The sequence below is a fragment of the Prionailurus viverrinus genome, chromosome B4 (assembly GCF_022837055.1).
Source record: "Prionailurus viverrinus isolate Anna chromosome B4, UM_Priviv_1.0, whole genome shotgun sequence".
Classification (NCBI taxonomy): domain Eukaryota; kingdom Metazoa; phylum Chordata; class Mammalia; order Carnivora; family Felidae; genus Prionailurus; species Prionailurus viverrinus.
Window position 1 is genome coordinate 24,331,520 of NC_062567.1, and position 71,313 is coordinate 24,402,832.

At 48.1% G+C, this 71,313-nt stretch overlaps 1 protein-coding gene across 1 annotated transcript; it reads left to right on the top strand.

Moving 5' to 3' along the window:
- Positions 1-18,393: 18,393 nt before the first annotated feature.
- Positions 18,394-58,468, top strand: JCAD (junctional cadherin 5 associated). The gene is made up of 4 exons (XM_047867725.1): positions 18,394-18,488; positions 30,737-31,075; positions 46,548-50,290; positions 55,795-58,468. Exons 2-4 carry the CDS (start codon positions 30,795-30,797, stop codon positions 55,827-55,829), a joined length of 4,059 nt encoding a protein of 1,352 aa, XP_047723681.1. The 5' UTR covers positions 18,394-18,488; positions 30,737-30,794; the 3' UTR covers positions 55,830-58,468.
- The last annotated feature ends 12,845 nt before the right edge of the window (positions 58,469-71,313 follow it).

A 71,313-nucleotide genomic window follows, 5' to 3' on the forward strand; every position in this document is an offset into this window, starting at 1 on the left:
GCCACAATGTGCTCATTTTATAGTGGATCATTTTATTTAAGCCTTGCCTGACTTCACAGTTTGAAGGACTGACTTTAACACCAAGTGTCTAGGTCATACCAAAAGACACCTCTTGAAATAGTGAAAATGTAAAAGCTGAACTTGAGTTCATAAACAAACTAGAAGATTAATGAACAAAAAAAGTTTCTATAACTGGAAGAAAAGTCACCAGTGAGCATCAGAGTACTTATTTCTGTATTTCTAATACTGTATTAGTACCTAATACTGTATTTCCAGTATCAGGATTGGAATGTACTGCTAGGTCAAGTATGAGGACTTTTACTTTGTTTTTGTGGGGGAAGATACAAGGGCAAATCAATCTGAACACCATGTGAGGGCAGAAAGCACAATGAATGGTTTCCAGATTGTAAATAATTTTATGTGAAGCTAATTGGATTTACTCTCTTACCTCATGAATAATAAACATTTTCAGACTCTTTACAAGTGTTTTGGCCAATTGCATGTTTCCCTTCTTATGGTCTACGTGCCTGATTTCTGTTCTGATTCAGTACTGACTTATGTTCAGGCTGAAAGACAGAAGTTTCATTTGGTTCCCATGTAAAATTATGGATTGAGTCATTTAAACACAGATTGGATGGCTTGGCAAATAGACACTTGAGCTTTAGTTATTAAATTAAAAAAATTTTAATGTTTATTTTTGAGAAAGAGAGAGAGAGAGAGAGAGAGAGAGAGATTGCGAGTGGGGGAGGGGCAGAGAAAGAGGGAGACACAGAATCTGAAACAGGCTCCAGGCTCTGAGCTGTCAGCACAGAGCATGACAGGGGCTCAAACTCATGAACTGAGATCATGACCTGAGCGGAAGTCGGATGCTTAACCAACTGAGCCACCCAGGGACCCCTAGATTTAACTATTAAATTAAAGCTCTCTTGGGTGTCTGTAGCCCTGTATTTTGTTTCTGTTGAGTAGAGCGAGATGCCCATAAATAAATATATTTGAAATCTTGACAGCTGTTTGTGGTCATGTAAAATGTTGTCTGAGAATCTTTTATCAAATCATTCAGTAGATCCACATACACAGACATCTGCAGAAAATCTAATATGAGGGACTATTTATAGAAATGATCCTTTCGAAAATGCTTGCTCAGCATTGGGTGGAGGTGGTGGGAAGGCAACAGAGAGAATGCTTGGTTTCCAGCTGGTCTACCTCTAAACCATTATCGGACCCTAGACAAGTAATTTGCTTCATCTGTAATCACTTCTGAAGGTTTCACCAATTTTAGAAAACTCTACTTTTGTAAAATAGGAGATGATTTTTTTCCCCTCCTTCTTATGCTTACTATAAGAGAGAAAACCATTTCTACAAATGGGGACAGGAAAACTATGCATTTCTGGAGACCCCTGGAAATGTGCACCTGGAATTGGTCTGGAATCAACTGCATCATCTTTTAAAACACATATTGAATTAAGTTTCAGACCATTTGATCAAAAGCCTTTTTTTTTTTTTTTGCATTTTGTGACATTCCTTAAGAGCAAATTGTCATAGTCGTCCCATAGCAAAATTTTTACAAAAGAATCCGTATCCTAAGGGATTAGAGTAAGTGAGAGCTTTTCTTAGCAGTACCTGAGAACTGACTCTATTTTTCATCCTTCAGGAAGCTGCATTTGACAGCTAATGGATCTGTTTTGTTCTAAAACTACCATCTGCTCATGGAACTTTTAAAGGTTTCTATCATCACCATTATGTGTGAGATGTATAAATATATATATTCAGAATTATTCGTTTCTAAGAAAAAGGCAAAAACACAATTACACTTTGACTTCAAAGGTGTAACATTTAAACAAATGTGGCCACGTGGAAATTGTAGCAAATAAATTTGATACATCCACCAAATCCTCCCTATGCACACATATGATATCCCTGAAAACTAAAAGAACATTTTGTTGCAACAGAATTGCAGGCAATGCTTGAGGTGATATTACTAGATAGAGCTTGCAAACAAGGGTCTGCTGATTCTAGGAGCTGCTACACAGCGGCTGTGTGCCATCTTTTCAGGGATGTGCTTCTGTGATACTGGTCTCTTTGCTAGTTAGAGGAACACTGGTACTATCATAGTACCTACTGGCATTTGAATCCCAGGTTCCGGTTCAACTCCATGCCTTAACCTACCCAACTTGTTTGTCTACCTTTTCTTCAACCCCGTGATCCAACTACATCCCTGATAATGGCAATGCTAGTTCGAACTGGGTTTTTGTCATCTTAAACCAAAAAAAGATGCCTAACTGATGTATAAAATGTCAAAATAGGGTTGTCTGGTTCAGTCGGTTGAGCATCCGACTTTGGCTCGGGTCATGATCTCACTGTTCGTGAGTTCGATCCCTGCCTTCACCTGGGGAACTATGGGTGGTCAGCAGTAAGGAGGTTTGGGCCGCAGCGAGGATACATTCTATTGTTCTTCAGGGAAGTTGGATTACGAACAATGCGTGATACAACTTTAAAGCAGGACTGCACCGGTGAAAAGAGAATTTGTTTTCCTCTTTCCATAAGCCTACAGAGTCCTGTCTGGTGGGAGAGGAGCTTAGGGAAACAGCTGGGCAACAGGCGCCACAGACAAGAAGATATGGGCTGAGCCAGAGGAGAGAGTTAAAGGAAAGCCTCAGTGTGTGCAGACCTGGGCATTGCTGCTGGAATTGTAATCGAAGGGGGCCCGCAGGGCGATGATGATGGGGAGCATTCCAGAAGAAGCCTTGGCCTGTAGAAAGGCAGAGAGGAGAGTGGGCCTAGTGCAGTGGACTGAGGGTGGTCAGAGGTGGGGCCCACTACCCAGGAGAGAGGGTTGATAAACCAGGAAGCATTGGATTAGGAATTTAATATAGGAAGCGGGTGATGTAGGATTTGAATTCGACAGAGGCTTTACCACAGGTTCACAAACGGGAGTAGGGTGATGATTGGCATTCGATTTATGTCAGATTGTTCTCCAGGCTTTATGTGGGAAATCTGAGGGAGTAGAAGAAGGTCAATGGCAAAGCCCCAGACAGCACATGGTTGACGAAAGGGACAGGTCCAAAGGACACAAGGTGGTGACTGTCGTTAGGGAAGAAGAGGTGAGGTGGGAGGGGCTGAAGAGGATTCCAAGCTTCCAGCCCCAGGAACTGACTGGAGGGCACCATTTGAAGTGGGTGCCCTTTGAAGATGGGACCAGGGGAGGGGGAGAAGGGGAAACAACACTGGATCTTCAAGAAGACAGAAGTGATGCTTAGAAACTTGGTGGTTCTTCCAAGATGAGAATTCCAAAAAGAAAACAAGATTTTTTTTTTTTTTTCACTCAGTGACAATTAGATGGAACCACTGGACAGTAAGAGGATCAGTTTGATCTGGACTCATTCCAAAGACATCTCAACTCCTCAACACAGGTAACTCATTAAGGGAACTCTCTTATAGACTTTATTTACTGCCAAGAGATTTGTATGGATATTATTTTTACTCTTGTTCATTCTTCAGGACAGGGATGTTTGAAAAATTAAACAAATGATGAATAATAATTGGGAATAATTGTGCAAGTAAGACCTGAGCTAAATTCTTTCTATAATATATTCTCATAATCTCAAGAAACCGTTCCAAGTTTTAGGCAGGGGAGACAAATGTGAAGTCCTAGTGTTTGGTTTTCATAAGTGCAGAGTTAATTATGAGCATAGGTGTGATATTCCAGAAACCCTCCTGCCCACTGCCCTCAAGTGTTTAAATGGGAGCAGCCATGTTGTGTATCATTTGACCTAGCCCTCCAGTGCCCAAACCCCTATCCCCATCACAGCCAATGGGAACCAGGTCAATGAGCTGACACAAGGTCAGCCAAATCCATGGCCAGAAATCCAGAAGGTTTGGAAAAACAAAACAAAACAAAACAAACACTCCACCCAGAGATGATGGTGATTAAGTAAACCAATCAGATTGTTTCTCTTGGTAATTTCCCTCTTTAGAAACTCAAAGAGCCCCACCTAGAACAGTAATATCTCCCTCACTCTAAAGTTCACGTGTACCTTTCTGTTTTCTGCTGCCAATGAGCCAGAAGCTCTTATAATTACTTGACCTACTAACGAAGTCAGATCCCTAGACCAGCATCACCAGCACTTTCACTGGTGTTGAATGGAGGAGCCTCACCAGAGCCTGACAACTAGAGCCCGGAGCCAGATTTGAAGAGCTCTTACCGCCCTCTCCACCACACCCAATACAGTTACCGGCTTCAGGGGCATGTCAAAGAGATGACCAGGACATCTCACCACCCATTACCAAGGTGTATTTAAGAGCACTGGCCACACCCTTTCTCTCCTGGGTGTTCTCCCATCGGTCCCCCATCAGGGGTGTGCCGTCGTCCTGAGGGTCACCAAGGAGAAAGGCTCTGATATATCTAGTTCAAAAGAGGAATGCACGATTGTCCTGTGGCCTTTTTATGTAGGAGTATAAAGGGGCCTGCTGTCATCGGCCAATCACCTGAGAAGCAACTTCTCTGACTGATCGGTCCACATACAGCTCTTTCCAATTATCACAGGTATAATTTATGGGTCTTGCTGTCGGGTCAGAGCAATCAGCTTTTCCCTCAAAAAGCAGAAAACCCTGAATGGTCACCATTTGTCTAGCTTTTCAGCCATTAGAGAATCTATTTCAACTATCTTCACAGGCTTGATGGGTGATTTGCCTGGTTTGCACTAAATGGCAGGTCTCTGAAGCCGAGGTATTAAAAAAAGAAACCCTTCATCCAGCCCACTGGGATTGCAAAGTGTCTTTCTTGATTCAGATGTTTGCCTTTCTACAATTGCAATCAGTCTCTGTGTGCTATGTGGTTGTGACAGTTACACGATGGAATCCCTGCCGAGCTGCTCTGAGATTTGTCAGGAAACAGGCTGCACACAGACACTATTTGGTTGACCAGGGCGAGCTTCTGAAATTTCAAAGGACAAGCCATACCTGTCTCAGTGACCAAATTATTAAGAGTATGGAATGCAAATCAAAACCCCAATGAGATACTGCTCTGCACCCATTACGGTGGCTATTTTAAAAAAAGAAAATAAAAAAAATAACAAGTGTTGGCAATGGTAGCGGGAAATTGGAACCCCCGTTTATTGCCGGTGGGGTTGCGAAATGGTTCAGCCAATGTGGAAAATAGTTTGGGAGTTCCTCAGAAAGTTAAACATAGAGTTACCGTGCAATCTGTAGCTCCGCCCATAGGTACATACTGAAAAAAAATTGAAAGCAGGGACTCAGACGGCTATTTCTATTTTTTTTAATGTTTATTTATTTTTGAGAGAGAGACAGATCATGAGTGGGGGAGGGGCAGAGAGAGGCAGAAACACAGAATCCAAAGCAGGCTCTGGGTTCCGAGCTGTCAGCACAGAGCGAGACATGGGGCTCGAACCCACGAGCTGTAAGATCATGACCGGAGCCGAAGTCCACCGCTCAACCAACTGAGCCACCCAGACAGCTATTTCTGCACCAGTGTTCCCAGCAGCCTTATTCACAACTGTTAGAAGGTGGGACAACCCATGTCCATTGACAGATGAGTGGTAGTCTCAACACCCAGTGGACTATTGTTCAGCCTTAAAAAGGAATGAAATTCTGGCACATGCTCCAACGTGGAATCTTGAAAACTTTATGGGAAGTGACATGAGCCAGTCACAGAAAGGGGAGTGTTATAGGAGTCCACTTCTGTGAAGCACCTAAAATAGGTACATTTAAAGACAGAACATAGAATAGAGGGTATCAGACGCTGAATGGGATGATGAGTGGGGACTTACTGTTTAATAGGTATAGAGTTCGGGATGATGAAGACGCTTTGGAAATGGACAGCGGTGGTGGCTGTGTACCATTGTGAATGTACTTAATGCTATTGAATTATAACGCTTAACAATGGATAACATGGTGAAAAGAAAGGTACATGTCTTCTGTTCAATTCCCTGCTGAGGGCAGCCCGATTCCATACACCATCTTCTGCTCAGGGTTTGTGAAAGAAGCCACACCCCGGGTGTCACCTTGTCACAGAGAAGACTAGAAGCTCTGACTCTGGGAGGCAGGTTTCACTGGACAATTCCGGCTGGCTTGCAGCCGCCTTGTTAATATTCTCCACAATTCCAAATGTCTTCTTAGATTTTTTCAAGTTCAATCAAATACATATCCGTGTATTTGCCTGCCTTTCTGGGCAAGCAAGTTCTGCTGGGGAATGTGCCTTCCCCTCTCCCTGAGAAACCCTTTTAACATGAATAAAACATGGGCCTGAGCAATTCAGCCTTCCCAGCTGGTTCTCACCAGCTTAGAGTATGTCTTTTGTTCCCTTCTACCCTTGACAAGCATGATGGCTTTGCTCTCATGCTGACTTCTATTACTGTGAAGTTGAGGATAACAGGCCTTCCCTTGGTCCCTTCTAATACAGACTCTGGCCATTCACAATGCCATGCTGCCCAGGACCACACGTGTGTCCTTATATTGTCCTACCTGCACACAGATAGCCCTTCACAATTGCACTGCAAAATTCGAGAAGGGATAGCCAGACAGCCCTGGGATGCATCCCCTCAGGGATGAATGTGAACAGGGAAACGTGAACCCCTGTTTCCACATCTGGCTGCATGAGATCCACAGTCTCGGAGGATGATGCTTTGAAACTCAGCTCAGGCTGTGGTTTCCGCAATCAACAAACACCTGTACAGTGTAGCTCTTTTGACTGAATCAAGGCATTGGCATTCTATCTCTAGAAAGAAGGAACTCTTGTCAGACTTCTGGGTAGGCACCCAGTGCTCCAGAAGTCCTGTGTGAACCATATTTATAAATTGGAAGTGAAACCACGTATGCCCCAGGAAGCATCAGGCTAACTCCATTTGTCATCTCGGTCGAGAAGATTCAGAACAAATGGCAGTGCTTGGGACAAAGTGTTATAATGAGGATACAGTGGTGGCAGCCTGTGGAGAACAGAGAACACACATGGGCATGACAGCTTCGTTGCTTTTTACCCCAGTTCTTCCAAGGGACTTGCTTCCCCCCGAGCACGCGTTAGTAAAGCAAAACACAACTGCCCCGATTTTTGACTACCTTCCCCCACCTCCTACCCACTTCCGATTTTTCCACTGGGCTGCTCCATAATCTGATGGCATGATTCTGACAGGCTGGCATCTGTCAGTGCTTGGTGTTTGGCATTTCTGACTTGACACACTGGCTTCATTTTATGCGAGGGTTTTCTTCCAATCTAGAATGAATATAAGTTCCTGGAGGGGGTTAGGCGTACCGCTTCGCTTCAAAAATCCAACAAAGTCGTAGCAAGCCTTGGGTACTCTGTCTCCTTGGCTGGCCATCAGCTCAATTATTACATAGAAACTACCCAGTGTCATCGGTACTGACAGGAATGTGAAATCAATTAGGCCATTCCAGGGAGTTGAGACAAAGCTGTGTGAAATGACACCGGACTAACAGGTCTAATGAGAAGAGCATGTTGTTCCTCAAGAATCCTACTAAAAACATATTGAAGGCAACACGTAACACAGTCTGTCACATGTGGGCTTTTTTCATAGCATTGCATTAGGTCCTCCATTTCCAAAGCACATGTATTTCCTTCAGAGATTAGGACAACCCTAACCCATTCCATTCTGGATTCCAAGACCTTTCTCCCCAGGGAAGAATATGGTGGTGCCTCGAAGTCTACACAGAGTTCCCGTTTGTGCAGCCAGAATTTGAATAAAGTTATTAGAGCCTTTAAGAGCTAGTTTGAGGTGAGAAATGGAAAGGAGTGGGGCGGGGGGCGGGGGGAGGGTCTGTCTTCCAAGCAAGTTTTTGCTTTGCTTCACATATGAGAAGCATCATGTGTTGGGATGTGAAGGATACAGTAAAGGGAATGGTCGGCATGCCGTGGGTAACACATGCTCTACGACCTTCCTCCTCCACAACCCTGCTCAGAGGATTCCAACACCCCTTTTGGATTCCTCATCCACGTGGGGATCGCTGGCAGCTGGAGGTGAGCACACAGCTGCAGATATTGTCTTTCCCTGGCAACCATTGCCGTGGGTTGTTTGGGCAGATGCAGAGCCATGTACACACCAGAGCTACCCCTGCCATGACCCACTCGTACATGAAGAGAAAGATTGTCCACCTGGGAATGCAAGAAAAGCCAGGCACCGATAGCCAGGCTGACTCCTCTGGATATTTAGGCCGGAGAATTTGGCCCCAGATACATCAGAGTATTTCATCTTGAAATCACTGGAAGTTTCAGCGGGCTTATAATATGGTTGCCTTACTTCCACCTTGGCCGGTTGCCTGCTTGGCGCCCTCCCGTCCAATTTGGAAGAAAGGGGTGAAAGGCGGTGAAGTAATGTCCCAGCCACAGGTACGACATGTGTTAATATCCAAAGGAAGAGTCATGTAAATGTATCCCGCTCGTGTAGGCTTCAGAGGATATACTTGGTTTAGTATCAGATGGCTATTTTGTCCACAGTATTTTTGTCAAGATTTCTAACACATTTATTCATCCTCTCGTCACTGGGCCAAAACTGGTCTTCTAAATCCTAAAAGCTAGTTCTTTTACTGCCCTATACACACTTACACACACACACAGAGCCATATGCTCAGATTAAGCTCGGAGACTTCACATTTTACATTAAGTAAGAGTCCTTTTATTAAAGTGTTCTCTTGAAATCCTGTGATATCTGGGCTCCCTAGAAAAATGAAGGTACTCTAAATATCCTGCTTTACACACTATCTTAACTAAATTCTTTATGATATTTCAATAGCTTTAAGGACTTCTTTTTTTATAGAAGTTTATTTATTTATTTTGAGAGAGAGAGAGAGGGAGGACGCAAGCAGCAGATGGGCAGACAGAGAGGGAGACAGAGAATGCTAGGAAGGCTCCGTGCTGTCAGCACAGAGCCTAACCTCGGGGTTCAATCTTACGAACTGTGAGATCATGACCCAAGCCAAAATCAAGAGTCAGGTGCTTAATGGGCTGAGCCAGCCAGGCACCCCACTTTGAGGACGTCTAACCTTAAAATACACATGCTCTCTGCAATACCACTTTCTCGTCTGGAGAGAAGGGAGGAAGGAAAGAAACACCAATCTGGCTTTCCATCCAAAAGGCTAAGTGGAACAGTCTTTCTTAAAATTTGTTAATCATCTAGTATCTCTGTAACATTTTTCCTATAAAAAGCAAATGAATTTAGAAATAGTTTCCTCCCTTGGCTCTCAACAAATGAAGGAGCTGTGCTCATAAGTTATATTTAGTGGCCAGAAACTGACGATACTAATAGCTGTCATTTGCAGAGTGCTACGATGTGCCAGGTGCTCTGTGTTTCTCTCATTCATTCTCCTGTGAACCCGATGAAGAGGGCAGCATGAGACCAGCTAACATTTATGGAACGTTGACTCTGCACTGAGGACGCTCACTAAATACCTCATTTAATCCTCATAGCAAGACCGTGCTCTGATATCGCATAAAGAAACTGAGGCTCAGAGAACTGATTTCCCTAAAGGTGCACAATTCATAAACAGCAACATGTGCATCCAACCCAAGTCTGTCTGACTCTGGAGCCCAAGTATTTCCTCCTTCAGGTTTTGGTACCTCCTGACAAGCAGGGGAATTGGGAGGCACTTTTACTGGGAATGCATTCAGCTCCCCCAGGGGGGCAGCCGGTCCCTTTGCAGTTAATGAGACCTACAGAGCCAGCCAAGAGGTGGTACCGGGAGACTGTGAGTAGTAGCAGGTTAATATCAGGCCAGGTCACAAGCTGTGGCTCGCAAACTTTGGTGCTCATTAGAATCAGGGAACTTGTTTTAAGGCAGGTTTCTGGGCCCCGCCTCTATGTTCCTGGCCAATGACAGCTAACCACCTGTTCTTTTCCAAACGGCCCATAACTTCACCAATTCATACTTCAACAGATTCGGACGATGACATTTCTAAGCTTAGTGGTTTATGTTGTGAATGGCAGTCGTCATCAGGTATCTGGCCATTAAGAAACTCACAATCTGGGGTGATGAAGGAGGCCTTCGTGCACATAGGAAGGCTGCAGAAGGCACACACTTATTTGGAGATGTTAGTAGAAATAGTGTCTGCCATAGCAAGGAGTACAAAACATAGCACGTAACCTGGAAAATGGGAGTGTTAAATAAATAGACGTAACTCAGCAGCAGGAGTTAGCTGTGAACTTAAAGAGATTTCATGGCACCCGCCTTTCTGCGAAAGAAGAGAGCATTCTGTCTTCCCAAAGCAAAGATATATTGGTGTCTGTGGGGATCCTTCTTACTGTCTTTATATTAGCGTTTCAAATCTGCCTCTAAGAAAATCTACCTGTCTTCTAACTTTTTTAAAATATTCTTTTAAAATTGTGTTATTTACTTTTAGAGAGAGAGGGCCAGAGAGAATCCCAAGCAGGCTCTGCACCATCAGCACAGAGCCCGATGTGGGGCTCGAACTCACAAACCGTGAGATCATGACCTGAGCCAAAATCAAGCGTCGGCCACTCAACCAACCGAGCCACCCAGGTGCCCCTGTCTTTTAACATTTAAATACATTCCTTTAAACGTAGTTACGAAGACCCTACGATTTTACATCAAATGACTGAAAATCAGACTTACCATCCCGCAACCACTTCAAGATTATTTTGTCCTCACGCTCTTCAGTCTGCCAACATTCCCATTCCCCCCGTGTTAGTGCCCTGTTCATACTACAGTTCGTTAGGACAGCTGGATAGATGGATAGATAGATAGATAGATAGATAGATAGATGGATAGGTAGATAGATAAATAAATAAATAAATAAAACGGAACAATTTACTGAGGGGTAGCCGTGAAGAATTCATAACTAGGAATGTTCTTCTACATTTTAAATGAATCCTCCAACATGCAAAATCCATCATAACCTCATCAGTAGGCGTGCCTACTGGTAAACAGGTGGCCCCCGATAAAATAAGCAGGTGGCCCTTGACCACGGATAAGGCAGGGCTCTCTGGAAAGGATAGTCGGTGTGTTTATGAATATCATCTGTTCCAAGAATGTATAATATTATAGCTCCAGTGTATGCTGTATAGAGAAGGGGGGAGAATAGGACTGGATTTAATATTACATCTGTGACTGGTTAGTTATGGTAACCTTCAGGTATTTGGTGGTTTCAGCTAAAGGTCTGATGCACATTCCAGGCATCAAGAACTGTAGGGAAGACTGTAAAAATGTGTAGACAAAGAATGAATACAGTCACTAGTTTGAGAAAACTAGAAAGTACATGCAGTTCCTGCCGTCTTGAGAAAGGCACTCAGTTCGGCCTCTCACCAAGAAAATGTGCTCCTGGTCCCCATGCAGGAGAGGCCCCAGTGATGGCACTTGCAGGAATGGAGAGCCTTGCGGGGCCTTATCAGCAAAGACTGGGGAAAAATGAACCCGGTTATCAGGGGAGGGTGGGTTACAAAAGAAACACGGCAGTAACTATTCTGGAACCTGCTAACCAATGTTCTAGCCGAATGAGACGCTGGGCTACTTTTTAACTACTGTTGATGTAAGGCTGGCTTCCGCCAATTTATTTTCTTTTCCCTGAATTATGTTTCATGTCTGTTTGTTGCCTTCCTACAAACTACTGATTATTCCCTTTGCCCTCTCTTATTTGCATGTTGTATATTGCCTGCTTTTAGAAAATTTAATTTCTGTTGGATTACACCAAAGACACAAATAGCATGCAATCTGCCTGATCTCTATGTCACCCAGGTACTTGAAAGGCTCATCAACAGAGTTTGAGGAGAGTAAGCTGTTTTTAAGACAGAACACGGAAAAAGCAAAAGCAAAACTCCAAACAGATTTAACACAGACAGAAATAATTCAAGAAAACCTAGCCCTTTTCTCAAAGTGCTGGCCAGCCATTTTTCCTGTGGTAACCCTTAGCCCTCACCTAAGTGTTTTGACCCCATTCGTATGGCGAGGATTTACAACTTTGTATTTGCACAGTGTGAGTTTAAATGATCACTCTTCATTTCTGAGGTACTCACCAATTCAGTTCAACAGATAGCTGTTTCATCTAGCTGCCAAAGGTATGGTGCTCGGTTGTGGTAAACAGCGGGACTGATTTGTACCTGGGTCTTAATTTATAAAGGTGACTGAGTGACAACCTGAAGATGTAAGTACCATTGGAAGAAAAGTTCCCGGGCACCTAGGTGGCTCAGTCGGTTGAGCATCTGACTTCGGCTCAGGTCGTGATCTGTGGTTCGTGAGTTCAAGCCCCGCATTGGGCTCTCTGCTGTCAGCTCCAGAGCCTACTTTGGGTCCTCTGTCTCCCTCTCTGTCTGACCAACCTCCCCACACCCCCACCACTCACATGCATGCTCTCTCAAAACAAATGAAAGAAAAGTTTCAAGTCACTCACTGCTCCCCTAGAAACAGGCATGGCACGCCATGCTGGACCACAGGGGGAAGCACCAGTGTCCATCAGGAGGCAGAAAGAAGCAAGAGAAAAGCACAGACCACAGCCTTTACTGAGGTCTCTGTGCAAAAGGCAAGGCAGGGCTGGGGAATCAGTGGAGGGTCCGCTGGTTTGAATAACTCTAGTAGGTTTTGAGGCAGGTGGAGAGGATAGGGGCTGCCTGGGACGATTAGGTCAGGGAAGACACTGACTTGGTGTGTGACAGGTAGATAAGGAGGTGGTTTAGAGGATGGGCTCTACATCACCAGGGGGTTGTAAACAACCATGGCCATCAGGTTGGCCCTGTACTGTGATTGATAGATGCCAAATAGACAAGCAGAAGGGTGAAGAAAATACGGTTAGGATGGGGATGATCCTAGTGGAAGGGGACAATCCCTTCCACTAGGAACTCAGAATCTAGTAGCTGAACTAAACACATGGGTTGATGAAGCAAATGCAAGGCATGCCACGATCAATGCTGTACCAAGAGCTTAAACAAGATGCTAGAGAAGTTTCACAGAGGCGAACAAGCAAGCTTGTTCAAGCAAGACATAGAAAGCTTTCTTATATGGGAGATTTCCGATATCTTCAACACTCAACTAGGAGCACTTCTTCAAAATCAGAGCACCCTGGTAACAAATGCTGCCCTTATGTACATGAAAGACAACAAGTCAAGACCTAGCAAGTACCTGGCACATAAGAAATATTAAATGAGGGCACCTGGGTGGCTCAGTCAGGTTTAGCATCCAACTCTTGATTTCAGCTCAGGTCATGATCTTGCCATTTGTGACTTCGAGGCACGTGTTGGGCTCTGTGCTGACGGTGCTTGGGATTCTCTCTCTCCCTCTCTTTCTGCCCTTCCTGCACGCTCTTGCGTGTGCTCTCTTGCTCTCAAATTAAACAAATAAACTAAAAAAAAAAAAAAGAAAAGAAACATTAAATGAAAGGTAGTTCACACCTCTCCCTCCCAAGTCGGTGTCCTTTTTGTGTTGCTAGCCATTGCCAACTTAATAAGAGGCCAATATGTCATTCTCTTCCCCAATGGAAGCATTGCATTTTTTTTCAATGAATGTTGGTAACCAACTTGTATCCTTTTTGTTCACATAGTTCCCAATTTTTAATAAGAAGTCATATGGTTTTTTTTAATGTTTATTTATTTTTGAGAGAGAGACAGAGCATGAGTGGGCGAGGAGCAGAGAGAGAGAGAGAGGGAGACACAGAATCTGAAGGAGGCTCCAGGCTCTGAGCTGTCAGCACAGAGCCTGACGCGGGGCTTGAGCTCACGGACCATGAGATCCTGACCTGAGCCGAAGTGGGACGCTTAACCGACTGAGCCACCCAGGTGCCCCAAGAAGTTGTATGGGTTAAAGAAAATGCTAGAGTTGTTTTTAGTTGATCCCTGATTAGCTGGTATGTGATGGCAAGAGAGGTAGCTCAGGGCTGCCCATGTCTGGACCACTCTGATGTCAGCCACATCACTGTCTTTTTGAAGTCATGTGTGCATCTCCCTTCTACCAGTGGGATCCCAGCCAGCCACTGTCATTCCCTGGAGGACAGGAAAACAAGGTTTCCTTAATGAATCTGGGAAAGAATCGCAGACTGCAGGCAGGGGGATGCTTGGAATGTTCTGTCAACCACTAGTAAACAGAACCCTTTGCTAGGGTGGCGACAGGGCTTGGGAGAGAGGCAGAGCTAGGCTGTTTCCCATTAATGTGTAGCCTCATGGAGGAAAAAAGCCAACAAAGAGATAGCAAATGATTAAAAATGATTTTTCTTATGCAATAACCATGCAGATTCATTCTCCTTAGAGTGAAGGTATATGATTAAAAATATTTGTTATTCTTCTCTTAATCCCCAGGATTGTCAATTTTCTGTCTGGGTTGATGCCAAATCTTCTAAGTCAACAGTTAACAAACATCTATTGCATTTTATTCACAGGGGGCATCGCTATACCATTCCTCACCATCATACAATGATGTTGATGACTACTGTATTTTGTTTTTTTAAAATTTTTTTTAAATGTTTTTATTTTTGAAGGAGAGAGAGACAGAGCATGAGCCAGGGAGGAGCAGAGAGAGAGGGAGACATAGAATTTGAAGCAGTCTCTAGGCTCTGAGCTGCCAGTACAGAGCCCGACGCGGGGCTTGAACTCAAGAACCGTGAGATCATGACCTGAGCCGTGCCTATCATTCTGTTAGGTTTTGACACACTCTTTCTATTTCTTGTGCTCTATTCTTGCTTCTCAAATTTTATTTGTGTAAGAATCATCTGGACCTTTACTGGACATTCACTTTAAGAGTACAGATTCCTGGGTCCCAACTGCGGTAATTAGAAATTCTGATTGTGTCCGACGTGGATGGGGACCAGGCATTCGGCTTCCAGTCAAACCCAACATTACTCTGAAATTAGGTGGTCCATGGAACGCAGTTTGGGAAACAGATTTCCAGTTTAGGGCTAAAAATAATTATGCAGAATAGCCTCTGAATTAATATAGACCATGTCAGTATCTAAAAAAAATATGAGGTTTATTAGCACTTGTTGACATAAAACCTTTTGTAGTTTTTGTATAATACTTATTGTCTGACTTTTAGTACAAGCCAACGAGAAGGATTCAAGATTTTATCAAGGACATTAATCTTTAAAAAATGAGAACTGGTAGTGTTTTTCAAACTCAGAAAAACATCAAAGAATATCTAAGTCAACGAAAGGAAACCGTATATTAGGTCATCACAAAAGAGCCCTAAAGCAAGGAGGGAAGAGGGTTATTCTAGGTCCTTGAAAAGGCAAGGAGTTAAAGAAACAAGGGTTTTTTTTTTTTTTTCTTCGTTTTTTTTCTTAAGAGGCCATTAAGCATTCTTTCTCTGGTCATCGCACATCTGCCCTGATGACTCAATAATCCAAGTTCCTTCCTGAGTCTGTGAAATCCCTTCTCCAGGACTCAGAGAAAGGCGGAGACATTCGGGCACCCGGGGCTGGAATCTGGCTCACGTTCCCTAGCCGGTGCTGGGTTTCTAACAGCATCACGCTCAAAGTTGTTTTCAATCATATTTTATATCACATATCCCATAAGCAGCAGATAGATATTTTTGTCCTGTGTTTAAACCTCCCCGAATCAAGTAGGTAGGAACAAGTGACTGAAGTTGCACAGAAGTGGGGTGGGTGGCAATGAGGAGAAGGAACGTGACTCTTCTTACAGTCAAAATAAAACTTACACAGGTGGTTTCTGAGCGACAAAATCCTGACTTACGAAGAAATTTCCTTTCCTCTAAAATCATAACCGCCAACATATGCATACATGCGTATGTACAGCTGGCTTCTCACATATCCTGTCCACCACCTCGTGTCTATGCCCCGGTCACCAGTGTGGCAAATTGCCCAATGGATGGACCTCACCAACTTTCATCCTCATCTGGGGAAGCACCACCCTCCCCTTTGTAACTCAGACAACTACCTACTCATACTCATGTATCTTTTCAACCTTTCCTCCTTCTTCATTTTTCTATTTTCAAATCTTTTGAAAAAATCCCCCCCCCCCTTCTCCTCGCTCTCCAGCCCCTCCACCACCTTCTATCCTCATGTTTTCATTTGCTTGTTCATTTGAAATGGCCTTAGTCATGGTTGGGAAGCAATAGAACAGGGCTGGTGACACATCAGTGCTGGAGAAAGAGGGAAGCAAAACATCTTGAAATGAGGTTGTCATGATAAAGAGCCAGTGCTCAGAAACCACAAAAATCTTTGAAATTGCACCGTCATCTTCTTCAGAATCTACAGTATCTCAATCTCATTACCTTCCTCTAATGAAATCTGCCTTTACCAACCTTTCTGCTGAGACACAATTTCTTATTAAACTTTATTTAGGTATGTTTAGCCTAGTTGCTGGTATTGCTTCCGTGTTTTCTCTACTGCAACTATATAGCATTTCAGTGACATTATAAAACTTCTGCGGGGGTGACCCAGAAACCCAACAATATAACATTGTTCTAATCAGTTTTCGGGCTGATAAATGATCTCGCAGGAATATTGAGCTCCATATGTGTCTGCATAGTGCTGGGCACGTATAGGCATTCCACAAGAAGAAGAAGAAGTTATTTCATTGATTTGACAAATTGAGGACAAATGGGAATTGTATGTCACTGAAGCACTCTGTCCCTGAAAGATGTGTTTATGGCAAGAAGCAATGTCACCACTGTGTATGATTATGATTTTCCTGAAAAGCCTCTGCGATTCATTGTCTTTTTTTCTCATCTTAACTCCTCCAGCCTGGAGATGATACCCTTTGTCTCTGCCTAGACACAACCCACCTGTCCTCCAGGGTGCCCTCCCAGAATGCCTCCCCTGCCGGCTCCAGCCCACAGAACTTTCTATGGTAGGGGCTGCCACTTTCTACATTTTCACTATGTGCCAGGACTATGCTGAGTGCTCAAAAGGCCTTACTTACCTCCTTCAATTCTCATTTCCTAGGAGGTGAACACTGTCATTATCCCCATTTTGTTAGAGAGGAAATTGAAGTGGACAGAAGTAAAGTAACACATCTAGAAAGTGGCAGAAGTACCCCAAATCGGGATCCACACCTTCTTCCTTGAGCACCTGATCACGCTGTCCTGTCTGCACCGTCTCCCCGGTATGCTTGATGTGCGGTAGATAACGCACACACACACAGCATCGGATTTGATTGTTTCTCTTTTCCAGTGTGTTTAGCTCTTTTGCTCTCTTGGCCTATACACTCTTCCATAGTCAGGGTTAAGGGCAAGGGTCTTTGGCCTGATTCTGCAACTTCTGTGTGCCTCCCTGAGCCCCAGTCCCGGTAGTGAGGATAAAAAGAAAACAATCCTCGGACCGGGGTGGCCCATGGTGACAGTGCAAACAGCTTCATGTGTTAATGCTGTTCTGACACTAAATCTACGGTGTGGCTAAGAGGTTTCCTAAAAATTCTGCAGGGATTCTAGTCTGCTCTGCCATCCATGTTTGCCCCTTGGACTTGACTTAGCCAACACCCTCTCTCTCTCTCTCCAACTCATCAGCAAACTTGAACGCTTCATGTCTTTTCTCTACTCTCCAAACTACAGGGACTTTTGCCCCTGAGTGGACCTGGCAGTGGTCTAATCACTGCTGCCAGGGAAACATGGAGTGGGCTACGAATAATTGTTCATTCTGCTCTGAACTCTCCCTCTGACCTCCTCCTTACTCTTGCCTTTAGGCAAATCCTACTCCTAGCCTCAGTTTCCTCATCTATCACAAGAGAGGATAAACTAACTGGCCTCTAAGTCTCCAGCCTATAGCTAAGGCTCTTAGAGGTCTTTTTTTAAACGAGGAAATCCCAAGCACTAAGCTGTTGTCCCCGGCATTATTTACTGCTCCTCACACCTTCCATGATTGTGTTTTTCTGAAAGTGCGTGTGTATGGGTGTTTGTGTGTGTCTGTGTTGTGTGTCTTTGTGTAAGTGTGAGTGTGTATATGTGTGTATATGTGTGTGGGTTTGCCTGTCACTGAATGAGGGTGTTTGTATGCATCTGTGTGTGACTGCATATGGGTGTGTTTATGTGCATCTTTGCGTAATTATATACGAGTGTGTGCATCTGTATACGAATATTTTTGTTTTGTATGTGTGTGTGTGTATGTGTGTGGACATTCGCACAGGGTTGAAGCCGCTCAAACCTAAGTGACAGGGAAAGAGAGAGAAGGTCCAGTCACCTGTACCTCTGGGGAGACCCACCCACGCAGGGCCCACCCGAGGCGGGTGAGCTAGGCTCCCTACTCGGGTGCCGCCCTCCCGCGGAGAGAGCCAGAGCCTGGAGGCCGCCTAGCAGGCGGGGCGGGGATATGGGCGGGGCGAAGCCGGGCGGTGGGCGGGGATGTGGGCGGGGCGAGACCGGGCGGCGGGCGGGGATGTGGGCGGGGCGAGGCCGGGCGGTGGGCGGAGATGTAGGCGGGGCGAGGCCGGGCGGTGGGTGGGGCGGGCGGCGGCAGCTCCGGGCATGCTCCGCCGCGGCGGCTGCAAGCGGGGCGGGTCGCGCTGGTCCCCGGCCGGCCGGAGCGGCGGCGGCGGCGGCGGCGGCGGCGCGGGGCAGCATGAGGGAGCCGCTCGGTAAGTCCCGGTGTGTCTCGCCCCTCCTGACTCCCGCCGCCCATTTGGCCCGTTCCCACGGCGCTACGCGGGCCTCGACCTCAGCCTCCCGCGCTCCCCCAACTTCTCCAGCCCGGACGTTGCTCCGGTGCAAGCCTCCCCCGGCGTTGGGGGGCGTCCGCACCCCCGCCCCGGGCGTCCCACACGGTGCCCGGCCCGGCCGCCGCGGGCCGCACGCCCGCAGCCTCGGGGTGAGGGAGCGTTCGCTTTTGCTGGGAGGGGGCGTCCGCGCCCCTCAGGTGCCCAGCCCGGGTGCGGGACTCGCGGGTCCCGCGCCGAGGGCCGCGGCTGGCGTTAGCGCTCGCTCGGCCCCTTTCGCGGGGAGGGCCCGGAGCGGCGGGGGTCGCTGCCTCGGCTCTCGGCGTCCTCCCCGCCGGCCCGGCTCCGGCCAGCCCGCTCTTTCGCCTGCGCGCCCCGACTTCGCGGACAGCACCCCAGGAACTGACAGCCGCTGCTCAGAGTCTCCGAGGTCCCCGGTTCCCACGGTGGCCCCCTACCCGCCCCCCACCGCCGCCCCCCCCACCCCCCCGGCAGTCCGGACCTGCCCGCGGGACGTTGGGAGCTCGTTGCCGCGCCCGGCGCTCCCTGCTCGGGTCTCCGCCCGGCCTTCCGCGCCCACCGCTTTGCCGGGTCAGGACCCGGGATTAGGGCGCTAATCGCCGCTGCTTCCCAGCAACTGCCCGGGGCTGCCGGGCCTCCCCGGCTGCTGGTGGTTAAGTTGGGGGTGGAGGGGGGGAGAGAAAAGGGTGGGAGAAAGGAAAGAGCCCCGCCTGAGAGTGCTGTAAATCTCGTTAATCAGCTCGTTTATGGGATCTGGAGCCTGCCTGCCTGCGCCGGGTCTTCGCACTTGGATCCCCTGAGTACCCCCACCCCACCCCCGTCGCCATCAGTTCACCCTAGAATGCCCGGGTTTGCCTAGATGCCCTGACCGCAGTGAGGTTCAGCACCGCTCTTGGTCCTTGTCACTGGAGGTAGCAGCCCAGCCCCCTTGGGTTCCTCCGGGGTTTTGAGAAAGGAGCTGTGATTTCACTACTGGAAAAAAGAAAAATGAGAACTCCTCGCCAGCCCGACCTGGTCATGCCCCATTCCTTGCTCATCCGTGCTCTCTAGGAGCAGAGGACTTTGGGGAATTAGCATAGGCAGATCACCCTCCCTTTCCCCCTCCCAACACACACACCCTGCCACCCTCACGGCCATCCCCGGCATCTCCTCCCTCTACCCCCATGCTCACCTCTCCCTCCCTTAGTCTAGTTGCCTGGCCTGTCTTAGGGAGACAGATGGAGTAATGTGGACCACACAATTTCAAGGGGGTGTGTGTGTGTGTGTGTTGCATCTTCAGGTCTTCCTTCTCTGGCTTTTTGTCTTTTCAGATTTGCAAAGAACAGACATCCTAGGGATTTGAGATGAGGGTTGGAAGATGGGGTGGGAGGGGTCAGGCTGCCAGAAATACTTAGACAAAAATGGCAGACTCAGTATTCAAAACTGAGTGGTCACAGGCTATGCAGGTAAAACTTCAGGAAAACAGTGCCTTGAGTCAGGCAGTTTTAGAAGTTAAGATGACTGGATTATGGCCCTTTGGCAAGGCAAGCGTGTATAGTGTTTTGGAACTCATATGCGGATTCTATTTCAGGAGAATTGTGATGGTTTTCATGTGAAATTGGGAATTTGGTAAATTCATGTGGTTTTTCATAATGTTGTGTGGGTTTGAACTTTGTATTTACCTTGCTATTAGGTGTCTAATTCTTAGCCACCAACTAAACAGGCATCCTGCAGGTCCCTAACTATTACTCTAGGGAGGCAACTTGTAGCAAACAGTTTTCACTCCCACAAGAGTGGGTGAGCAAATATTTGTTGAACAGAGGCCTTAATCTGCTGGGCCTTCCTCCTGGCAAACTTCACCCTGTGCTCCAGAGAATGGAAGGTCAGGCCCTTGGCAGGCCCAAGAGATTTAAGGGGATTGGGTGGGCGGAGAAAGCCTGTGCCAGGAAAAAAAGAAGAAAAAAAACAAACCAAAATTTTTTTGTCTTTCTACCTCCTTGGGATATAACTTAAAGTGCCCGAGTGTTCACATGCTCTGGAGGACTTGACAAGCTAATCAGTTAGCTAATAACGCATCTGAGTCGTCACAGACTCCGGAGGCATATGGCTTATTGTTCAATAGCTGTAAAATGTAACTGGAGATTGGAGGTACACAAGGAGAGTAAATAAGGACCAGTTTTTCATTTAAAAAAAAAAACACCCAAATCTGAAAAGATCCTTGGACTATAATTTTTTTTAAATGCAGCTTAAAAATAAACTAGAAATGCTATCAGTAAAGACAGCCCAGAAGTCTGTGGTTCCGCCAAGTTCCCATTGTCCTTGTTGGAGAGTCCTGTAGTTTGGGAGGACAGTAAACACCAGTCGTGCTGTAGGAGTCCAGAATTTCTCCCTTAATGAGCTTGGCGGGATTTCACGCTAATTAATCTAGAGAGAGTTTAGAACACAGAGTGTTGCGTTGAAACAATTGTTCTGTTGTGGTTTTGATTTTGATAAGCGAAGACTATGCCTCTGAAATCCTTTAGGTCTATCATTGATCCCATTACCGCTGTTTCTTTTTATTTATTTATTTACTTACCTTTTTGGTAACAGATGTTGTTTTTCACCTTTTGGATGGGAAGGGTTCTCTCACTCATTAAAACCTTGCTGCTGTGTTTTGTTCCAAGAGCTTACCAACTTAAGGAGTGCTGAGGGACACTTACTTGGTAAGGCCAGCAGCCTGGGGTGGGGCGGGGGGGGGGGGGCAGATGGGTCTCCAGTACTTTGATATATCCTTTAACCACTGACAGTCATGTAAAAAATACAGGAACTGCCCTGATACTGAAACGTCAGTTATCTTGATTTAAATTTGTGGTATCTTGTTTAGAATTTGGACTGTTACCTTTACTTTCTTTAAATATATTCTCCAAAAACTTTCTGTAGATAATATAGTTGGGCACAGGCAGGCTAAACTAGCGAAGATTAATTATTAGACCATGAAATATCCTTGTAAGTTGCTGCTTGTTGGTGATCTCTCTGTAGCTTACCTATAAGCTTGTTTCTTCTGTACGTAAATGAAAGAATGAAGAGACTCCAAGATACATTTCGAAGAAGAAAAAAAAAAAAAAGGAGAGTGAGAAAGCAACTGCATGTATACAAAGAATAGGAGAGATAGAAACCGAACTGTTGGTGGTTATCTCTTGGCACAGTGGGGTTACTGGGAACTTTTTTCTTCAACACTGAATTTTGCAGCGTTTCCTTCTAGAATAACTTTACATGACTTTTGCAATTAGAAAATAATTTACAAGTTTTATGAAATGATTTAAACTTTAACATTATTATAAAACCTTGGCTCTTTTGTTCTCAAGATATTTTCAAAGAAAACTAGTGTGTTCTAAGTTTAATAGACCATTCCAGGAATCTTTACATGTGGAGTTTGACATGCATGTTGGTAGTGGGATTAAATTCTAGTCTAAGTTTTATGGTTATTTTCGCAAATAGCCAGAAATTCCAGAAGATTTAAAAAATCTTATCCAATTTCACTCCTTTTCTTAATGACCACTAATCTTTCAGAAATGTTAATGAGGTACTTAGGGTCTCATAAAAAGGGGGTGGGGTCACCAAAGCAATAATTGTGTGACCGAACGTAGAGGTGAAAGAGAAGACGGGAGCGTGTGTGTGTGTGTGTGTGTGTGTGTGTGTGTGTGTGTGTGTGTGTTCACTCAGGTCTTGGGGGAAAAGACAAAAAAGAAGTTAGAAGAGATAATATTTATGAAAAAAATAAAGTGCTTAACATTTGGTACTTTGTTTCCCTTGTCTATCTCTGTTTTGGAATCAGTGCCTTAACACCGACCCAACCCAGCAAGATTAGCATTCCAGAAGTCCTTTTGATCTGAGACCCAAGTTTTCCACCTCCTTTTTTTTTTTTTTTTTTTTGTCACCCTAAAGAAACTTAACTCAGGAATGGTTGCCATACTGAAATTATTACTTCACAGATTAAATATGCTTTTTATGTGGAGAAGATTTTAACAACTTGAGTGCCCCGACAAGAGCTGGCCATCACAGTATTGTGGTATGGTAACAACAGCGTGTGAGCACTTCACCGCGCCAGAGCTTACACTGAAACTGTTGAGTTCTTTCTTTCACTGAGATGGAAAAGAGAAATGGCAATCCTATTGTTCATAATAAAGTACATAGAAAGCAGTAAATATCCATGTGTCAGTTAGCAACGTGCTTCATCCTGCTGTTAGGTCTTAGCTATTTACCTCTTGTTTAAAGAAAGTACTTTGTTATATATTAATCATAACATTAGACTGAAAAGTTGTCAGTGGAAGAAGTATTTACAGTGAACTGCCAACAACTTGAGGGACTAATTACATCTTAAATATGGAATGTCAGTGAACACAACTGAGAAGTTTTAGGTTTTCTAGAAGAGTAACAATGTCTAATCAAGACCTTTAGGATGCTGTTTTGTAATCGTGTATTAGATTTTTATCAGCAGAACATGTAACTTTAGGCTTCCTGGAAACAGGTTAAGAAACTCTGTAGCAGATAAGACCCATGTGCCATATACTAGACCCTTAGAACCTTATGTAATTTATTGCTCATTTATTTTTTTCTTCGGTGTTTCTTTTCACTGAGCCTTCCAAATACATAATATATTTTCACAGATACATTTTCCTAATCCTACCTAAGAAACTGTTCTTAATTGTTTTTCTTTCTATCTGTCCATCTATCCATCTATCAATCAAGTAAACCCTACCCCTAACGTGGGGCTCGAACTCAACAAGCCCAGGATCAAGAGTCACATGCTCTACTGACTGAGCCAGCCAGGCACCCCTAAATTTTTTTTTTCTGATGGTGAGATCATATCAAGTTAAAGTACATGAAAGTGTCAGCATGTGGCCATTTTTTCCTTGAAAACGGCGTTACTTCATATGGCTCTACCAAATGCATTTCATGACAGGTCACTGTAAAATACAGTAAAATATAAATAAGAACATTAAAAAAAAAGCAAACCAGAATAAAACACCACTGTTGACATTTTGATATGTTTCCTTTTGGTGATTTTTCTCCTGTGTGTGTGTGTGTGTGTGTGTGTGTGTGTGTGTGTGTGTGTGAAATTGCTATTGCACTGAATGTAGGGTTTGTATCCTGTTTTTCTGTTTAACGTGGTACCATGAGCATTTCCCTGTGCCATTGTATATCTGAAAACATAATTTTATACATGTGTGTACATATTCCAGTCTACTGTGTGGATGCATCAGGGTTTTGTTTTGTTTTTGTTTTGTTTTGTTTAACCATATCTCAAGTGGACATTTATTTGGTCTAATTTTTTTGTCATCATAATTGAAACTTGGGTAAGTCTCTTTATAGAAGACTTTGTGGGTATCTCTGATTATTTCATTAGGATGGATCCCAGGAAATGAGATTATTAGAGTTTCAGGTTTTTGAAGATTTTACAACATATCACTTTTAAGAAAGGAAATACCCATTTACACACAGATACTTCCCCCCTCCCCATTCATACGCCCCCACAAATAGGAGAACCCTTACAGCTTACCATGCCCTTACCAACAAATACTGCCTTCTGGAAACTTTGATAATTTGACCAGTGAATAATGGCATTTGGGTTTAATTTACGTATCTTTGATTACTAGTGAGAGTGATCGTTTGTTTTACATTAAAAAAAAAAATTTTTACGTTTATTTATTTTTGATAGAGACAGAGCACAAGTGGGGGAGGGGCAGAGAGAGAGAGAAGGAGACACAGAATCCAAAGCAGGCTCCAGGCTCCGAGCTGTCAGCACAGAGCCCGACGCAGGGCTCGAACTCACAAGCCGTGAGATCATGACCTAAGCCGAAGTCGGACACTTAACCGACTGAGCCACCCAGGTGTCCCAATTTGTTTTACATTTTTAATTGGGTATTTGTCTTTTTCCTTTATTTTCAGTGCATGTTCTAGGCAAATTTTAAAAGGAAGAAGAGTTTTGTTTGATCTCATGAGCTTATTAATAGTTTTATTTCATTGTCGTGGGGAGCCTTACAACTGTAAATACGAGAACAAAAACTATTTTTATTTTTAAGGCTGTAGAGGGAGGAGGAATTGGTACCTGTTATGAAATAACATCCATTTGCCAATGTCTATCCTGGTGATGAGCCCCTAATCGACATACTGCAACCTAGACCATTGCATCTGCAAGGGAGGGTGTTGGCTGGCCTTGTGTCTTTATGTTCTTTAGTGCAGCCCAGTGCCTAGCACATTCAGTGTAAAACAAGTGTCCTGACCAACCTACGTTGGAATAAGTGTGCAACACCTGCCCTCCGGGACCCCTGGGTGGAGAGTTGCTGGATGGTGTACTCCATGGCCTCAGCCCCCACCCTCTCCTCTTCCTCTTCTTCGTGTGTGACCATTTTGCTCAGCTCTCTTGGTTGGCCTCTATGGGTGCTAATGGGGCCAAGGTCAGAGGTTCTGTCTTCGTGTGACCTATTTAGCTTTGTTCCGTGTCATGGCCACAAGCTGTACCCTTTTTACTGTGGCCAGCTGACTTAGAAACACATGCTGCTCATCACAAGGGTGAATAGGCTAGAGAGACAGACAGATTTCTAGAACGAGAAGGACCCCGAAGAACCTTCAGAGAAGACTGAAGCCCAAAGATGTTCCCTTCTTTTGTGCAGTGTCTCAGGCTCAATTCAACACAACAGATACATATTGAACAACGTGGAGAAACAGAAATTCATCCCTACAATGAAGGGGTGGACAGCTCTCTGCTTAAATGCTAATGGCTAATATTGAATAGAACTTCGAAATCTACCACAAAATAAGATTACTTTAAGTGGTCTCATTCCGGTTTTTTGGACAGGACAAATAATCTGATGAAAATCCACTCAAAAATGATTTGGAGAAAAAAATTTATGGGACTGGGTTGGTTAAATTAAAATCAAATTACCTGTCATCTTCTCCAACCGACACTTATTTCTGATTTCCGCATTTCTCTTAAATGACCATTATCTTAGTCGCCAAGTAAGACATTACACTTGTTTTCTTGAAAATTACTTGTATTATTCCTTTTCCCCCATCTCCTCTGCTACCGGCCTTGCATGTTACAAGAGAAGAGACACAACTGCTCGTCTGCACGTCTGTCTGTGTTCTAACCACTTTAGTTGTCCACTTTTCCACCATACTGATTGTCAGGCACACTTTCCTCTGCTCGCCCAGACACTTGTGGTTTCCCCTTGCCCAGATGAAGCCCAAATTCTATCAGTGTTGTAGATAAGAGTGACTATTTCTAGATCGATAGTTTTTCTTTTAGAATTTAGGTGGCTTTTTTTTTCTTGGAGGTTACTCACTCCTCTCCCATTTACCATAGCTGTAGTTTGTCTGCTTCTCCAGTTCACACAACAGGTTTCACGATAGCTCTGTAGGAGCCTGAATCCATAAATGACCAAAGAGGGCTACTGAAGGTCACAGAGCAATGACGTGATCTATGTGTGAATGAGTCCTATTACTGGGCATTGAAAATTAATACAAACACTGCCATCGAAACCTTACAGTCAAGTGAGGCATCAGGCCTTGCGGCTGTGTGTGCCTATGTACATATGTATGTGTGCCCTGGTGTGTATTGGGAAAGAATCCTGTAGAAGAGCCATCTTAACCCAAGAGAAGAAAGGAGATGCTTTTTTCCTTTTAAGTATAGTTTTGCACTTAAAAACTTGTTTTTAATGTTTATTTTTGACAGAGAGAACGTGAGTGGGGGAGGGGCAGACAGAGGGAGACAGAGAATCTCAAACAGGCTCCAGGCTCCGAGCTGTCAGCTCAGAGCCCAACACGGGGCTTGAACTCACAGACCGTGAGGTCATGGCCTGAGCCGAAGTCGGGCGCTCAACCGACTGAGCCGCCCAGGCGCCCCTAGTTTTGCACTTTAATGTCACCATGCCTTTCATTTTTCTTTGTTTATATTTATACAGTATTTGGTAAATTAGGAAACTTCTATTGTCATCAAGGAAGGAAATTTAGATGGGTAAGCCTAAAATAGTAGTGAGGGCTTTGAAGCTAGACAGACCTGTGTTTGAACCTCCGATCTGCACTTACAGGCTCAGGCCCTCAGCCTCAGTGTTCTTGTCTGCAAAATGGAGACATCCGTAGCTACCTTAGGAAGTTTGCTGGGAGCATAAAATGAAATAAAGTGTGCTTTCTCTCTGAACATGTTTGTTCTTATGTTAAATGTTTCATCTGTGTGAATGGTATTTAGATATTGACAGAATGAGAAAAATAAATATTTAAAGTGAGCTCATTTGTCTCTTGTGTCCTGGCCCAGCTGGTGCCAAAAGTCCCCTCCTTCCCTGAGATCTATCCAGGCACCTGCACTGTCCTGATCCCTCTTGCTAGATGAACAAGGTAATGAGCCAAAGTAGGGAAGGAAAACATTTCTTAAATGAACTGGCTGGACAATCATACTTACAGGGTGATCTTACAGTGCAGATCTACCTTGAGGTGGATTTCAGTCTTCCTTCCAGAAGCTTCCTTGACCCCTTGAGACTGGGTTAGGGTCCCTTCTGCCTATTTTCCTGCTGTCTGTACAGCAGGGTAGTAAGATTCTCAAGGGCAAAGTATGTGTCTTATTCATTATACTTTGAGTGGCTGGTGGTTTCTAAGCACTCAGGAATTGTGCTTCAATGTTTTGGGCTCTCCAAAGTACCACTTACTCTTCTAAGTGACTTGGATGGAGATCGAAATATCCATTCCCAAAAGATGAGATATGTGGGTGATATAAAGCAGGTTTGACCTTGGAAATCAAAAGTCAGATCGCAAGGGATACAAGAGGAATTAGGAAATGGTCTAAACTTCATGGCGAAAATTAACTAATATGAAGTCTTTCCGTAAGGCAAGTAGTAACCCTTCAGAGACAAACTAGAACCACGGTAGCATGATAAATCCACAATCTTGGATTTACGTGGTGATTTATACTTTTATATATCTTTATTTGGTCCTCAAACAGTCTAGTGGCATGGGCAGATGGGAGCATTGCCATTTTGCAGATCAGGAAACTGAGGTTTGGTATAGTTAGTGACTTATTCCAGGGGTCATAGCTGGGGCTGGGTGGCAGCGGCATTAGCACTAGGATTAAAAGGATCACCCCTGATACTTTGTTACTTGAGCCATGCCCATACCTTTCGAAGTTGTTAAATCCAATGCTATAATAATTTACATTTATGGCAAATTTTGCTGTGTATTTGTATTTACAGCCACCCTGTGAGTTGGTGGGTGGGTGATCAAGTTAAATACTGTTGATTTAGAATGCTGGGATCTCAGGATCAGAAAGAGACTTTAAAAGGGACAGCTTTTTGTCCAGTTCATTGGATGCCTGTCTCCTCAGCAAGCCAGCTCCTCTAACGGTGGCCGCTGTGACTGACGTGTGATGGGGCGCTTGCTACCTCTTGAGGCAGCCCATTCCGTCTTAAGTAGATGAGGATGCTAAAGACAGTAAGCAGAAGGTGATAGGGATTGGAAAACCCATGTAACTGTTCCCAGATCTGTCTCAGGTGGTGTTTAGCATGGGTGGAAATGAGGTGGAGGCCCAGGGGAAGAGTTGGGATGAGAAGGTGAAGAGTGTCAGCCCAAGGAGAGAAGTCCTCGGGGATCGGGTGGTGGCTGGGACCGCCCATTTGGGTTGTGGGGCTTGCGGGTCATGCCCGTTGCTCTTTGTTCTCCCGCACGGCTCTAGGCCCGGTGTCCTGAAGCTGGCGTGTGTTGTAATCCCGCTCCGCAGAGGCACCTGGCCTCTGTGAGGCGACACAAGACCGGAGTTTCCAATAACTAGTATGCTTTTGACCTCACACCTGTAAGTTCGAGTTATGGCTCTTACCTTTTGAATCTTTTTGGAAAGAGGTTTATGTGTCGGCCTGGGTCGTCATGCCACTTGAGGGTTTGTTAAACACAATGTCCACGCGGACGTGACCATACCAGACCAACCAGACCATCTCCTTCCCCAGTAGGAAGAGGGGCCGCGTGCGTGTTTGGTGAGGGCCCTCTCTCCTTGCGCACTGGCAGGGGGCTGTGCCGTGGGCACTGCCTGCCCCCCCTGTGTCCTGCATGGTACACTTGGCTTTTAAAGAGCCTCTTCTTTTAAAGCCTCTTCTTTCTCTTTCTTTTAAAGAGAAACTGAGTGTAATCAGACCTACATTCTAGGGCTTACTGTGGTGCCGACTGTATGTGCGACATGAAGCCAGTCAGTGGGGGGGACCCTCCCCGATCTATGGGGGCCCTCCCTGATCTAAATGCTACAATGAGATACTTGCACCCCAGATCTATTTTATATACCAATTCCCTCTCTCATACACGCACAGGCAGTTTATCTAGTGAACTCCTAATCATTCTTCAAAACCCAGCTCAAATGTCCCTTTCTCCTTTTGTGCATTCATTCCACAGTTATTTATTGAGAGCAGGCTATGTGCTAGATGCCGGGGGTATAGCACCGCACAGAACAGGGAGCCGCCTTCGTGGCCTTGCCTCTGTGTTCCCGTAGCCCTCCTCCCTGTGTTTGTAATGGGATCACTTTCCCCTGTGGACCGTAGTCCAGTGACTTGCAGTGGAATCCGAGAACACATGCTCGCCTCTCTGGTCCTTCCATTCCTGTAAACGGCCCAAGTGGTACAACCCCTGCGAGCCATGCAGCAGGAGCGTCAGGAATGGCTTCTGCTACAGTAACCGCCAGGGCCTGTCAGCCTTCCATAAGATGTGGAGGCCTCGTGGGAAGTGATCGACTTCCCGAGTTCGATGCTCTCTGCGCTGATGGCCGGGACTTTTCTGCCACCGTAACAGAGCATGTGGTGAAGAGTGAGGACGCGCCCGGTCAGCAGAATTGTGGGACGGGCCCCCGTAAGAATTCCCCTGACAGGAAGCACATGTGTCTCCCTTTCACCTGCACACAGGCCGGCAGGCATTTCCTGGCCATTGTTCGCGGGGGCTGCCACGGCGCCATTTCCGTCCACCAGAGAAGTGGGGCCGGCTCTGGCCTAGCTCTTGCAGGCCTGGCCTGCGGCCCAACCTCCGGGGACGCAGGGCTGCTCCCCACTAGCCGGAAGCCACGGGAAAGAAGATTCCCCTGGTTAAAAACAAACACGGCCCCGCCTGTTTTACACCTGTGCTCACAGGTAGGTTCCTTCTGTTCTCCCGTGGTCCTGCTGCCCTGGGCCGGTTGACTTGGGAAGTTGCCCAAGTAGAATTCATCTACCACGATGGGATTGGGCAGTGGCTCCAAGATGGAAGAGCTGCCCCAGGATTTGTTGGCGAGAAATCTGAGTCTTAAAAATTTCACGTCACAGGGGCGCCTGGGTGGCTCAGTCGGTGAAGTGCCCGACTTGGGCTCAGGTCGTGATCTCGCAGTCCGTGAGTTCGAGCCCCGCGTCGGGCTCAGAGCCTGGAGCCTGCTTCGGATTCTGTGTCTCCCTCTTTCTCTCTGCCCCTTCCCCGCTCATGCTCTCTCTCTCTCTCTCTCTCAAAAAAAAGACAAACCTAAAAAAAAATTAAAAACAATTTCACATTGGAAGGGAGAAGTTGGGGATTGTGGAGCGTGCTGGGTGTGCGTGCTTGGCCAGCCGGGCCCGTGGTCTCTCACGATGCGCCCAGAGACCTGGGCTCTGCTCGCAGCAGCCCAGTGTGGCCGCCCCCCAGAGCCCCCAGAGCGCCAGGGTGGATCACAGCTCCGTGCTGATGAGAGATCCGGCTCTGCCCTTTGAGAGCAAAAGGTATGGCTGCAAGATGACAAGTATAATAAGGTAAAGCCGGACACTGGCAGTTTCTCATTTTAGAAACTCAACGTGGTAATTGTAGCTTCCGCATCTGTATTTATTTTGCCTTCACTGCTCGTGCCCGTTGTTTTTGGATGCCCGGGGCAAGGGAATGGTGGACACTGTTAGTCATTTCATTGCTTCAACGCTAGTCCAGACTCTTCTGCAAGAGGCAGCCGGCACAGGGTGGGGTCCCCAGGTTTCCCGCCTCATCCTGCAGAGCCCGTGCCACGTGCACCATCCCCAGTGAGTTAGACGGGACAGAATTTTAGGGGGAACAATCCCCATTCCTTCACATTCCCAACCGGGGACGAGTTTGGTGGGAGCGAGGGGAGGAGGACGTGTCAGCTGCAGCTCCGGGGAGAGTCGGGCACCCCTCACGAACCCTCTCTGTTGTCCCTTCAGGGTGGGTCCTGCCAACGCGACGGTCCCGGCGGCCGAGCTCCCATGAAGCCAGCGCATTATGTACAGCGTAGAGGACCTCCTGATTTCTCATGGATACAAGCTGTCAAGAGGCATCCCGGCGCCACACGACGGTGACCGTGAGGGCCGCCGGCATGCCAGGCCCCGCGCGCGAGCTGGCCAGGGCCTGCTGAATGGGTGCGAGGATGGCCCTGCGGGTCCTCCCCCCAGTAAGCCGTCCCCGGGGAAGGGCCATGTGAGCGCCTCGGAAGACAGCCACCACCTCCGGAGAGCCCTTGGGGAGCCCCAGATCGCTTCTGCTTCTAGAGCTCGTGAGGCGGGGTAAGCTCCCACAAGAGCCCACCGTTTTCTTTTGTCTCAGGGACTTGGCGGCAGGTTTGCAAGACCGATCCTTCAGAGAGAGGTGGGGAAGGGTGAGAGACAGAGGCGCTTCGTTCCATGGGCGGGGGGAGGGGGGGTGTAGGGGGGTGGGGGGTGGGTGCAGGGTTCGCCTCACTGAGCACAGGGCCTGGCCACGGGAGGCCTTCGATGAACAGTGGTCAGCAGGTGAATTCTGTCATGGGAAACCCACGGCATTTTAATACCCACCCTCTGTTTTCCCTTAGAATCTCCTCACGTTGCCTTCACTAGGAATCGTTTAAAAACCCTGGAGAAGCTAGTTTCTGTCAGGCACACATTCCTAGTGCATCAGGCTTCCTTAGTAATTAGTATGTTTCAATATTGTGTACATTACAGAGTTGGAAGAGGTGTATGTCCCCCTCCGTGTATGAAGAAGAAAACCTTTCTTCTTGTACATTTGTGTAATTTCGTTGGCTTCCAACCCATCTTTCCCTTGCACACACTGGCCCTAATGTGGGTATCCCATCTGAATACAGCTGCAATCTGTGGGTGTTTTCCTACAACAAAGAAGAGGGCGTGTTGGCTGGGGGGCCAGCGGGGGGGTAAAAAAGAGAGAACTTGGGCGGCTTGCCACAGAGCCGCATGAGAGGGGAGCCCCGTAGCCCTCATGCACCTAGAGGAGTTTCCACCTCATGCACCTAGGGTTTCCACCTAGAGGAGACCCTTGTCATCACTTCATAAAAGTGCGTTTGTCTCCAGGGCTGCGTTAGGACCAGGCTCCGACTGGAGGAGGAGGGTTCTGCCTCTGTAGAGCAGGTTATGTAATTGTGCATAACCGGCAAGAAAGGGACCAAAGCAACCAGTGGAAGCAGAGGCCTATCTTCAAGGGAAACAAACAAACCAAAAGCCAAGCAAACTTAAAAGGGGAGTGAGTTCAGTCTAAAGGGAAAGAAGCAGGCTTCCATGGTGAAAAACTCACCTTTTCCCAGAAAGGATTTTCCACGTGGGTTGACGGCTTTCAGGTGAAGAAGGGAGAGGGTTCATTCTTAAAATTTAGAGCGTTCAGCCCCGTCGTTATCGAGTAAAAGCCAAGGTGATTGCCTTCCACGTGCGCGGTGCAGTGAAAGCAGGCTTATGTTGCCACGTCAGAACCATTTCTCTGGCCAGGGGCAAGGGTTAGTGGCCAGGTTCAGGACGACACCCACAATGGAAAGGGACGTAAAACTGCTTTTATTTAACCTTGCCCTTCAGACTCACACTTGTGTCCACTACTGTCTTGGGCCTAAGTCTCTTTTTGGCCACGTTCCCTGAAAAACACGCCCGCCCTGGATTTTGGAAGAGGCTGCTTTCGGATGAGTTGGCTGAGAATTAGAGAATTAGTGTAATTACCACTACACAAACTTGTGCTGGACTTTGTCCTGCCCTCTGTTGCTTCTAGCTCTGTGCTGAGTATATCTGTACCTTCCACCTTGGATTTCGGGGCCCTGAGGCTGTACCCTGTCTCCCCTTCTTGTGTGTTTCCTACGGAGTTTGTTATGGTTGCTGGATACCCAGTGTGTTTAATATGTGCTCGTGGATTCAGTTCTTTCTTCCACTGTTGAGGGGCAGAAGTCCTCAACTTGTAATGAGGTAAAGACTGGGGCAGTGGAATCCCTACAAATGGCCCTTGGAGGCTGTGTGGGGGCTCCCTCAATCTCAGAGGGCTGGATCAAGATCAGAGTTGGGTCCCACAGTGGGAGGCAGTAAAATCCCCTCTAGAATGCTGTGTGGGCCATGTGGCCCCCACACTCGTCTACAACTTGCTCAGGACTTTCTAGCCCCTTTGTGCTAAAGGTTTTTGGGGACCCCAGGCACTCACAGCCCAGCCCCTAGGTAGGTAGGCATAATCGAATCTGTAGGCAGTCTTTCTTTCTGTCATGAAAAGTGCTCAGTTCAGTGGCTTTGTGTAGCAATGGGATGTCTTCATACAGACGACCGCGTTCTCGGCAGATCTGGCCATGTCCCCCCAGTTCTGAGGGGGGCTGATCACCTATTGAGATGTATCTTAGCTGTCAGACTGAAGGTTGCCTTGTAGGGTAAAAACAGAATATGCATACATGTTCACAGAAATCCATGCTAGTGCCCAAAGCCTCCTAGACCAGCTGCAAGCCTTCCTGGGTTGAAGTGAAAAGATGTTTTCTTTCTTTAGTAGCTTATAGAGACCTGAAAACAGGAGGCAAACAGAAAAGCAAACAGAAAGGTAGGCAGGAGAATGTGTTTTCAGGAGAAAAAAAAAAGTGCCTCGAGAGGAAATAAAGAGGTGCTAATCGTTAAAGCCTGAAAACTGAAGAAAAAGCAAACCCAACAATACTTTGGCTTCTGTGAACTCTGAATCTGGATGAGCAAATGGTGCTTTGCCAAATCCTAGCCTCCAGGCTGCCGACCAGGGCAGCTGTGGTCCTGCTGCGTGCCCGTCCCACACGGCGACTCTTCTGGGCTGGGGTCCAGGTCTGGAGGGGCAGGGGGCCCCAGGAAGGGCAGGTGGGGCCCCCAACTCCACGCCATCAGGGTGGCTGGGAAGCATCACGAGGGTACCCTCTTGCACTCTCTTAGGAGGGTTGAGGTTTGCCTTAGAGAGTATCCCCCCCACCCCAGGCCAGTCCTCAGGGCCTCGTGGACTTCCCAGAGAAGGCGGTGGTCAAAGTGGTTTCCAAGGCCACGGGGGCCAAAAGAAGCCTGGTTTGTTTTATTCTGTTAGGAGAGCACGTTAGCAGAGTCATATTTTATAGCCAAAGGACATGAAGCCCAGAGGTCCTCGGTGACTCTGTAAGGGCCACTCGGAAGGAAGCCTGGCTTGGGCCCCAGGCTCCGGGCTGCCAGGCAGGCCAGTGTCTGCTGCTCCATAGCGGTGTCGGGCCCGGATCAGCTCTCCCCAGGTGGGGCCTGTCCCTGCTTGAGAGGGGCCTGCATTTCTCCAAGCTCCTTTCACAGCTGCCTTGTGGCAGACTGTCCTCTCTCACTTCCTTGTCCTCCGCCCTCTCTACGGGCACGAGGGGATGTGTGGGGATGTGCGGTGGCTCCTAGGGCACAGCTGTGTCCCTTTCCTGTCTGGGGAGCTGCCTAAGGAATGCATCCTGTCGTATCTAATCTAATCTAATCTAATCTAATCTAATCTAATCTAATCTAATCACCTAGATCAGATACGTGTGCACAACGTGGCTTCTCTCTGTGATATTGTCTGTCATCTGGGGTGTGGCTTAAACATCAAGACTGCCTTGGGAGCATGATCGCGCTTCTTCCTTTCCCTCGCGAATTAACATCATCTTACAACAGAGTTTCTTATGTAAGGGCTGGTTATAGCCAGTAAAATGAAGAAAAAAGAAATAAAGAAAAACCACAAATATGGAGCCTTGACTAGATTTCCAAACATGCAGGATGCATGTTTCCCAACTTGGCCGAAGAGGCTGTGCTTTGAGGTTGCACTGTTACCGCAACAAGTGACACGGAGATCCCGACATGGGCAGAGCATGACAGTTGTGTCATGTGGGGAGCTGAAGGAGCCGCTGGCTTGCTGAGAAGCTCTTGTACTCAGGTGGTGCAGACGGGCCCAAGAGTCACTTCCTGCTGGTACACACGTATCCAAATTAGTGAGGAGAGAGCTCCCTTCCAAAGCTACGTGCAGGGTGTTGCACTGGGTCCTTGACCCCCTTCGCCTGCAGCATCACCCCCCATCTCCGTATGGCCCTGCAGGCCTCCTTCTCCACGCCTGCCCTGCCTGCCCTGTGCCTTCTCGTGCTTTCAGGGTGCCAAGCGCATGGGGCCACCGTGTGTTCCCCAGCACTAAGCCCCGCCTAGAAGCACCCGGGGCCCTCCTCCCACTCCCCTTGGAAGCCCCACCCATCAGTTTGGTGGCTTCTTCAGCTCTCCCAGTCGGAATGACTGGCTCCCCGGTGCTCCTCCAGGGTTGCCACCAGCTTCCTGAAAGCTGACCCCATTTCTGATTCACCTCTGGTTTTGCTAAAGCCTATTAAGGAATTTTGCACTTATTAAAACACTCAGAAAAACTTCTTTTGATAAATTGGATGAAACCTAGTGCTTTCCACGCCAAGGCAGTTGTGGAAGTGCTGAGCATTTCGGAACATTGGGATAAAGCGGGATGGGAAACGGAGGAGGTTTTTCCAGCGGGAGGACCTGTGTGAGGCTGGGGGTGGGGAGGAAGGTTCCACTGTGACAGGGAGGGGCGCTGGCTTTCCGCGCCCGGGCAGCTGAGGTAGCAGTTTTGACGGCTTTGTCCACATGCCAACTCCTGGGGGTTGAACAGGGAGGGAGGGAGAAGGAAATGCGAGTCACAGACTCGGCCAAACTCCCACTAGGCCGAACGGGCTCGGTGGTAAAATTCCCCTCCTTTGTAGATTCTGTGGGTGCAAGAATCTACAATCTAGCCCACTTGAGTGAGACGGGCAAGTCTTCGTGAGGCCGTACTGGGGCGGCTCGGGGCCCACTGCAGGGAAGAAATGGAGCCTGGCTGGGCCTCCCCGAGGTGGGAATGAGAAAACTAGGAGCCAAGGCTGGTAGTCAGGTGACTTCTCTCAGGGTTGTGAGTTGTTCCCCTGGGGGGCGCTTTCACGCTGGGTCCCACCTTGTCTCCTGTCTCTGCATCTCCCCGCGCTTCTGCTCCCTCCTTTGCAGACCGGACTCTTCCCTTCACTGATGGTCCCTGCTTTCCAGTAACTGGCTCACAGTGACTTTTGTTCCGCTCTTGCCTCTATGTGACGGTTTAGCTCCAGACGGCCCTAGTGACTGCCACCCATGTCTCTTACGTTTTTGAGACAAGGAATCAGTATTTGGCCTTGGTTGGCACATCTCAGCCCTGTGCCATCAATGGGGACAGGGAGCAGGGGCTGATTAGGGGAAGGCAGGGTGGACGGGGAGGAGGGGATGACCAGATGTGGATGTCTGACCTTTACCTGCCCTCGATGAAGGGGCTACGGATGAGGGAGGTGAGTGCTGACCGTGTACCCCAAACCTGTTCTCTCTTCACAGGCCATTCATTTAGTAACTAGAGATTTGGCATTTCCCCCTTAAGTCGGGTACTCCAGAGACCTTCCCCTGATGCTAAACCACTCCTGAGTGGTCTCAATTGGCAGATTGTGACGATGGAGATGCCGCAGGCTTTGCACGGACGTCACTCCCGTGGTACAGGAAGAACCTCACAGGCAGCGTCAGGTGTCCCTGCAGAACTGATAGGTTCATAGCTGGAAAACCAGGAATGTCCTAAAACTGCACAGACAGTCAGCATTCTACTTATCAAATGACTTGGTGCCAGATTTTTCTTGTATCCTAATTTTTGCCGTCTAACCAACGACAGATACTTCTCGAGCGCATCCTATGTGGCATCTCTGTCCTCCCTCTGGCGATATAAAGGATGCTTCTGAAAGCTTACGTTTACATCCGTGTTCAGAGACCATAAAGAGAAGTATTCTCTAGTTCGTCAGTTTGCACGCACTTTAGCTATTTGTTCACCTACTGTGTTGTTCCAAGCCTCGCTTGCCAACACACGCACACGCGTGCGCACACCCGGGCACAGACACGCGCACGCACGCCCGCACCTGCCAAGATTAAGGAGAGAATAGAGGAAGTGGGCACGGGAGAAAAGCTAACCATTATCTATACGTGGAGGAAACTGTGTACTTAAAATGTAAGTAGCCATAATTGAATAATACTTAGCTACCTTTAAAATATGTAAAAAACTGTTATCAGGCATTCACGGTTTCCTTACTGTGTTTCCTCTGAGAGACTATAATCAGAGGAAGCTGTAAAATAACTTAACGTAGCAGAAGTTTGGATCTGAAAGTCATACCATAATAGGTTCTTCTCTGCTTGGCCCCAGGAATTCTGATAAAGATGTTTGTCAGTTAACCCTGAGAATAACTTGTAATTCTCTTTTGTCATCAGCAGCAGTCATAACCGTGTAGAGACATAGCAATCTAGAAGAGCCTCTGATGTGGCGGTCGGGGGCCTCATCTCGGGAGGTTTATATTTGATTAGCAAACGTCCGTTCTAGATGGTGCTCCTGGGTATGGCAAACAGTCACTTTTCAGAGGCTTTCTAAGCTGCTGTCCAATCATATCCTGCTTATAATGGTTTCCCAAGAAGGAATGCTTCAAGTTTAACGTCTGTTTCTATATCTCTCTTTGTCTTTATGAAATTACATTTCCACAAGCTTCACATCCTAATTATTAGGTGGTGTTGTTTTGACCTCTTCACAGAGAAAAGTGCCAGCTGTTTGAGCTGGTGAGCTCATGAACACACGTGAAGAGGCAGACCCCTGGTTTTTCCCATGGTCTTTTCAAGAACAAACCCTTCTTCTGGGGTGCTTTGTTCTTGTTGTTAGGCAGTGCAACCTTTCAGAAGTGCCTGGAGCCGGCCCCCTCTCCTGCAGACACTCTCAGGGTGCTTTCCCGTCTGCAGTTCTTCCCAATAAAAAGCAGGAGAGGAGACTTGTGGAAGAACAGAGACGAGGATGAGGAGGTACCTCTAGAAGAAATGGGAAGACTCCAGAAGCACACTCTAGAACTTTATTTGTCTTGGTAGCTGGGCCTCCATCGAGAGAATTGTGAGTTGCGTTTCTTTGTCAGGTGGAGAACCGGGTTCGTAAGGAAGCCAGGACGTTTCCAAGTGAGAGGCACTGGATGGTAAGGATGTGAAACCTGGGTCCAAGAAAGCACTGCAGTTGGGTCTTCGGTTCTGGTTCACTTTGTTTCAGAGATGATGATGCCTCTGAGTGCTTGACGAAGAACAAAGAGCCTTAGACCAGAGTCTAGCTGAGGTACTGACAAGTACTTGATGTACATGACTGTGGGATCAGTGTCCTTATCTGTCTACACAGAGAGCCAACTGCTTCCTTCTAGCTCCTTCTGGCTCCGGTTTACCTTCCTTGGTGGCTGCCTCCCTCACTCTTCACTGTCGTAAGCTTCGCTTCTGAGGCACAGAGTGCTCCATAGACCGCCACGTGAGCGTGGGGGTGCCAACAGACTCGTGAAAGGGAAGTGAGGAACTCGGAGTGGTTTGTTTCATTTCATTGTCGATGGCGGCAGTGTGTGGATTGCGCCAGTGAAGACATTTTACCTTGGTGAAAGAATATCCCTGTTAAAGAGAAAATAGGAAAATACTGAGACAGTCTGCTTCACCTATTGGAGTTATGTGCAAAAAAAGGGATCAGAGCTTGCTTTTCCTGCTTTGTTGTAATAAACTAAATATTGGTTTTGTTCGACATCATCATTGTGGAAACGGGTGTAGCTTCTTCCTTAGAGACCAGCCATCACCGGAGGGGCAGAGTCTTGTTATGACAGTCAGCTATATCATTATTTCCTGTTATTGTGAAGGCCCATTGATTACAACTTCAAAAAAGACAATACGGGCCGAAAATAATCATCACATAAGACAAACACTCAGTTCTTTCTCTCTTTCCTTTGTGCCCCTTACCTCCTTCCTTGATATAAGGAAAAGAATTTCAAAATTATCTACTCTGCTGAGAATTTATTTTAATTGGGTTAATAATAGTAGTGATTGTTTAAAAAAAAAACCAAGAACTTATTGTGTGTCAGGCACTCTGCTAAACAGTTTAAATGCATTATCTCATTAAGCCCTCCCAACAAACCCAAAAAGGAAGGAACTACTCCCGTCCCTTGAGTATAAGTGAAGAATGAGAGGCAAAAGCCAAGCGAAGTATCTTGCCGAAGGCTCTGATTGGAAAGCCCGCGCCCGGGCCGGGGGCTCACGCTCCCTGGTGGCTTGCCTCACTCTCCCCATTGGCGTACTGAGAAGTCCAAAGCCACCGACGCTCCTGTCAGCCCTGTCGACTCCAAGTAGCCCTCCCTGGGGGGCAGGCACAGGTACACTGGGCTCCCTCCGGCCTGACTGCAGGCCCCATCTCCTTCCCCTCTGCTCTGCCTAAGCCCTGTCTTCCGGAAGCTCAGACATTCATCAGAAGGTGATTAGGAACCAGCAGTAAATGCAGCCTACCATTCTTGTTGAGACTGAATTTTTGCTAAATAGTGATATGCATTCATAGTGTTTCCAGAACAGCCTCATCTTTCCTGACTGATCTTTATGGTAACCTTCGTAGGTTAGGCTTAATCTTCTCCTGACTCCTTTTTCCCCTTTCCAAAATTACCTTTTTATTACCCTGTGTCAGAGGGTTACTTACCCAGTATAGTGTATCGAATATACCAAGGCACACTGAAAAATAAAATTGCAGGCTTCCGGGCCCAGAGAGCATTAAGAGCAAATTCTGTAGCAGCAGATGGCTGACCCTCTCACGGAAACATGGCAAACATCTCACACGGGGCTGGTGAATATGAGTCACTCTGAAGAGATGCCCCAACGCCTCTGCCAATCTCCAAGAGAAGAGCTTCTCCCTTGAGGAGTATGAGGCTCCTTAAATGACCCGTTCCACCTTTATGCTCAGACTGTGCATTTGGACTAGGGCATGGCTTTTGAAGGAACAGAATTGGCACAGCTGTCCCCTGGTCCAGGACATGCCCACTGGTGTGGGAAGGCGGACGGCCATACTGGCATCTGCTAGGCCAGCGGGCAGGCTTGCTAACTGGAAGAAATCACTGGACCAGGAGACCACTTGGGTGGAACCTCCCACCCTCCATGCAGGCCTCCGAGGGAAGCCCAGTTGGCTAGACTTTGGGGGCTGCTCACGGGGAACCAGGTTCGGGATTTTGTTCATGGAGGAGGGAGGGCATCTCTCCCACGCCCTCCCGTATCGACACAGAGCTAGGCTGTAGTGTGCCTGGATGGTAACAAGTTGGTACAGCTGAGGACCGTGGCGTCAGAAGATTATCCTGGAACGTGTGAAACCATGGTTGAAAGTCATGTCAGAGGGGGGACCTGGTGGTTCGGTTGCTTAAGCGTCCAACTCTTGATTTTGGCTCAGGTCATGATCTCATGGTCTGTGAGTTCGAGCTCCGCGTCGGGCACTGTGCTGGCAGCCTGGAGCCTGCTTGGGATTCTCTTTCTTGCTCTCTCTCTGCCCCTCCCCAACTTGTGTGCATGCTCTCTCTCTCTCTCTTTCTCTCTCAAAATGAATAAATAAACTTACAAAAAGTCATGTCAAATATTGCCAATCTACGTAGGCTTTTACTTTTTTTAAAAGAAGGACAGTATTTTCTGTTGTGGTTGAAAAGGAGTCCTGAGAGCACTAATAGAAATGTCTCCGGAGGTTTTTCATCATTAGTTTTTATTACTTCAGTGAATGGGTTTGCCTGTTTTCCTTTAGACATGTTGTTTTTCACATGTTCACATTTCAGATATGTCCCAAGCAGTTTCTTATCAGTTGTTTCGTTGCTATCATGTCTCTTTTCTGTGATAAGGCATGGAGCTGTTAACAAGTGTAACTTCTGTCTCACCTCCGTCCTGTTTTCCCAGGGGCTCTGTATAAAGACCCTGCTTGTCTCATTGAACTTGTCCACACAATTTATTTGAGCTCTCACATTCCTCTTTGTTTTTCTTATCTTTTTCCCACCCTGTATTAATGTGTTCAGCATGTTTTTGTAAAACGTCCCATTGTTAACTTTTTTAAGATGTAAATTATTAGGTCTCATTTTTTTAAAAAGACAAATTTGATCTCATCTTATTTCCTCAAAGGTATTAGAAAACATATTCTTGGCCTTGAAGCCATGTGAGGGAGGACACAATTGAGCCAGGAATGGACATCATGCATGGTAGCCAGTAGATATCCAGGCTGATAACTTGTCCGAGGGAGAAATTTACAAAACTGCCACCATGTGGGGTCCACTCACGCCTGTCAGACTCAGGCTTATACTGGGTACAGAATAGATGTTTGTTAAATAAGGTCTTTAGCACTATATCCTATGGCTTAATTTTAAAATAGATTATTTAAGGGGCACCTGGGTGGCTCTGTCTGTTAAGCATCCAACTTCAGCTCAGGTCATGATCTTGCGGTCTGTGAGTTTGAGCCCCGCATCGGGCTCTGTGCTGACAGCTCCGAGTCTGGAGCCTGGTTCGGATTCTGTGTCTCCCTCTGTCTCTCTGCCCACCCCCCCCACCCCCAAAAAATAAGCAATTAAAAAAACAGATTATATAAGATTTCCCAGATGACCTGTGTTTACCTTAAATTGGGATTTTGGTGTATTGTACAAAGGAAGAAAGGTTAATCCAGAATGCTTAGCCATTTGGGTTAGTCAGGGCAGATTTGACAAAGGTTATACAGTGTAACCTTTTTAGGTGGGCAGGGAAGAAAACAGACTGCATTACTTGTGTAGGTAGTTAGGGTCTGATTATATTCTTGCCCTATTTATGTCATTTTTTATTTGTCTTCTGATGGTGCTCATGGCACTTACATAGACAAATAGCACCTCGGGAGTCCAGCTACCTCTTGGCACTTAAGCACGCCACATGTTTACTGAGAAACCAGAATTTCCATTGGGAAAATGGGCAAAAGCGACACTGTGGATTTTTCCCCTAAAGTCGGTGTCCCGGCAACATGTTTATGGGACTGTAAGGATCATGTGTGAGTGGTGCTGATTAAAGCCATTAAAGCCATGTGGTATCCACTCCCCGTCAGCTGAGGAATCAAGGCAGGAGAGGAGATTCTGAAGCAAGGCATCAGCCACACATGTCAATTATTCGTTTTACTCTCTCTTAATCGGGGCTGTGACAACTGTCACCCCAGAAGCGGTTCATCCCCTAGCGTTTCTCGGCACATCTGTGATGGACGGGCGGTCATGGAGGAGTTCGTAAGGGAAGGGCCCGTGGCCTCTGGGGTTCAGGAGGGGGGTTCCTTGGCTCACCAGGGTGGGGACAGGAGACGTGCACGCAGGGCTGAGGGTGGTGGCTTCCATGGGAACCATCCTTATGGAACCCGACCCGAGAGGTGTTCTGTTACGCATTCAAAGCCTGAGTGCCCAAAACGTGATTTTGATAACGACTAAAGCCGTGAAGACGTTGACCTTCAGCCACGCCCAGGGTTAACACAGCTGTCACTACGTGTAAGAAGTAAACGCAGAAGCACTTAGGCTGCTCAGTGGCAAATGCTTTACCTCAAATTGATCTGAAATCTTTTCTACTTTTTCAACCCTTTCATTCAGTGGCTGCTTAAAAAGTTACCTGGGAGTGGGAGTGGGGGCAGGACTTGAAGAGCAACCCTCACTTACTAAGGCAAGGAAGTAATTCCAAGACACTACTGCTACTACTATTAATAATGATGGCATGCCTTGGAGATATTTTGGGTTGGGTTATGAATTTTTTGGTTTTCTGATGCATATTAAAGCAACGTGTACACCATACTATAGTCTATTAAGTGTGCAACAGTGTTACATTTGAAAAAGCAGAGTATATACCTTAATTTAAAATATTACTAGGGGTGCCTGGGTGGATCAGTCGGTTGAGCATCCAAGTTTTGATTTGGGCTCAGGTCAAGTTCCCAGGGTCGTGGGACTGAGCCCCATGTCAGGCTCTGTGCTGAGCATGGAATCCACTTAGGATTCTCTCTCTTTCCCCCTCTACCCCACTCATGCTCTCTCTCCACAATAAAAAAAAAAGCAAAAAAACATATTGCTGAATTGGGGTGCTTGGCTGGCTCTGTCAGTAGAACATACAACTTAAAAAAATTTTTTTTTTAATGTTTATTTCTGAGAGAGAGAGAAAGAGTGCAAGGGAGGAAGGGCAGAGATATATGGAGACACAGAATCCGAAGCAGGCTCCAGGCTCTGAGCTGTCAGCACAGATCCCAACATGGGGCTCGAACTCATGAACCACGAGATCATGACCTGAGCCAAAGTCAGACGTCCAACCGACTGAGCCACCCAGGCACCCCAGAACATGTAACTGTTTATCTCAGGGTTGTGAGCTCGAGCCTCATGTTGGGTGTAGAGATTACTTAAAAAAAAATAAAATAAAGCATTAAAATATTGCTGAAAATGCTGACCATCATCTGAGCTTTCAGTGAATCTTCCTTTTGCTGGTGGAGGGTCTTGCCTCGAGGTTGATGGCTGCTGACTGATCAGGGCGCTGGCTGCTGAAGGCAGGGGTGGCTGTAGTTTCTAGAAATAAGACAACAGTGAAGTTTGCCACATTATTGACTCTTTCTTTCGCAGTTGGTCTGTAAGATGCGATACTGTTTGATAGCACTCGACCCACAGTGGAACTTCTTTCACTATTGGACTGAATCCTCCCAGACCCTGCCTCTGCTTTATCAGCTGAGTTTATGGCATATTCTCCATGTTTTGCTGTCACTTCAACAGTCTTCACCAGGAGTAGACCCCATCTCAGGAAACCACTTTCTCTACTCATCCATAGGAAGCAACTTCTCATCCATTGAGCTTTGATCACAAGGTGGCAGCAATTCAGCCCCATCTTCAGGCTCGGCTTGTAATTCCAGTTCTCCTGTTGTTTCCAGCCCATCTGCAGGGACTTCCTCCACTCAAGGCTTGAATGCTCAATTTGTAAAAAAAAAAAAAAAACAAAAAAAAACCAAAAACGTAGTATCTGTGAAGCACGATAAAGCGAGGTATGCCCGTGATCGTAATGATGGATGTTTACTATGCATTTACCATCCGTATTTACCATCCTGGCTCCCGCAGAGCGGCAGCCTCCTCCTGTGTGTTGGGAGTGGTTCCCCTTCAGCCAGTCCCCACCGTTGTCCCCTCCAAGGCCTTCCCCTGCTGTCGCCCGTAATCCTCCCTGTTCACACCGTCCTCTCTCTACCACCTGTCGGCTGCAAAGTGGGCTGTGTTGTAGAAGTCGTTTGGAACCACAAATGACACCTAAGCACATGAAAAAAAAAAAAAAAAGGTAACCTCAGAAGTAATCAAGGAAATGCAAATTAAAACCAATCAGGAGTTACTTGCACTTCTATAATAAGGAAACAAATTGACTGGAAAACCCAGAGATGGAAAAAATCAGCAAGACTGGTGCCCTGCACTGCAGGTGGGAGAGTAAATTGGAACCGAGGGCAGATCTGACGATATAGATAACATAATGCCCCCAACCCACTAATTCCTTTTCTAAGGATTTATTCTACATAACCTGAGACACGCTCAGTGTTTGTGAATGACAGTGTTTCTCAAAGCGTTTAGAATATAATCTACGTAGATGCCCAGCGGTGGTTAAGTGAGTCATGTGCATATGACACAATTCTCTTCAACTGTTAAAATTATGCACTTGAGGAATTTTTCATTACATTAGGAGAAGTAAAACGGAGTGGCTAACTGAATGGGCTTCATGGAGGGTCACACTTCCTGGGTTTGAATCTTTCCCTGTTACTTACAAGCTGTACCACTTGAGAGAGCTGTCAAAAGCTCTCTGTGCCTCGGTTTCCTTATCTGTAAAAGGGAGAGAGAACAGTGGTTATAAAATTTAAAGGAAATAATTCGTCACACAGGGCCAGAACTTACAGCATAAGCGCCCAAGTGCATGTTAATGTTACATTACTTCTGTACCTCAGTTTCCTCCTCTGTCAATGGGAATGACATCAGTTCCTATCTCCCGAGGGGTGCGGGTGCGCAAATGTACTGAAAGCACTAAGCATGGGCTGAGCACAGAGTAACCGCCACGCAAGTGACAGCTGCTGTTTGCGCTGTGAGTGCAGGGAAACGTTCACAGAAAACCAGATCCCTCGTAGAGAACCAAGACTACTTGAGAACCCACATCTTCATCCACACAAAGACTGGAAGATATATATCAAGATAACTATCTCTGGGGGGAAAGATTCCATGGCGGTTTTGTTTTTTGTTCTTTCCTCTATTTTTCTGAATTTTCAACAACAGCTACATATTACTTTTATAATTTACAAAACGAATAGCAGTTTTGGAGCTGGAACATTGTCCGTGTAGCCTATGATTAATCAGAGTAGGGGAGTGTGCCAAAGCTTCCTTCCAGTTGATGGTTTTTCTGTGTTAGCGTCCTGGTCTCTGGTCACTTGTACACAGAGCTGACTGTCGCAGACAGTGTAACAGTTGTTCAGATTTTTTTTTCTCCAGCTGCATTAGAGCAGTGATTCCAAACTCTGGCTGATGCTTCTAGAATCGCTTGAGGAGATTTTGAAATATACTGGTGGCTGCTGGCTGGTCTGATTAGATCAAGATATTTGGGGGGTGGGCCTTAGGCATTAGCATTTCGCAAAGGCTCTTGAGGACATTTCTGCTGTGCAGCCTGGTGATGGGGGGCGACCTAGAAGTAGGCTGGCGTTTGCCACACCCTGTCCCACCTGGCAGGGGCTTCTGCCACATGGACAGAGCCCCCCTTCTTCTGGTCAGAGTCGGCCCGAGCCGTATTCCCACATCACCTAAGTTAAGACTCGCCTGGAGGGCTCATTACAAAAATGTGGGCACCTGGACCCTAATCCAGACCTACTGAATCTGAACTTTGACAGGAGTGACGTGGTCGTGTGTGTATTTACTGAGCCCGCTGGGTGATTCTTGCCATCAGGGAAGTGTGGGAACCCGGCTGAAGTCCTGGTTCCATCTCAGCTGCACACTGGGAATATCAGGGGTGCCTAGAAACACGCCGATGCTGGGTGTCCCTCCTGCCTCCACAATTCTGACGCAGTGGAGCTGGGACACTGTCTGGGCCTCGGGACTTGTGAAGTCATGGTTCCCAACAACTAGCAGTGATGGTTCTCACAGTGGGGTGCTGGGACCCCATTGCTTGGGCACATGTTAGAAATGCACATTGGGGAGGGGCACCTGAGTGGCTCAGTCAGTTAAGCGTCCAGCTCTTGATTTTGGCTCGGGTCATGATCTCATGGTTTGTGGGATCAAGCCCCACGTTGAGCTCTGCACTGACAGCACGGAGCCTGCTTGGGATTCTCTCTCCCCTCCACTCTCTCTGTGCCCCCAACCTCAAAAAAAAAAAAAAAAAAATCAAAACTTAAAAAAAAAAGAAATGCAAATTGTAGAGCTCCCCCCCTCCCCCCCCCACCGAAGCTGCTGAAGCAGAAACTGGGGATAGGACACAGCAGTCTGTGCCTTAGCAGCCCTCTCATGATTCCTGCTCATGCTGACGAACCACCGCTCTAGGGTGGGGCTGTGAGAAGCAGGTTCCCAGACCGACTCCTGAGAGAACTCAGTGGTCTGGCCTCTGTGGGGCGTGGACTCCCAGTGGCCCATGACCACACTTGAGAAATACTACTTGCGAGTTTACCCTTGCTCCCTTGGGCATTTCAAACTTGTAAGGGCCTTGACATCTGTCAAGTACCACCAGTGGCCTGATGCTCTTGTGGGAAGCCTACTGCTGAGACTCCTAGGCCCTCGGTGGCAAAACACGTGGCTGCCTTCCAACCATAATTAGTTGGGACGTGTTTTCTTTAAAGTCAGTAAGTACTCTGGTTAGGAATACACTTTTCAGAAGTACTGACCTGAGTTTGACTCAGAAGCAGACACATCCACATTTCTTCCGTGTGGTTCTTCCCCTGCTATAACTTCCACGCCTCTCTGTTTTGTAGGTTTTACCATCAGCCCGTGCTGAGGTGGTCCTCTCAGCCCCAGACCGCTCACGACCACGCCTACTGGAGAAGAAAAGGACAGGAGGTCGGTGGCTTGCTGGGGCCAAGGGCCCGAGAAGACCCAGAGGTCAGAGGGATGGCCCAAGCCCACGGTCTGCCCGTTCACATGAGGGAGGGCCCATGGGAAGTTGGAGGAAGGACAGAGAACGTGATGAAGAAGGCAATTTGGGAAGAAGAGCTGAGAATGGCAGGACCTGCCAAGTGGCAGAATATAAGCCTGGAGAGCTGGAACCAGCCAAGGAGATTAGGGAGGCAAATGTCTGATGGTGATGGGGAGAGACTGTTTCAAGATCTGTACCCATTCGTGCAAGGAGAACATGTGCTGAATTCCCAAAGCAAAGGGAAATCCCAGTCATTGCCCAGGGTTCTTTCCCCCGAGGGCCTGAGTTGCGTGGAAATTCCCATTCCATTAAATGACGGACATTTTCCAGGTGTTCCTAAAATGCCATTTTATCCCCCAAATTGTGCGCCAAATTTGGAATCCAAAAGGAACCCCGAGAAGGGGGGTTCCTCGGTCCCTTTCCCCCGGCCTAAGTTTGGGAGACCCCTCAAGCCTCCACCTTACGATTCCCACCAACACTCCAGGGTGGGCGTGGAGGCCAGTGACTCTCTGGACAGTCAGCAGGCGGACTTGTGCGTCTCCTACTTGACCAAATCCAGTGAGCCCCGGCTGGAGCTGTGCGCGCCCGACTCTAGTTTGGAGCCTCCCGTGTACGTGCCTCCGCCATCGTACAGGTCGCCGCCCCAGCACATCGCAAACCCCTACGTGGAGGACACAGTGCCTGGGCCCGTGTGTGGTCCCCGTCAGCAGCAGCATCCGTTGGAGCCGGCCGGCCCCCCTGGCACCGGGAATGAGTATGGTGCAAGCCCACACTCTCCTCGCGGGGTCCCTCAGCAGCCCCGGCCGACCACCGCGTACGACGGCTCCGTTCTGTATATTCCCTTTGATGACCCACGGATACGGCATTTTAAACTGGCCCGCCCCCGGGGTTTCTGTCAAGAAACAACAGGCAACGAGAAGTCCTACAACTCTAGTCCCAGCACTGCCCCGGCCCCCGCTCATGGAAACGGTCAACACGATGGTGCCGTTTTGAGCCCACAGAGTGTGAGAACCTCGCCGGGGGGTGTGAGCGGCCCGGCCACTGCCGATCCCAGTCCCTGGTGGCTGTGGGACCAGCTCCCCAGGGATGCGGAAAATGGCGCTCCTGACCAAAGAGCCCACGGCGCCGTGGGGGGACAGTGGCCTGCCCTGGACGGCGGCCGGGGCGGGCACACAGAAGGCCTCGTCTCCCCCCCCAGCCCGCAGGGCGAGAGTACCTGTGAAACTCGAACCAAGCTCAAGAAGTTCGAAACTGGGATTCGGACCAAGAAAAGTTCAAAGAAGAAAATGAACGAGACAATATTTTGTTTGGTTTCCATCCCAGTTAAATCAGAATCACATCTGCCAGATATAGATACGAACAACAATGACTTAAAACAGGGCACTGATAAAAGGAATGGGCTTGATAAGAGCGCAGCTTTGCAGGAACAAAGTCTGCTGAGCATGTCTTCCACCGACCTGGAGCTGCAGGCACTCACAGGAAGCATGGTGGGGAGAACAGAGTTCCAGAAACAAAATCTGGGGGAACCAGAAGAAGGCAAACAAACAAATGACCTCAGATTCATTCACCCTGCACAACACAGAGAGCTCAAGTATTCTGGCTCGTGGCCAGGGCACCAGTACAGAGATCAGCAAACCCAAACCACTTTTGCAGAGGAGTCCAGAAGCGCGCTGCCCCTCCCCGGTCAGAAGCCGGGAGGCTCACCAAAAGCAGTGCTGACTCCAAAATACTCAGACCCTCTCGTCTCTGAGGCTCACGCACCCACGGAGTTAGCTCCCGGCGACCGAAACGAGAGGCCAAGTGCTCATCACCCGAAAGGCCAAATGTCCCTCAGCCCCTCCAGCAACAGTGCTTTCTCAAGGACTTCCTCCTGCGTAAGCCAGGCACCTGTTTCAAAAGCCGAGCCCAGTCAGGCCTGCGCCGAGGGCCGTGGCCGCAGAGCCAGCCCCGTGCCCAGGGGCGACGTGGTGAAGGGGGAGACCACTGGCCCGTGCAACAGCAAACAGCTGTTTGGTCAGTTTCTCCTGAAGCCAGTTAGCCGCCGTCCCTGGGATTTGATTAGCCAGCTAGAGAGTTTTAACAAGGAGCTTCAGGAAGAGGAAGAGAGCAGTCCTAGCGGCAGCGACAGCGACAGCAGCAGCGAGGACAGTGACACAGAGTGGCAGCCCGAAGGCCATGCTGAGGCCACGGGCAAGCACTGGGGCTGCAGGGGAGACGGCCAGGCGTGGAGGGTTGAGGAGCCCGGGGCCAGGCCGGGAAGAGCCAAGAGTAAGTCTGAAAGCTGGAGCGAGGGGCAGAAGCCTGGCTGGCCTGGCACCCGTGCTCAGTGCCCGGGCCCCGTGGAGGTGGAAGGAGGCCGGGGGGCGGCGGTGGCGGCACACGGAGGCCCGATCGCCGACGAGGGAAACCAGGAGGTGGACCACGCACTGAACACCGAGCCAGCCATCAGCCCAGGTCCTGTGAAGAGAGCGGCTTCCTCCAGGTCAGGTGACACAAAACCAGTGCCCTCGTCGGATCCAGACTCGCTGAGGCAGCCCCCAGGAAGCCAGGCACTGCCCCGTGTTCCCATTTCTGCCGAGCTGAGCCCAGCGACCCCTCGGAAGGCCGGTGGTGAGGAGGGGAGGAGCCCGCCGGTCCCGCTCGCTCTCGCCAGCAAACCCCGAGGGCTCTCGGCGCCGGACTTGAGGTCTGTGGGACTGACGCGGGCACAGGAGCAGAGCGCCGGGAAGTCAGATGCGTCTTCAGGTGAAGCCAGTGCAATAGAAATCCCCCCAAATGAGTCCCTTCAAGCAAGGGCTGCGAGGATCCTGGGCATCGAGGTGGCCGTGGAGTCCCTGCTGCCAGGCACCAGGAGAACAGGACAGGACCAGCACCCCGAGCCTGACGGAGGTGGCCGCGGGCCGGAGGCCCCCAGGGAGGAGCCTGGGTCCGGTTCACAGCTGGATGACCCCGCAGCGTCCCCTGATGCCTTTTACGGCAGGAGAAAGTGCGGCTGGACCCAAAGCCCTCTCTTTGTAGGGGAAAGGGACAGCGCCCGTCGCGCTGCCCTGGCCGCTGAGCCCTCGGGTGCGGACGGGACTGTCCCCAGCAAGGCCCCCAGCCCCGAGCCTCAGTACAGTCCCCAAGAGTCCAGGTCCTTCAATCCCAAGGACATGGGGACAAAACCACCCTTCAAGTCCACCCTGTTCCATTTTATAGAAAGGACCCCAAATATGCCAGGCTCAGAAAAGAGGCTCAGAAGCACTTCCAAAGTGATTGAAAGTTTACAAGAAAAACTGGCTTCGCCCCCTAGGAGAGCAGACCCCGGCCGCTTGATGAGGATGAAGGAGGTGAGCTCCGTGTCCCGGATGAGGCTCCTTACCTCCCGGAGCGCTGACTCCACGGAGGAGGCCGAGGAACCGAAGGCCGAGAGGGACCCCGGGATGCAGCCCGGAGGCCCGGTGTCTCTGAACGCCGGGGACCTGGCTCGGAAGGCCGGGCTCCCGCTCGTGGTCTCCAAGGGCGCCCTCCCGCCGGAAGAAGACGGTCGTCCAATGGCACACGGGGAGAAGAAGACCGTCCATCAGGATTTCTGGTGCCCAGGTGAGGAGTCAGTGTGCAGGCAGGCGTTGCAGAGTATTAGTGTGGTGCTCTGAGCGTGTCACGCCAGGCTGGTGGATGATACCAGTCCTGCGCTGGTGAAGCTGATACTGTGCATTGTTGCCCCCAAAGATTCTCCATTGTCCAAAGAATTATCCGGAGGCTTTCCTTAAAAAATCAAGATCGGTAGTGTACCGTAAATGGTTGTATATTTACGGAAATTCCTTATGCAAGCAGCTGTATATAGGTATCTATACAGACACATTTTGGGCCCCGTACCATGCAGAGGTAAATCAGTAAAGTACTGGAACTGTGCTGCTGTACCGCGATGAATCTTGTAGGAGGCGACAGTGTGTGCTCTGCACCCTCCCCGAAAACAAGCGCTCCCCCCAGACCCCCACATGCTCTTTGTACCAACCTAATCATATGATTAAGTAAACTACGCAGCCCAGGATGCTGTCTTACATTGTACCTTCCAAAATCCTTTGACCCTCATTTTATGTTTTTGCTACCGGCCATTTATGAAACTTTAAAAAGCTTTAGTAAACAAAAGGAGCAGTTTGCACTGTGTCAACACCCTAAACAGGGGGGCTCCATCGGTTAAGTGTCCGACTTTGGCTCACATGATGATCTCACGGTTCGTGGGTTCAGGGCCCACGTCGGACTCTCTGCCGTCAGCACAGAGCCACTTCGGATCCTCTGTCTCCCTCTGTCTCTACCCCCTTTCATGTCCTCTCTCTCCAAATAATTAAACATTAAAAAAAAAAAGTTCACCCACCAGCCGTGTCCCATAAGGTCCCCTATGGTCTTATGCACTAAAGCCCAGGACAGAGAACTTAGGCAGCAGGGCCTGGCACGCCTCTGGGCCCTCTCCCTTCTGTCCCCTTCACACCTTCAGAGCTGCTCTGGTTCAAACCACAAGGCGGGTTCCCAGTGGTGGCAACGGGGATTTTCCCCAAACACGGTCTCAGCCTCAGCTCTGACACAGACAGGGATCTCTGTTTCTGGCATTTTCTTCAGGGCCGGGGAATTATCGATTACGTATCCTAGAACTGATTCGAAGAAGAGTTGTACATGTCAGAAGGCCCACATGCAAACCGCAGACAGAAGAGACCATGAATCATTCACACCTTTTTACAGCGAGGCAAATCCGTTCCCTTGTGTGCGGGACAGCAGGGACCCTGGGTCCCAGGCCCACCTCCGGAGCCCAGCCCTCTAGTCTTCCTGAACACCCCCTTTCTCTGCTTCCTGTGGTGAAATCCAAGGATTTAAAAGTCAGTGGACAAGCTCGCTTGTTTTCAGCTAGAAAAATCCAGAATTTTTGTTTCATGAAACGCCTACTTGGCACTTTAAAAATTTTCCCACAAATGCAGTATGATTCTTAGGAGTGTTAGATGGTGTTGCTTGGTTCCTTATACAAAATACATTATTGAAACAAGCCATTTGTCAGGGCTCTGTCAGATCATCTGACTTAACAAAGTTGGTCTTTTCTGAGAAAGAGAACACTAGGATGTGGAACCGTTGCCAGAGGGCGGAAAAAGCATTACACGGCCCATGTTTTAAGCTGTTGGGATTTATTAGGTTTCTCCTCCTCTCTTGGTCCCCCCGCCCCCACCTCCCCAAATATGCCCACTTGCTTTTCAGTACTAGTTAAAATGAGTTTCTTTATCAGTCCTGTCTCATCCTGAGAATTGTAAGAATTTTAAAATAAGACAAATCCAGGGCGCCTGGGTGGCTCAGTGGGTTAAGCGTCCGACTCTTGATTTCGGCTCAGGTCGTGATCTCATAGTTTGTGAGATCGAGCCCCACATCTGGCTCTGCACTGACATCATGGAGCCTGCTTGGGATTCTCTATCTCCCCTCCCCCCACTATCTCTCTCTCTCTCTCTCTGCCCCTTCTCTGCTCATATGTTCTCTCTCTCTTTCTCAAAATAAATAAGTAAACATTTTTAAAAAATAAAATAAGACAAATCCTGCTATAATAAAACACCAGGGTGTAAAGATTTCTATGTCTCAGTCCATGGGCACATATTCTGGGCAGTATCTTGTAACACAGAAGTTTTAGTTCAGTCAAGTGCCCCTCAATTTTTAGCGTGATCCCTTGGCATGTGAATGAGGTTGGAGAGGTATCTGAAAACATGTAGATCGTGCCAATTTTAGTGTTAGCTAGCCATCTAAAACACCTCTTCCATGACCTTATTTTTTTTAACCATAGTGACTAACAAGTAGAATTTTTTTTTCTCCTCCCCACCTGATGCATTTGTTAATAAATAATGAAATGACCCCAAATCTAAAGGCAGAGAGATACTCATGATGCCACACAGCTACGGGTGGCATTCTTAAGCAATTGCATAGCAGGACACCCCGAAGGACGGTTTCATACCCACATAGGGGCTCGGGTGAACCTCCGTCAGTCCTTCATGGCATGGTCACCAGGCCTACACAAAATCAATCAATCGTCTGGAGAGGAATGTGGATCATGTGACTGAAATAGTCAAACTCTGAGATATGTTCACTTTTCCACTTGTCGTTTTACAAGTTAGAGTTAAGCCTTACCGCGTTTTCACAGATGGACTTCTTGGACTTTGTTTTCCTTTTGATACATTTTATCATTTTATGCACAAGAATCGTCTCCGCCCCCGCCCGTCCCCTGCCCCCCTCAGCCCAGTGTGCAGGAACCACTTCAGTGCTCCTGAATTCACTTAGATTCAGATTTTGTCCTGGAATTTTAAGATAAAACTATACCGTGAGTATCTATAACCTCCTCCCGCCCCCGCCAACGTACACACATGCACACACCCTTCTAGAACTTAATGATCTGGGTTGTGATGGAGCGCCTACTGTATCATAAAGTATCTTCACGCCGTTGAAAGACGGTCCTTTCAGCTGACATCTTTTTAGTGGTCTTTTGGGGCTCTGGCCAAGAAGTCAGCACCTCAAAAGTAACTCAGGTGACAGCAGTCCATCCCTTCTGGGTGGATTGTGTTCCAATTTGGAAGTGTAATCCCAGGCACTGGCAGTGCTCAGAACGTGCTGGCTCCATCAGCTTTGGTGGCACACTCCATCCGTATGGGTGCGGGAGGGAACAAGGAGAGACCAGCCAGGGAGGGTGGGATGGAGCCGTCTGTCAGAAGGCTGGATGTCAGCACGATGTCAAGGGCAGTAGCCCTCAAGGGTGTTAATACACAAAATATCCACAAGGGTTGGGCCTTACTGAATTGTCTTCACCTGAAATATTGCCCACCAGAACCAGGATTCTAACTACTCGGTAACCTGTCTGTCTTCTAGACCTGCTAGCTCCTTATTACATGTGGGTCCTTGAGCGTTTGAAATGTGGCTCATCCGAACTGAGATGTGCTGTACGTGTAAAATACATGCCAGAATTCAGAGACTTAGCAGATAGAAAAGTTTAAATTTCTCAACAATTCTTATGTTGATTACCTGTTGAAATGATCGTGTTTTTGATAGATTTGGTGAAATGGGATATATTATTAAAATCAATTTCACCTGTTTCCTTCCATTTGCCTTAACACAGCTTGTAGAAAATTTTAAGTAATGTTATGTGGCTCACGTTATATTTTTATTGGACCTACATGCTCCACGATCTGAAGAAGGAGCCCATTGTTCTCCAGAGTTCTAGCCCCAGTTCCCTGGCTCCAGGCCCTTAGCTTCATCAGTGGGGCTCGGGGGTACACGCACGGTCTGTGGAGGTGTCTCCCGGTGCCTGGCCCGAGGTGAGCTGCTCAGTGCCCACTGTCTGTGTACCTCAAGGCTCAGTGGATGCTCAGCCTCCTGGCCTGTCACCAGCTGAAAGCGTGCCCTTCCTACCGTGTCATCCATTAGTGACCGCTCTCCTCATTCTCAGTGGAGAAGAAGATATTTTTGCTCAGAGGAGGCCCCCCATTCAGAAGCAGCCCCACTCAGAGGCTGACTGAGCACAGAAGTGTAGCGCTCAGCTGTTCACATCCTGTGTCGTCACACTGGGCGTCGTTCAGCGTAACATGTCAGAAGGCAGCCGACCCACCTGGACTCCACTTGCTTTCAGCCCAGTGGTGCGGTAAATCACGTTCGAGGAAGAACAGACTGCTCTTCCTAAACGCAGACACTTTGTCCTATCTGGCTTGTGATGTCGGGCTCAAAGCACCGTAGGCACGCTCTTAGCGTCACGGTTGTCTTACGTGCGGTAAACATGTGGCTATGCCGAGAAGGTGTGAGGAGACGTGGTAGCACATTTTGTGGCTAGAAAAATTGGGATGTACGTGGCCTTCGTGATGTACAGGCATCCAGATGGGTTTGGGAAGAGATCGTTCTGCCACCGTTTTTATAACCGTCAAATTGTACCAATCCTCCTAGGTTTCCTAAGCGTTTTCTCTTAAAAAAGTCAGGACGCCTTTGAGCTTCTGTGGCAGGAAATTCTGGCCGTAGGAGGCACACGTGTGGCCTTGGGGCTTATGTGGGTCCCGGAGGACTGTGAATCCCGGGGTGGTCAGATCAAAATCACCCAGCTGTAGGACTAACGGCAGCTTCGGACCATCGTTCTGGATGGCGGCCCATTTTGGAAACGCAGCTCACTCGGGCCCAGGCTGGGATTTTCCAGTTGTGGGCTGTAGCACGGGTCAGTGTGGTGGCCCAGGCTCCTACACCCCTGTGCGTGGGAAAGGCCTAGAAGAGTGTGTGAACAGGCCTGTGTCCAGGCCTGGGCCTGTCTGCTGGCTGATGGCGGCCGGAGACAAGAGGCCTCTCATTGCTGGCCAAGCAGTCAAGATTTCAGGGTCCTCAAGCCTTCCAGGGACAGCATTTGATCACAAAGATGCATTTTTTAAAGCAAGATTTCAGTGGAGTTGTAATTTATAAGAAACAAAAACAAAACAAACAAGCAAACAAAATCCTTGGTATCAGCCAAGCATGCCTTTGCTGGTTTATGTGTTGTATTTAAAGTGAATGTTGTTCCACTGTGGACAACAGGAAAAGATTATCAGAAATTAAGCAACTAACATTTTTCTATCAATGATTAGGTAATGATCATACGTGTCCTTTTAAAATAGCCTTTTTAAGAATTTTTTGATTTTTTAGTTTTAGAGAGCTCGTGCTGGCTGGGGAGAGGGGCGGGAGAGAGAGAGAGAGAGAGAGAGAAAGAGAGAGAGAGATAAAGGAAAGAAAGAAAAGAAAAGAAAAGAGAAAAGAAGAAAAGAAAAAAAAAAAAGAAAGAAAAGAAAAGGAAAGAAAAGAGAAAAGAGAAAAGGAAAGATCCCAGGCAGGGATCGTGACCTCCGTTGAAATCAAGAGTCTGACGCTCAACACTGAGCCACCCAGGCGCCCCGAAACAGCCTTTTGGTGATAAGTTTTTTTTGCCTCTCAGCGAAAATAATATTGTTTAAATGTTGAAGCATTAACTCTACACTTGTGGATTTTGCTCCCTAAACATACTTATTTATGGTCTGAGGATTAAACCAAAACACGCAAATTGAACATACTACTAATTTTTTTCTTTTTTTTCTTTTATACAGATTCATACGACCCTAGCAGAGTGGAGAGGGTGTGAGGAGACGCCAGTTGAGCACAGGACCGCCAGAGTTTACTAACTGAGTGTTCTCTCGTTTAGCCCGACTTGCCCGTGTGTAAGCTGGAGACTACTGGCCCTTCGTGTACCGCGTAACATCCTTTACCACTGCCACCGAGAACTTCGTCGTCCCCACGGAATCGCTGTGTGGAAATAAAGCATTAGTCCGTTGAAACCATCTGTTTTTATAATATAGTGAATGCCTGTATTTGGAAGGGAGTCACATAAACTCTCCTTCATGACGGGTTTCGCCAAGCTGGTAGATAGTTTGGTGTTAATCTGGTTCTATGTGAAAATTCAAACGTGAATGATTTTAAAAGGACTGTGAATGTCGTAAATTCCCCTCTGCGTCTCCACGGCCTGTGGTCTGCGCTTGCGTTAAGGAGTTTGGGACGTGGGCCAACTGCCCAGCGTCCCGGCGCTTTGAGTTTAGGGGAGACGTGATGAATACATCTGACCCATTTCTAAGCAATTTGGCCTTCTGCTGCTGCAAGTAACTCTGTTTATAAGTAGCTTGCCATCAGAGGATAAGAGCGATACCTTTTAAGTTTCTAAAAGATTAAAACTTGTACCATAATGTACTCAGAGTATTATTTATCTGGCAGTGAAATCCTTCGATCACTCGCAAACATGCCACTGTCTGCTTTGCACTCCGTACTATTTTTATGTTCTGTATGGATGTTTAGAAATCCTTTATATGAGAAATGACTGCTGGTTTAAAATAGACCATTTTAACAAAGTAACTCTATTTCTTTTTACAAAAATGCTATTTTTCTATGATGTAAACAATTGTGAGGTGGCAGATTTTTAAGGAAGTATTATTTTATTTAAGAGTCTGTATCCCTTTGTGTGAGAGGAGCCCCCAAAAGGGCTCGGATTTTGCTTTAAAGCACACGTCCCTTGCCCACTCACACCTCAGCCACTTTTATTTTATCTTAGAGATGTCACTGTAGACAGTTTACAGGGTTAATAAACTTTTCACGAAGATGCTTTTGCAAATGTAGCTGTAAGGTTATATTTGAAAATAACCCTCTTAAAACCAGCCAACATCCTTACAACTATTTTTGCTGCCATATCCTCTAGGATTACCAAAAAAACATGGTTTCATCTTGATAGGTCCCAGGATCAACCGTGGGACCAAACTTTCCTCCCCCTTCCCCCTGCCCCTCTATGAAATATGTATTTTTATCTGGGATGGTCGTTAATTATTAGTCTCGGCATATTTTTTAAAAGTGCTAGAGACATTATATATATGCCATCACTGAAGTATTACGAGGCCTATGCATTCTGCTGTGTTTACCGTTGCAGTAACGTGCACAGAGTTAATGGGTCTTCATGCTTCTGCCCCTCCTTTCTAAGTAAGGTGTTCTCATTAGCGAACACTTCCTGAATGGGTTCTTGTTGCCTTCCTTCCTCCTTCCCTTTCCTGTCCTTCCTTCCCCCTCTCTCTCTTTCTCTCTCTCTCTCTTTTTTTTTTTTTTTTTTTTGTTGAGAAACCACCTTATCTATTTTTAGACATTTCAAATTCCTAAAATGTGAACTGTTGGGTGGTCTGCAATTTGGCCCGAAAACACCTCCGACCGGGCTTTCGTGGCCCGTTTTTATCTGTACCATCTGATCTGATTTCCTAAGAACTTCATGCATTTGGACTGTAATAAACAATACAGAACCGAAGTCGTCCTGAGCAGTCGTCTCAAATACGCTTCTCTGCAGTCTTGGTCCTTACCCATTACCCCGAGTCTTCTACTTCCTTCCAGATTTTGGCTCCTGTGAAAAGTTGTCGTGGGCTCTTGCTTTCCCCGCAAAGGACATGGGCCAAGTCTCCGCGTTAGGAGTGGCAGAAACTTCTTCCCCGGGAAAAGTTTTAATGGGGAAGAGGTCAGTTACTCTGTTACAGTTGGTGAATCGCTCAAGTCATCTGAGAACTAATTGAGGGGGGCCACAGGGAGGTCTTTGTGGGGGGTTCTTCCCTCTGCATTGCAGATGGAAGAAGGTATACGTGTGTATATATATATATACGTCCACATATAGGCACATACATATATCCATATGTATTCACTCTGCTCTGACTTCCTCCTAAATTTGCTGATCCCATCTAAAAACCTCTTGTAATGAAAATAATTTGAGATTTAGCTGACTCCTCAAGAAAAAGAAAAGGATCCTGAAGAGAAAAAATTATAGTAACCTATGTAGATCACAAAGCAAAATTTCTTTCAGTTTCTATTTGAAATTGTATCATCTTTCTGAAACCATTCTGAATTTAGCCACAATTATCAATATTTATACTTTGAACCTTAATTTCTGGATTCCAGCCTGTATATAAATCTTTGGTGTGTGGCGAGGAGGATAGCTTTGACAATTTGACTTTTAAACTTGCATATTCTGAAGTAAAACATTATCTAATCCAAAATAGCTTTCCTGGAAGTTTTGAACTTAATGCTGATTATTCTCTTATTATTACTGTTTCTCATACATATATAACTCTCCATTATTATTTGTGGCTGGAAAAAACAAGTGTTCCTATTTTGTGTTTGTCATTGTTTTCTCGCACGGATGCTAACCAGTCGTGTCTCGTACTTTGGGGCTTATAAAATTAAAAGCTATAATTTTGACCATTTGGACTAAACGTTACATGCGGCATTGCATATGAAATGTATTTGTCTTTTTTGATGTGCAGAGCAAGGGAAAGAATGTTGGTAATACAGCTCGAGTTCCCTTTTTTTTTAAGACAATTTCTAAATTATCGAAAACCAAGTATCTTCATTATCCCATTCAACCTTACGTTTCTGCAGACCGCAGAAAACCGCCCGCTAATGGGGCACAGCTCCTGTGTCTTCAGAATTCTTTTCCATGCCGCTTGGAACATGGAATTCTTTAGAAGTCCCTTAAAACGCATCTAGTCTCCGAGATGCTGGTTTCCTCACTGAAGTCGTAGGTTAAGGTTTGGATCCACGTGCAAAAATTCGAAGTAGAACTTTTTCTGTTCTGTCGCACTGTTGGTGAAGTGTTGTTAACGTGGAGCTCAAATGTGTAATAACGTGGATGGCTCCGGAACCAGACCCTGACCGCCTCCTGCGGCCACAGAATGACTTCCTGTGATGGCAGCTCGGCCTCGGGCTCCCGAGGAGGAAGGGCGAAGCCAATCCGCTGTGGACACAACTGCTTCCCAGCTCTGAGCAGAAACGACTGATGGAAAATCTGATTCAGCCACCATTTCATCCATGACCCCTCTCCTGCCCCCCTCCCCGCCCCAGAGATTGTGTTTGTGTGTTTTGGCTATTTTGCTTTGTTTTGTTTTGTTTAAAATGATTAAGCAGTACACAATGAAGTGTCAGGTTAGCAGCTCTTGGAAAGTGACCAGCACAGCAGAACTCCCACCGTCTAAATATCTGAGCTTTAGAGAAACACTCCCAGCTTCCCAAGTTCTTGTGAGCAGTGACTTTTGTGTCTGGACCATTTTCTGCCAGATCCATCTGTGCTTAGGGGACGGAATGAAGGGTGGGAGTGCGTCTCAGGCAGGGCTCGTAGGCCTGGGGGAGTTCTGCGTTTTCTTTTGCTTTTGTTTTTAACAGCAGATTCTGTACATCTGTTTGTAGGAGGAGAGTTGCTACTCAGGACAGGATTTAAGAGACAGATTCCAAGTGACCTTTAAGAGTCTGCGTGGTGGGAGGCCCTTTTCCAGGAGTGGGGGTTGGCCCACTTTGGGACCCACCAAGTGAAGAAGGAGGGGGATAATAAAGAATAACATTAAAGAAAGAACACCCCACCCCCTTGCCTGCACGCTTTGTTTAAAAAAAAAAGAGGGTTAAGACTACAATTCGGTTTGAGACCTCTTAGAAAGGTCGATACGGTCTAGCAATCTGCCCATTGAAACAGTCCTTGGGTTCATCAGCAGTGCGGAGAGGCGGGCGGAGTGCCTGCAGATTCCTGGCTTTGACTTCCGAGAGCCCCTATCGCAGTTGTGTTTGTTATAGAAGACAGGGAGGTCCTGGTTCTGTGGCCTCTGCTCAGTGACTGAAACTTGAACCCGAAGGCAAGTCCAGATTGTCCAACCATTCGTGGCATTGCCTTGACTGGGAGTGAGGAGGAAACACTCCTCCTAAGATCACCTGTCCCCTTTTCCATACCGAAGTCAGGTCTGCTGGGGCCTGTGGCTAAGCCGAAGGAGCAAGACATCTCTCTCCTACTACCCTTCACTCCACCCTGTAGCAGGGCCAACATGCGTGACACTCACTGTCACGGAGCAAGAGAGAGACAAGAGCGAGTTCAAGTTGAGAAGCATATGGCAGAAATTAGAAATGAAAACCATATGTCGGAGCTAGGGAGAAAAGCAGTAACCTACGGATTATAAAAATCAATGAATTACGCCCCACTTGGGTCAGCTGAAATTTGAGCCCTCACACTCAGGCCTGTCAGGAATGCTAAGCAGAAGCATCTCAAAAAAAAGAAAAAAGAAAAGAAAGAAAGAAAACTCCCGAAACTTGGTGAAAACAAGGCTCTGTAACCCCACAGAAACTTTGTATCTGCTCATTTCTTTGGGCACCATTAATAACGTAAGGCAGGTAGAGAGGGTTCCAGGAGAAGACACAACTGGTAATGGCCAATCGCCGGTTGCTGGTCATCGCCCCCAGTTCAGGCAGCACCAGAGGCCTTAAGGTGATGAGGCGTGGAGGTGGGTGAAGAGTAACGCCAGCAGAGCACAGATGAATGTCTCCCAGGAGCTCCTGTATCCGCACAATGTAAAGACTTGCTCTTTCAGGATGGCTGGCCTGCACAGTAGCACACGTATTCCAAATAAACATTTTGCATGAAAGGACCTCTGTCCATTGTCTTTGGCTGTGGGTGCACGTGCCGCCCTGAAAGCCTTTAAGGCTGGTCTTCGGACGGCAGCAGGCTGAACAGGGTGCGGCTCGGGTGGTATCGTAATACAGGGACGGGTGGTCCAAGGGGCTCCGGCACCTTTTGGCATTCACCGAGTATCGCCCGGGTGGGTGTTCAAGGTCCTCTTGGATCTCCCGCAAGGACTCGCTGACGCGGTGGAAAAGAGGCCTGTGGTCAATTTGGGGACTAGGTTTGAACTTGGGCTTCATTATGAGCCACATGGTCTTGCACATGTCCCTTCCTGGCTTCTGTTGCCCCACCTGCCCCTCTTATTCCTTGACTATAAGGACCAAACATACAGAGAAGCCCACGTCGTGGGTGTTCAATGAATGGAAAACGGATATAGACCTGGACCTTACAAGGGATGGGGAAAATGCTTGTCTGGGAACTCGCAGGTTTTAGAATCCAGGCCTTAGTCCCCTTCTAGGGATTCACTCCTTGTTTTTAGAATCCCAGCTCTGGAAGCACATGCAAAGTCCCAAACTGATGCTCTCAATTTGTTTCCAGTAGCCCAGGAAACTTATAAGCTGGTGTTTCTGAGTTTAAAAAGAAATGATTTGGTCCTTCTTTCCAACTTAAGCTCCTTCTTTTTTCCCCCTTCGCGTGTGTAGATTTGTCCTCACTCCTTCTGTGTCTCTGCCTGTGTGGGGCTCCGTGCTCGAGGGTTCCAGGGCCCTCTCACTAGTCTGACATTTCGGATCATGTTCAAATGTGGGTATGAAAGAGCTATTCCCGGTTGGGTGATGATTGAATCCACGTAAGAAAATAAAACTGAAAAAGAAGTCCCTCGTCCAAATTAATGCTGTACGATGAAATACGTAACCTAGGAATCGGGGGACCCAACCCGGGCCTGGCTCTGCAGTAACTAGCTGCGACTCTGGCCACCTCCCCTACTCTCTCCGGAACACTTCACAAGTAGAGAAAGTGGGATTGGACTAAATTAACTGGTTTCTTCCAATGCTAAGATTATATAGTTATTTTTTGGCAAAATTGGAAGTCCATGGGGTCTTTGCCCTGCCAGAAGGGTCCGAGAGTAAAATAACTTGAAAACTACGGCCATACATGACTGAGGACCGGGTCATCGCCAGGGTAGGGAGCTCTGCCATTATTTCTTTCACCAGGGTGGTCCATTTCTCCATTCCAACAACTTATCATACTTCTCTCCGCCTCGCCATAGTCTGGAACCAGCCAAGAGACTGACAATATTGAATTCTCCCAAACATATTTTTCTTATGTTAGAGCAGGGCACTGGGCGTTTATGAGCCTGGCTGGCAGCCCAAGACATTAATCTGCAGTGTCTGTAGAGAGTGCTTTTCTCACAATTTGCCTGCTTGGGGTTCTTTTAAATGCACTGAGGTTTGGAGATGTTTGTGTCTCCCCAGCAAAGTTGGCCTTTCTGCTACTACCCCACGCGTAAATCTTTCCCCAGGTTGTGTTTCGCGGGCTGGAAATGCTGTGAGTCACCCCACTGCTCAGCATTTTGGGGACGATGGCTCCAGGCAAAACCGGGGGGCATCGGCGCTCCCAGGTGCAGTGGGCCTCTGGTTTGGCTTCGGCTGGAAGGGAGCGTCTAGCTCTTCTTTGAACAAGAGGAGGTCTGTGCCAGATCACGTGGAGCATCCATTTGCTTCCTCTCTTGGTTACCTCCCTCCGTCCTGTGCGCCCGCTGTGTTAACCGTGGCTGTTTCTCCCCAGCCTGACCCTACTGGTGTTTCCCCAGTTACGATGGCAGGGTCAGCTTATGCAGACATGAAGTCAAATGTGCATTCACCTAGAGCCTTTTCTGAGTCCTTAAAATGTTCAACATGGGGGGGCGCCTGGGTGGCGCAGTCGGTTGAGCATCCGACTTCAGCCAGGTCACGATCTCACGGTCCGTGAGTTCGAGCCCCGCGTCAGGCTCTGGGCTGATGGCTCAGAGCCTGGAGCCTGTTTCCGATTCTGTGTCTCCCTCTCTCTGCCCCTCCCCCGTTCATGCTCTGTCTCTCTCTGTCCCAAAAATAAATAAACATTGGGAAAAAAAAATTTTTTTAAAAATGTTCAACATGGGGATGAGGGGGCGACAAGGGAAGTAACATTGTTGGGTCCCCACTGTGGACCAGGTACGTTGCATGCATTGATTAATCTAATGCATATCACTTTACAAAAGACAAAAGGGTACAGGGAGGAGACGATAAAAAATTGCAGCCTGCAGCTAGCAGGAGAGGAGAGACTCAAACCTATTTCTATACCCCAAAGTCCATGCTGTTCGTCTTAGCTTGCTGTATCCTGGGAGGATGAGACAAGGATCCTCCAGGTAAGACATTCAAAAGTCACAGCTTCACGATACTAACTGCATTTGTTAGGATCAGATTCAGCTGCTTACATCAGAGAATTAGAAACAACAGTGGCTTAAATGAGATGGAAGCGTATTTCTCTCGTGTTTCAAAGGAGTCCAGAGGCAGGTGGTCTGGGAATAGCGTCTCACCACCATGGCAATGGGGGAGCCAGGCCCCCTGTCCCTTCTGCTCCAGCCTCTTCACGTGGTGGCTTCCATCCTCAGGGTGACTTTCTGGTCTGCGTTGGCTACTAAGGTGCCAGCCATCTTGAACGCCTTCCAGGTAGCTGACAGGAGAAAGAATTCTCCTTCCAAACGAGTCACCTTCCTTTATAAGAGACGTGCAGGCCATTTGACACCCTTCTGCTTACATTCCATTGGCTGGAACTCAGTCACATGGTCAAGCTAGCTGCAGGGGAGGCTGGGAAATGTGGTTCTTTTCAACCCGGGCACTCTCAAGGGTCTGCATAGAATCAAAGTTCTATTAGTAATCAAGAGAGGAATAATAGTCAATAACTATAGGCAACCACCAAGCAGCCTCTGCGGCATTAAATTACCGACAGGCATTAGCCCCAGGGCGGACGGGTGCCCACCAGCCACAAAACAGAGCAGTCCATGTGCCTTCCACGTCTCTGTAGAGCGTTCGCGACAGAACTCCACAAGCAACACTGAAGATTCTGGCTTATGAAAGATTAAATAGTTTGCTTCAAACGGAGAGTTTTTGATGGTGCCTTTACCCTAAGGAGGGAGCCACCGTGAAGCCAACAGGGCGAGCTGTAGGCACCCCCCCTGCAGTCCAGCCTTCGGGTCTGACAATGTCCCTTGCTTTCTAGGATATGCACTATCCAGCGAAGGAAAATGATGTTTCCACGTCAGCGCTCATGAGGAAGTGTGAGGCAAGGTGACCGGCACACAAGGGAGTGGAGATGCCGCATTTGCGGGTTCTGAGGACCACAGACTGTGTCCAGCCGCCTCCAGGCTCCAGTGGCTACTCATCACACCTTCTGCCCAGAGGCCCTGGGCTGAACTCTGGACTGTCTTCACAGAGGTCCCAACAGTCCTCAGGAGAAAGTCCCCAGGGTGGGTGGGGGAGGGGCAGCTGGTGGATGAGCCCGAGGTGGAAGGGGGCTGGCGTGGGGACAGCCACCGCGGAGATGGATGAAGCAGCATCTCCTCCTGCCTCCTCGCTGGAAAGGTCTCGAGAGGGGGCTTATGCCAGTGCCTTCCTGCCCAAGATGGACGCTTTCAGCCTTAGAAGTCCTGCAGTTGACCACAAGGGAACCGGACCAGAACTCTGAGCAGGTCAGAGAGCACGTTTGACAGTAGAATATTCTGCCTCTCCAATTAATGATCTCAGCTGGTAAACGATGCAAGGGAAAGTCCCTGAACCCCCTTCCTGGTCATGGAGATTTGTATTTATAGATGCATCTCTACTGAAGCAGATGTGCCCCAGAAACTTTTTTTTTTTTTGGCAGACATCATGACTAAAGGCAAAAATGAAACAGGATCCACGAGAAAACATTTAAAGATGTCCAGGGTGTGGGGAAAAGTTGACAGGTAGCACTGTTCATGCAGTCTAACAGCATGCTCTGGAATATTCCGAAGGGCATAGAATACTCTCCCCGGAAGGTCTCCCCAAGAGGAGCGGAAGAGTTGAGCTCCAGTCGGGTGGGCGCGCTATGCTAAACAAGGGAGGAGAGGCTCGGGGAGTCGGGAAAGATGACCACCATATTTTCACAAACCTGGGAGACATGTCATTATTTGTTCGGAAGCAAATGCTGTCGGTTAAATGATTAGTTGCCTTTGACTCTAAGTCCCGATTTCAGAGATGTTAAGATGTGAGACAGGGACGTGCCCATGCAGTTGATGAAATGCAGGAACTGACCTTCACTCCCTCTCCCAGTCTGCACGAACACGTCTCTCCCTTGCTGGGGTGCTGCGGGGCTGGTTCTGGAATGACCAGCCTGGATGCCAGGAGCGCCAGACTGTCCCCACAAGCAGTGGCCCCAGGGCTGTGGCTTGCAAACTTGGGTGTGTATCCTGTTTCCTGGAACTTGTTAAAAGAGAAAAAAAGGCGGATCCAGTTATCTGGCGTGAAAACTAGGACACTTCTTTTTTAACTAGTAGGCATGTGACTTCCACGTCCATCGTCCTGTAGACATTTGAGGAAACTCTTCTGGAGACAAGGCCGGAGGGGCACCTGGGAGGCTCAGTCAGTTGAGCCTCTGAGTCTTGATTTCTGCTCAGGTCATGATCCCATGGTCATGGGATTGAGCCCTACACTGGGCTCCATGCTGATGGGCACAGAGCCTGCTTGGGATTCTCTCTTTCTCTCTCCCTCTGCCCCTCCCCTGCTCATTCTCTCTCTCTCTCTCTCTCACTGCCTCTCTCTCTCTCTCTGTCTCTCAAATAAAAACAAAATTAAAAAATAAATAAAACAAGCCTGGAAGTGTTTTCACCAAGATGTCAACAATTGTTATCTCTGGGGTCGGGATCATGGGTATGGATGTAAGTGTGCATACATCCTTTCACTGTGTTTTCTATAGGAAATCACTGTTGCATGGGCAAAGAGGAAAGAGTTTAAAAAGAGGAGAAAAACCAGCCAGTGAATCGAACTGGATCCTGAGCGGGGTCAGAGTTGCCCATGTTAACACAGGGTTGTTGGGATTTGAATGGGTCAAGGCGGGGGCTCGGTGGGAGGCAGACTCAGGGCTGTGGAATCTTAGCCACACACAGGAGGTCCTGGCTCTGTCGCTGGAGTTCAGGGGAGGTGGGCGGAGGGCGTGAGCAGGCATGGGTGGGAGGAGAGCACCCTCCCCCTCCCGCTCTGTCTTCCCCACATAGCCTGGGCTGGCCCTCCCCTGTCTTTTTTCTTTTTTAAAGTTTTTATTCATTTTGAGAGAGACAGAGACAGAGGGCCTGAGTATGGGAAGAGCAGAGACAGAGAGAGAGAGAGAGAGAGAAAGAGAATCCCAAGCAGGCTCCTCACTGTCAGCATGGAGCCTGACAAAGGGCTTGATCTCTCACGAACCATGAGATCAAGACCCGAGCCAAAACCCAGAGTTGGAAGCTTAACTGACTGAGCCACCCTGACGCCCCTGGCCCTCCCCTGTCTTGATGGTGGGTCCTGTGGATGCCGAAGGAAGGACCCCTCCCCCACTGCAGAAAGCCCACAGATCCCGCACAGCCTCTTTACCCTATTCACTCTTCCCAGGGCCTTCCGTTCCCCTCACATCAGACCTCAGGTAAATCAGCAGGTGACGGCAGGGGTGCACCCCCATTCCTCCTGGTGCGTGCCTCCTCCATACTTTCAGCGTGGGACGACGCCTTTTATTACAACTAGGCATAAGATCAGGCGCTGGTTGATGGATTGTTGCCTGATATTCACTCCAAAATCTAGCCACTCGATCAGCTGGTGCCAATGACTGATTTCAGATTGATTTCCATTTCCATAGGAGAAAGGGATTTCTGTTTAAAAGGCCCCTGACCCGAAGCTGGAGGCCTGGTAGCCAGCCTCACAAAATGGACCCTGTAACCCTTGCTCTGTAGTTTGCACATGCTTACGGAATCTTCTCCCACATCGAGGAAGGCGGAACTTTGTACCCAACGGCAGGTTGCAAAAACGACGGTGTGTGAATTCTGAAGCTCGATCGTTAAAAAAAAAAAACACCACTGGGGTGTCCAGCTTGGTGTCTTGGGTACCCCACTTTGTCCTGCCTCCACGTCAGGATGTGCTCCTGCAGCCCTGGGGAGGGCGCCACGAGGTGGGGAGCTGAGGCCCTCGCTGCCAGCCAGCGCCAGCCCCCCACCGGGCCCTGCGAGCCAGCCGCGGAGGAGGCAGGCCTTCTCGCCCCCGTGGAGGCTTCCAGAGTCTGCCGCTGACATCTCCAGGGTGGCCTCAAGGGACACCTCGCGCCACCAAGCCCGGCTGCTCCCACATGCTGGCGGAAATGATGTGGAATAATGAACGTGTCCCGTTGTTTTCAGCTGCGGTGTTTGGAGGGGATCTGTTGCGCAGAACTAGGAAACTGATTCTGGATGTTTGACCTTGAACCCGAGCAAGGAAGTCAGAAAGCAGAGGGAAACTTGTGGTCGCCATCAGGGAAAAGAAGAAGAAACAGAAGACCGGGGGGCTGGGAGGATTCATTCCGACAGCTTCATAATTTTGCCACGGAGTCTGTTCTGGAAGAACAAATGATACAAGCTGTCAGGAGAGTCACTTCCGCCTTTGGGAAGCCCCGCGTGCATGAGCTTGGACGGAACGCTGTGCTCGGATCACACGGGTGTGCCGCGGGGTCCCTACCACGATGTTAAAATGATTATCTTTATCATGAAGGTCTGTTACACAGAAGATGCCCTGTCAGAGTTAAAATCGTGCCCATATTATATTTGGTTGAGATCCGTCCCACGTATGTAAGGTCGTACCATGAGGATAAATAAGCTGAAGTCTGCAGAATTCATTTCGTTTACGACAGAGCATCTTTATTCAGTTTAGGGACCTCCAGTGGACGGTCTCTGTGGAGGGTTTCAGTTTTTTTTCTTAATCCAGAGAAGTTTCAAGTCCCAGAACCATCGCATAGATCCCACACAATAGAGAGAAAACGTCTTGTGCAAACAACATGTGGTTTCCCAGTGCAGATTTCTCCATCATGTCTTGTTGGAGACAAGTGTTAGAGACACTGTGCCAGGCCACCCGTTTCAAGGCGTGAGCGCTGGCCTGAGAACCAGGAGTCCCACGGAGGAACGTCTCCACGGGCAATTCCACACTGACCAGCTTGAAGACCTGCCTGGGTGGAGAATTCTCAGCCCGAGGAAGCTGGACTGTTACAGGGCCTTTACCAAGCTGGCCTGCAGAGTTTTGTCCATTCTTGAGTGGTTTTTGTGAAGAGTAGTGATGGCTCATAAATAAGGCCTCCTGTGTGGGAATAGGTCACCCATCCGAGAGTCAGCCCAGCATCTGCTTCTACATGGTTCTGTGTATCCCACCCACTGATTAAGTCAAAGGCACACGAGGGTCCAAAGGGGTGTAATTGTTTGGATTACAGCTGAACAAACGTTTAGTCTCTAATCTCCACTCCCCCCTCCTCAGTGCACACATGGAGGGCGGAGAATCAATTCCTGCCCATTGAGCTGGGGCTTGGCCACACAGCCTGCTTTAGCCAACGATGCATCAGCAGACGGGATGTGAGCAAAGGCTGGAAATGTGTTCACATTGTTGGGCTTTCCCTCTTGTGCTTCTCTCATTGCCATAAGAATATGCCCTAGGCAGCCCTCATTCCAGGGAAATAAGAGACACAGAGAAGCAGACCACCCCAGTCAACCTGAAGACCCATAGCTTGACAAGGGTCAGCTAACCCACAGATCCATGAGGAAAACAACCCTGAAATCTTTCTGGTTGCTTGTTACGCAGCATTACAATGGCAATGGTTGCTGACTGAGACATACGCTAATTCCATTTTTTATGTATATGCTATTACATTCAAGGGGAGAATTGTGCCTGAGGTCAAGGCCTTCAGGAATATCAAGAATTTCCTGGAGAGGGAGTGTACTCAAGAGATTGTCTCTTGGCCCTTTGACCCTGAACCTGAGCCGGAAATATCAGTGCTCGATTAGCCTAGGACTGGTGCCTTGGGAAATCTCACCATGCAGGCTCACCCCCATTTATTCCTGGTGGTCAAGTTGAACTCAGGCTTTTCCTCTCACACTTCTTCAAAGGGTAATGATCTAATGATTTTTAATCATCAGAGGGCTCCTCTGCCTTTTGTACATTCAAAACATTTTTCTAAAATCCTAACGTGAGGAGTTGCTTTGTTCCTTAGTGTACAGATTATTTTCTTCGGACCTAGGTTTCTAAAGAGACGGTGACATGGTAAAAAATAAAGCTGGGGGGGCGCGGCGCCTGGGTGGCTCAGTCAGTTAAGCGTCTGACTTAGGCTCAGGTCATGATCTCCCAGTTCGTGAGTTCTAGCCCCGCGTCGGGCTCTGTGCTGACAGCTCAGAGCCTGGAGCCTGCTTCGGATTCTGTGTCTCCCTCTCTCTCTCTGCCCCTTGCCTGCTCATGCTCTGTCTCTGTCTCTCAAAGATGAATAAACGTTAAAAAAAAAAAAAAAAAAAAAGAGAGAGAGACGGCGACATGGGAAAGAATGGGAAATAGATCTGAGGTTTGTGGAATCCGAGCTGAAAATAGTTCCGTATCAACACTCGCCATTTGGGAGGTGACTGTAGCCAACAGTGTACAAAAGTCCCCCTCAGAGTCAAACAAAACTCCCTTCTTGTAGAGCTGAGCTTGCAGGGGTCCTGGCAGCCCCACGTGGCACACGGATGCTGGGGATTTTCACACGGGGGGGGGGGGCTCGCTGTCTGTGTGGGAGAGCCCGCCGGGAAGAGGCCCATTCTTCAGAGTGGGAAAATGTGGGCTCTGTGCCTCGCTTCAAGAAAAGACCAGGGGCCGCCACCCTGCGCGTCCTGAACCAAGGAAGTGTCCTGCCGCTCTTTGGCCACTAGAGGGCAGCGTAGGCTCATGCCACTAGAGGACAGAGTGCCTCAGCGCCCGGGGCCCTGCTGGATGGGACCACAGCTACAGCTTTTCCTGCGGAGCCCACGTGGTAGCTTCTGTACAGATCTAGGCTGAGGGACTTGGCTGCAACGGGCTGGCACAGAAGAAAGGCTTTTAAGGGATTCTGCTCCTGGACCCCTACCTGATTTGTGGAGATGTGCAGATAACCCACAAGCCCTTGGCTGGAAGCACACACGGATGGGCCTTCGGTGAATTGCGGTTCGGTTACTTACCTGTGTGACTGGAGCATGTCACCGTAGGAATGCATCTTGTGAGGATTAAATAAGGTCATGCCTGCTACGGGCTTGTCACAGCACCGTTCAACCAGTGTCAACAGGCAGCCAAACTAGTGGCTTGGAAAGGGGCCCCCCCGTTGGGCATGAGCCCCCTGAAGAGACCCAGCAGGCAGGCTGCTGCTTCTGCACAAACCCCTGCCCCTTGGCGGCAGTGAGGGGGGAAGTGCCACCATATTTGTTGAAGCAGAGACCTCAGTCCCAGGCCATGTGACCTCTTGAGGCTGGCAACCTTCAGCTGCTGCACAGGAAGAACCCCTCAGGGCAAGACCCCTGGGGACAGAGCAGCAATGGGCGGGCAGGTGTGAGGCATTGGCTGACCTCCACCCTGCAGGCCTGCCCCTCCCAGGCAGCTCCTGGATCAGGAGGCTCACAGAGGCCGATCCCCTGTGGCGCCTGATTGCTCCTGGGTGTCGCCGAGCTCTTTCCTATCCCTCCCTCCAGACATCCAAGTTGGCAGGTCAGGACAGCCCCTGGAATCATTTTGATAACCCAGAACAGAGCCTAGTTATTCAGGGTCCATATCACCTGTTTTCAAATGAGCTCAGTCTTGGAAGCTTTAGAAGATTCTAAAGGCAGTGAGTGCTGAGTGCCCCCCGGGTGTTACAATCTGTAGATTGTAGTGGAGATGAATGAGTGAGAGATCATCTTGCCAGTGGCCTGGAGTCTAGACTTCTCAGTGTTAGACATGGCAGTTCACCAAGTGGCTGGGTGGCCGTAGGCAAATACTTAACCTCTTCCTACCCCAGGCTCCCGATCCACCTAAGCGACAAAATGGTAACTTCTGCTTCTCCCTCCTCATGGGGCAATTGTCAGAATACGTGAAGTCGGATGCCCTACATGTGCACAGTGTGCACCCTTTATACAGCACTTCTGTGGGGAGATAATTCTCCATGGGTCTCCCACATGCCCACAGAAGAGCTGACTGCTTTTGTTCTGGACTTTGCTCAGGACCAGCTTGCCAAGGGTGTCTGTAGAGCGAACAGCCTGGGAAGACAGAGGCAGTGCTGTCTCCACAGCAAAGGCAGGTCTGTTCACTGCCCAGTAGAATGAGGAGAATGTGTCTCTGTGGGGCAGAGCTCACACCAGCTCACCACCCATTCTAAATGCCGTGGGCTTCCTGAGTGCAGGGTTCCTGTCCTGCATGGGGGTCTTATGTTGCCCCGTGAACTGGGTTTTAGGTTGGTGCAAGAAATGCTGCTACCCGGCTTGCCGCTATAGCTGTGAGGAGTAGAGTCCTTCATCTCTGACCCAAGAGTCTCGTGTCTTCCACCACCACCCGCGAAATTGGCCGCCTTACTGGCTAGTTTACAGGGAAGGCGGCCGTGCCCAACCCCTCGTTGAGCTGAACAAAAGTTTGAGCCAATGTCTCCTTTCTGGCCTCCTCAACCCCCTGAGAGCCAGACACGGCAGTATTTTCAT

Coding starts and splice junctions, on each gene's coding strand:
- JCAD (XM_047867725.1), top strand. CDS start 30,795: ATGTACAGCGTAGAGGACCTCCTGATTTCTCATGGATACAAGCTGTCA. Junction 31,076..46,547: donor TCTAGAGCTCGTGAGGCGGG/GTAAGCTCCCAC, acceptor TCTGTTTTGTAG/GTTTTACCATCAGCCCGTGC. Junction 50,291..55,794: donor TCAGGATTTCTGGTGCCCAG/GTGAGGAGTCAG, acceptor TCTTTTATACAG/ATTCATACGACCCTAGCAGA.